At 46.0% G+C, this 72089-nt stretch overlaps 2 long non-coding RNA genes across 2 annotated transcripts in view; both read right to left on the bottom strand.

The window, feature by feature from the left end:
• The window catches only part of LOC141092444 (uncharacterized), a 1582-nt gene extending 723 nt beyond the window's left edge, over nucleotides 1-859 (bottom strand). The window contains exons 1-2 of the long non-coding RNA XR_012232797.1: nucleotides 503-859; nucleotides 1-231 (exon numbers count right to left, since the gene is read on the bottom strand). The exon at nucleotides 1-231 is cut by the window's left edge and continues 723 nt beyond it. This is a non-coding gene — a long non-coding RNA (uncharacterized lncRNA). The remainder of the gene's footprint in view (nucleotides 232-502) is intronic.
• Nucleotides 860-40307: 39448 nt separating this feature from the next.
• On the bottom strand, nucleotides 40308-44790 carry LOC141092292 (uncharacterized). The gene is made up of 2 exons (XR_012232753.1): nucleotides 42142-44790; nucleotides 40308-42052 (listed from the first exon to the last, which is right to left on the bottom strand). It is a non-coding gene; the product is annotated as an uncharacterized lncRNA (long non-coding RNA).
• Nucleotides 44791-72089: the final 27299 nt, after the last annotated feature.

Genomic DNA, 72089 nt, shown 5'->3' with positions numbered 1-72089 from the left:
TAGTTGCACTGAAATTTAGAGTCAAATTATTTTAACCAATTTGCACCAAAAAGAACACATGTTGGCTCCTGGCAGTTTGTAAGTATAACACTCCTGTCCCAAGTATTCCAAGCTCTGCTTCCTTCAACGCAGTCCGCTGTCCTCTGTTGTGCTCCACATTGGGTTTTGCAGGTCACTGACATGGCTCAATGACATCATCTTCCTATTAGTAGACACGGTATCAGCTGCTCCCTGCAATAGTAGAAGTTGTTGGTTTGATTCCTGAGGAGACCAGATCTCACAAAAAAAAAGAAAAAATGACATTTATAGATTATTAAGTGACTATAGATCTGTTATGCACACGTGGTAGTAAACACGGGGATAAAAGATCTATCTATGAAAACTGCACAAACCCCACCCGGTTCCTATACAGGCTACAGTGCAACCTGGATAAACCCTGAAGGTAAAAACTAAAGACAACTCAGACCTGGCTCCCTAAAAGACCGTCAAGTGTATCACGTACCTCCTAAGGAACTGAGGGAGAGGGCAGTGTAAGAAAGAAAACCCAGCAGTACACTTATCTGACTGGCCTAGATATCCAGAAGTAGGACTCAAACTCCAAGCAGATTCCACTAAAGACTATCACCAGCAGAGAAGACCAGAAGGGGGAAGGTTTAAATAGTAGCACCTGTGGTGTGATAGGACAGGCTAGATAACAAAAGAAAAACATCTGCTGTCCAAAAGGACTAGACAAAGGCAAAAGGTAATCAGCACCAAGAAACTGACAAATGTTTGTGGCCCAGCAGACAGAGACTCTTACAGAAGAGCACAGGACTGCCGGATCGAATACCGAGGCATGACAAAATAATTTAGTAACAAGGAATTTAGAATTGGTGGATACAGGTTGAATATGAAGGACCCAAGTCTTTTTTTTAACCTATGTAACTATATATATTTACGGTGAAGCATTAGTCCAGCGTGGGTGATATCCATAAAAAAAAACTTTTATTCCATTTTCATTAAAAGCACATAAGTCCAAAATCCATCTTTATATCCAGAGACATAAAAAAACGGGTAATTCCTACTAGTGACAGTCACAGACTTAAAGTGCATTTAAAATCATACGCGTTTCAACGGTCGTGCCGCCTTAATCATTGTGGCTTCTGCTTCACCTTCATACTACTTGCAGCACTGCATGATCCGCGCGGTGGGACTGGAGAGGAGGTGAGCCTTGCTGCTTCTTGTTATATATATTTACGGTGCATTAGGACACAAACCTGTGTCTTGATATTATGACTCTAGCGTTTTATGTTTGGGTTGCTCCATTACTTGTACTTATTCTGTTTTCATCATGCATCCATTCCTGCTGGGTTCCTCTTCATCTGTCTGACTGCTCCTGAGAGTCCAGGAGTCAAAGTCCTTGATTCCACAGTTCCTTTAGAAAGCTGCACGAACACCCGGGATTCCATGTGCCACCCTGTTCAGACTAGAAGCTTAGGCCTGTTTCACATTTCCGTTTGTTGCCATCAGTCAAAATCCGCCGTTTTGCAAAAAAAAACGGATCCGCCATTTTTTTGCGGATCCGTTTTTTTTCCCATAGACTTGCATTAGCGGTGGATTTTGATGGATGGTCATCCGTTGGATCCGTTTTTTGACAGATCCGCCAAAATTTTGGCCTCCGCTGACTTCAGAGGACGGACAATGAAACGTTTTTTGTCAGCGTCAAAATAGCGGATAGCAACAGATCCGCCGCTATCCGCCATTCGTTATAATGGTCGCCTATGGGCGGCGGATCCATTGCCAACTGTTTTTGACGGAATCCGGCAAAGGATCCGCTTTTTTGACACTCAGCATGCCCGGAAGAATTTCCTTGCCAGAAATTTAACCCCAAATTCCGTTCTGGCGGCAGAAAAATTCTCTCTCGGCTCGTTTTCCTTTAAATTTCCACCACTAGCTGATAATGTGGATCTGTCAAAAAAAAACGGATCCGGTGGCCTCCGTTTGTGCCACAACGGAAACGGATCCATTTTTTCACATTCTGGCGGATTTAGGCTGAGTTCACACGTGGCGTTTTTTTCGCGTTTCCGCGGCGGTTTTAACCGCGCAATTTTGCCGCGAAAACGCGAAAAATAAGCATCCCATGCATTCCTATGGGATTCCGCAATGCTGTGCTAATGCTGCGGTTTTTACCGCGGCGGAATCGCTTCGCGGTAAAAAACGCAGCATGCTCATTAATTTGCGGAATCGCGGCAATCCCGCACCCATAGGAATGCATTGTTCTGCTTACTTCCCGCATGTGGCTGTGCACAACATGCGGAAAGTAAGCAGAACAATTGCGGATGGTACCCACGGTCTGGAGGAGAGGAGACTGTCCTCCGGGCTTTGGGTGCCATATCCCTGTAAAAAATAGAATTTTAAAATAAAAAATATTGTTATTCTTACCTTCCGGCGTCCCGCGCAGCATTCCCGCCTCTCTCCACGCTCCCGTTCCCAGTAATCCTTTACGAAAATGCCCGCGATGGCATCCGTTCTCGCGGGATCGCGAAGTCTCGCGGTCATTCGCGCGACGTTATCGCGAATTACCGCGAGACGTCGCGATCCCGCGAGAACTGACGTCATCGCGGGCATTTTCGCAAAGGATTACTGGGAACGCCTGCGCGGGACGTCGGAAGGTAAGAATAACACCATTTTTTTTTTTTTTTTACATTCTATCTTTTACTACTGATGCCGCATAGGCAGCCTCAGTAGTAAAAAGTTGGTCACACTCGTCAAACACTATGTTTGACGAGTGTGACCAACCTGTCAATCAGTTCTCCAAGCGATGCTACAGATCGCTTGGAAAACGCTAGCATTCTGCAAGCTAATTACGCTTGCAAAATGCTAGTTTTTCCGCGGGAAAATCGCGGGAATTTAAAATGCGATTTTCCTGCGGAATGGAATTCCGGAATTCTCGCGGGAATTTCCGCAAGAGTTCCGGTACGTGTGCACTTAGCCTTATACTGACGTTAAGAAATGGAAATGGGAAAAAGGCCTTAGCAGATCCACTTGATAAGGTAGGCCTTACATTAAGCGTGTCTAGAAAAGAGTCCTTGTAGGATGTACCAATTTTATTACTGGAAAGTTCCAGGTTTTTTTTTACCTAAAGGGAATCTGTCAGGAGATTTTTTTCTACCTCATCTGAGGACAGCCTAATGTAGGTAAAGAGAAGCTGAATCCAACGATGTATCACTTAATTTATTGGGTGCAGCGGTTCTGACACAATCAGAGATTTTAGATTTAGAATGAAGCAAATCTGAGAAAGCTAACTCTGCCCACACCAGGCTCTGTATGTACAAAGTCCATAGACAGCGAGCTGCTTATCACAGGGGGAGGGGGCATTGCCGGACTAAAGCCCCCGTTACACATAACGATGTCCCAGCGATCCCACCAATGATCCGACATGATGGGATCGCTGGAACATCGTTGGCTGATCGCTGGTGAGCTGTCACATAGACAGCCCCTCCAGCGATCAGGACCAACAAGCAAGATGGATTCTAATGTAAACGTAGGGTATCCGGGAGCCGTGGCTCCCGGATACCCGCTGTTTACCTTGGAAACCGGCGTACACGCTGGTTTCCAAGGTAAACATCAGGTATCTAAGAGCCGCGTGGCTCCTGGATACCCGATGTTTACATTAGAAGCCAGTGTCCAGCGTCGCTGATCGCTGGTCTCCCGCCTGTCACACGCAGCGATGTGTGCTGGCCAGCGGGAGACAAGCGATCAAAAAACAGCCCTGGCCGATGCTGCATGACCAGTGATAACCGGCAGGGGGGCCGGTCGCTGATCCCCGTCACACACAGCGATCTCGCTGGCGCGATCACTGATGTGTCACAAAATCAGCGGGGCCTTAATGTAGTCCAGCAATGGTAATCTCGCTGTGATATAACCTTCACAGTTACAGTAGTAAACAACAGCACGCACTTTGACAAGTAACATATCCCTGAATTCTGTGTTTCAGCTTCTATCTCCTAAATTCTTCAGATTATATAGCACAAACCTGCTGACAAATTCCCTTTAAGACTAGTCAAAAATATATCACCCCTGAGTAGGATCACAATAGAGGACTGAGTCTAGTGTGCGCAAACTTTAGTGAGGTGACCTTATTCAGGTTACAAGCAGATTATGTAAAGCAGAAAACTCCTTAAAATGTTTTATTTTTTTCTTTTAGATTTTATAGATTTATGATGATGTATTTACACTTATGATTTTTTATACGCATTATATTTAGAATTTTCATATTTTTGTATATTTAGGCAGATTTTATTTTATTCTATATTGTGTCTGCAGTATTTTAATTTTTGCATTTTTTTAATACACTTTCACAAAACTATTTGAATTTTTATGCATTTATTTTACTGCAGCATTTTACCCCAAGCGCTTTATATATCCTTTCCATTTTGTAGCCGGAGCATTAATTGTTTATCATATTCTCCTTATAATAGTATGAAAGTAATTTCTGCTCAGACAACTTTTCTCGTACATTAAAATCGATGTTGCGTACACAAAAAGACTCAGATTTTAATTGGAAAAAATAAAGATTAAGGTTAAATGACTGCAATTTTTGGAAATAAATTGAGGACTTCAGTGCTGAGCAAACACAGAGTGGAAGTTCTGTGACCTGGTAGTGTAATCTCAGATGATTTACATTTACATTGTAATGGCGGAATTTAATAAGGACAGTTTTATTGAGTCGACATGAAAAAAAGTAGAAAAAAAGAAAAAGAGAATAAAAATAAATTGAGTTTAGGGGAAAAGTGCTAATTCAGCATCTGGAATTCATGGAAAAAACCTTGATATAATAACATGTTACCATTGCAGGAATCAAAAAATGAAAATACTCAAGAAACATATTATGGGAGTCGCTGAGCGATAGGGATGGTGTATAATGAATACTACAGCGGAGCCTGGTAATACAGGGGTGGGGATTTATGGTGGAGCTACTTGCATGGGACAGTGCCGCTCGAGTTGTACTTGGAGCCCCTTAAGGTTTATATTATGGAGTCATCATAGACAGTTATCCATATTCTGCCTTGGAAGCAATAAATGCCTGATGTAGATGTTTCCTTCCTCACTGGTACAAGAAGACCAGCTTTAAAGGGAATCTGTCACCCCTTTTTTTGCCTTTCAGCTGCCGGCATTGACATCAGGGGCTTATCTACAGCATTCTGTAATGCTGTAGATAAGCCTCCGATGTAACCTGATAGACAAGAAAAACACGTTATATTATACTCCCCGGAGTGGGCGGTCCGGTCCGATGGGTGTCGCCGTCCGGTCCGGCGCCTCTCTTCTTCATGCGATGACGTTCTCTTCTTCCCATCCTGTAATGGCTCCGACGCAGGCCCTTTTGAGGGCAGAGCAGAATTCTGCAGTGCGCAGGTGCCGGACCTTTCCCGACGCCTGCGCACTGCAGGACTCTGCTCTGCCCTCAACAGGGCAGAGCAGTGCGCTTGCGCCGGAGCCATTACAGGACGGGAAGAAGAGGACGTCATCGCATGAAGAAGGGAGGCGCCGGACCGCAACACACATCGGACCAGACCGCCCACCCCGGTGAGTATAATATAACATGCTTTTCTTCTCTTTCAGGTTACATCGGAGGCTTATCTACAGCATTACAGAATGCTGTAGATAAGCCCCTGATGTCAATGCCGGCAGCTAAAAGGCAAAAAAAAAAGGGTGACAGATTCCCTTTAAAAAAAATAATGACTTTGAGCTACTCTGTCGGGAGATGTTTATTTATATGTCCAAACGTCGGCATCTAGTGGTTGAAATGAAAGTAGCAGCCTGTTGTGAGTTTTGGTAGTACCATATGTTAGATTTGTTTATGAAAAATCAGTCATTAGAGAAAATTCAAAGAAAGAGAAGAGTGGACATGTTTAAAGGTTCACAGACAGCAACAATTCTATGACCCCATTTTGCCAAACTTTGCACTCATACACAAGACCGGCGTTAGAGGCAGGCAGACTAGGCTTCTGCTTAGGACACCCGCTCACGCAGGGAACTCCAGCCAGTGGCATGCTGCTAATAGCACACTACGTGGCTGCTATGGGTCCCGTGAGTCAGGGGAGCCCAGCTGCCGCCCCCCACATTCAACTGATTGACGGATTTTTTAGATCTCTGCACCTTTCCCAACGTAATTAAAATCGATCAAAATGTTATTCCCACTCCAAAATGTTAATCAATGAAAGCAACACCTCAGCATGCAAAAAAAGAAACAAACAACCTCCTGGTACAGAAGATTAAAAACATCTCAGAAACTTAAGCCTGTCTGCACTTCAGTGTTTCCAAGGATAGAAAGGGGTTTCCATCCTTGGACCCGTTGAAGCTAAGACCGGCTCAAAATGACCATCGTCTGCTACGTATGCCTCTCTCTCTCCCATACCAGACAGTAGATTCCTGTAAAGTTTACACTAATAATACATTGTAATACAGAAATAGATATAGAAAATAATTATATTATGCATAAAATATACAGTTGGGAAAAAAAGTATTTAGTCAGCCACCAATTGTGCAAGTTCTTCCACTTTAAAAGATGAGAGAGGCCTGTAATTGACATCATAGGTAGACCACAACTATGAGAGTCAAAATGAGAAAACAAATCCAGAAAATCACCTTGTCTGATTTGGCAAGATTTATTTTGCAAATTATGGTGGAAAATAAGTATTTGGTCATTAACAAAAGTTCATCTCAATATTGTGTTATGTATCCTTTGTTGGCAATGACAGAGGTCAAACGGTTTCTGTAAGTCTTCACAAGGATGGCATACACTGTTGGTGGTATGTTGGCCCATTCCTCCATGCAGATCTCCTCTAGAGCAGTAATGTTTTGGGCCTGTTGCTGGACAACATGGATTTTAAAATCCTTCCAAAGGTTTTCTATGGGGTTGAGACCTGGAGACTGGCTAGACCACTCCAGGACCTTGAAATGCTTCTTACGAAGCCACTCCTTCATTGCACTGGCAGTGTGCTTGGGATTATTATCATGCTGAAAGACCAATCCACGTTTCATCGTCAATGCCCTTGCTGATGGAAGACGGTTTGCACTCAAAATCTCATGATACAGGGCCCCATTCATTCTTTCATGTACACGGATCAGTCGTCCTGGTCCCTTTGCAAAGAAACAGCCTCAAAGCATGATGTTGCCACCCCCATGCTTCACAGTAGGTATGCTGTTCTTTGGATGCAACTCAGCATTCTGTCTCCTCCAAACACGACGAGTTTTGTTTCTACCAAACAGGTCCACTTTGGTTTCATCAGACCATATGACTTATACTCATCTGGATAATCCAAATGCTCTCTAGCAAACTTCAGATGGGCCTGGACATGTAATGGCTTAAGCAGGGGGATGTTATGAACTGGTCACCGAGGAGGATGGCAGGTCACCAGGAAACCAGAAAGGTTGGTAACTTAGCGGATTGCAGTCCCCTAATCCTAACAACACAACTAGCAGTAGCCGTGGGGCGTACCTACGATGCCCTAGACGCCTCGGCACAGCCAGAGAGCTAACTAGGCCTAAAGCAAGAAAGGTGAAATCTAAACTGCCCCAGAGTAGAACCCCAAAGGAATAGATAGCCCCCAAACATATATTGTCGGTGAGACAAGATGAGACACAAACACAGGCAGAAAATAGACTGAGCAAAAGATGGGGCCCAAACTGTCTAGACAGGAAAGACACTGTCTGCAATCACACAAAAACCCTAAAAAATCCAACACGGCTTATGTACAAAAAAACACAGAGGTCTCACGACCTCTCCCCCACTATATCAGCATTCTGGTGTGAACTGGCAGCAAAGCAAAAGAGACTACTATAACAGGGGACAGAACAAACTGACACAAGCTGTAAAATATGGAGCGGGGTCCAGCGCTGCCCCAGCAGGGAGCACGTTGAACCCTCTCAGCAAAGCAGCAAGCAGAAAAAGGCAAAACCAGATCAAATGCAAAGGATTAGCAAAAGAATCACTTAACTGAAAATGCAGGATCAGGCAGGAGACAGCAGCTTCAAAATGTCTCAGGGAGAAACAAATCACCAGCAACAATTGAGGGGCGCCTGCTCACCTATATACTCCCAATCAGTAACCCATGACCTCCAATCATCATCGTCAGGTGGCAGACTTTCATCAACCCGGCCAGCTCCACTACCCACAGTAACCACCAGAGGGAGCCTCGACTCAGAAGTCAGATTAAGAGAATTCAAAAGAGTACCCCCCTTGAGGAGGGGTCACCGAACCCTCATCCACGCCACCAGGCCGATCAGGATGGGCCCGGTGAAAAGCACGAACCAATCTATTGGCATGAATGTCAGAAGATGAGACCCAAGAATTATCCTCCTGGCCATAACCTTTCCACTTGACCAAGTACTGAAGTCTCCGTCTAGCCAGACGAGAATCCAATATCTTCTCTACCTCATACTCCAAATTACCCTTAACCAGTACAGGGTCTGGGGGCGCTGCCGGCTCCACAAACCTTTTCAACAAAGATTTATGAAAAACGTTATGAATCTTAAATGTAACTGGAAGAGCCAAATGGAAAGAAACGGGGTTAAGGATTTCCAAAATCTTATAAGGCCCAATGAACCTTGGCTTGAATTTTGGAGACGCAACCTTCATAGGAATATTTTTTGAGGACAATCAAACCATATCACCCACTTTAAACCTGGGACCCATGAAGAGTCCTGAGGAAATCATTTGCATATTCCCAGTGCCTTCTGGGATAAGTGAAGAGTCTCCGCAAGCACAATGATCACTGGGTCTTGGCAGTTGCAGCTGAAAAGAGGAAATCGGTAAACCAGGGGAAGAGTCCTGAGTAGATCATTTGCATATTCCCAGTGCCTTCTGGGATAAGTGAAGAGTCTCCGCAAGCTCAACGATCACTGGGTTTTTGGCTCATTTTTCATCGTTTTGAAATCTCAATATGGAAGAGGCCAGGAGCCATTTGGTGAGCTGCATTTCTTGCTACATGTTCACAGACTTACCAGTGGAAAAGCCAAACTTCACATGCCACAAACGCAAGCTTGTGTCCCTGTTGGAGGAAAAGTTGCAAAATCTCGAAGAGAGGTTAGCTACGCTGAAGATCATTAAGGAAGGTGAAGAGTTCTTAGACAGAGCAGAATTATCTCTTCATGTTACAGAAAGAGAAGAAATTCGAAGTGCACCTGAAGAAACAGAGGAATGGAGACATGTGACCCAGAGAAGCAGGAGGATCAGGAGGCAGTCAGCACCCATACTGCTCAGGAACCAGTACCAGGCTCTCACGCAGGAAAACGATGAAGAAATACATCAGGATAAGACTTTGTCCACAAACAGCAACCTTGTACGCCCTGAGAGTCCTCCTGGATGGAGAAAGAAAAATGCTGTGATGAAGAAACAGAGAGTGGTGGTCATGGGGGATTCCCTGTTGAGAGGAACAGAGGCTGCTATCTGCAGACCAGATATAACATCAAGAGAAATGTGCTGTCTTCCAGGTGCAAAAATTAAAGATGTGTCTGACAGAATATCAGGACTCTACAGACCTACAGATGACTACCCATTCCTGCTACTACATGTGGGGACAAATGACACCGCAAGAAACGACCTGGAAACCATCTGCAGTGACTATGAAAACTTAGACAAGAAAGTGAAAGAACTGGGAGCGCAGGTGGTCTTTTCTTCCATCCTCCCAGTGGATGGCCAAGGAACAAGGAGGTGGAATAAGATTCTGCAGGTGAACAACTGGCTACATCGATGGTGCGGTCAGCAAGGATTTGGATTTATGGATCACGGAGTGAATTACCTATACGATGGACTACTTGCTAGAGATGGGGTGCACCTTACGAAGACTGGAAAACATGTATTTGGAAGTCGCCTTGCTACACTCATCAGGAGGGCTTTTAAACTAGAATAAAGTGGGAAGGGAAGCAAAAGGCCAGAAAAAGCCATACACCTGACAAATGCTATTGAGAACTCTGCTATTAGAAGTGGGAGGAACAGAGGCGTATCTAGGCTTTCTGGCACCCGGGGCAAGAATTTGGTTCGGCGCCCCCCCCCCCAAGTACATATGCGACTTGCACAGTTAGTCATGTACCCACGAGCTGCTCCTCCTAATGCTCTCAATGTTCAGTAAAAAACTGAAAGCAGGAAGAGAAGCTCGTTGTCACAGGACCATAACTATGAAAATCGCATATGAGTGAGGTGTCCATGTGATGAGTACTGGAACCTGCAGAGCTGAATCCTGACATTGCAGCTTCTGAATTCTCACAACGAATGCACTGCACACATTTAGGATTCTCCCTTGCCGATATACAGTCATGTCAACACAAGTATGTGATTTATATACTTCTGGCCACATTCCAACTAGACGTGCCCGGCCTCGCTCCGTTCACTTTCATTGAGTGAGGCCACACATGTCTAGTCAGCATGTGACCGCATGTATGTAAATTACCAGCACGAGAGAATCCTGACAGCATTCAGTGAGCACTGTGAGAATTCAGAAGTCTGCAGTCACATAGAATGTCTGCAGACTCAGCACAGACCTGGACAACCCCTGTAATGCTCCTGACATAAATAAAAAACATGAGAATTAGTCAATATCACAAATAATATTTACATCCAGGTACCTTATAGATGACGTCATCTCTGGAGTCGTTCTCCTTTTCTTCTTCTTGTCCAGACCCCATGATGAGTTTTCTCATCCACATCTCGTCTCTGCAGACTTCCATCTTCAACGGTCTTCTGCAGCAAATCCCCACACGATGCCCTTAAAGATAGAAGTGTCATTATAATGCCCCTAAATACAAATATCTGCAATATACTGTCTCCTCACACTATTCCCCTCCCTCCTCATACTGTCTCCTCATATATTTACCCCCTCACTCTCTATACTGTCTGCTCACACATATCCCCGACTCCCCATACTGTGTCCACATACATTCACCCATTCGCACCCCTTACTGTCTGCACCCATCCCGAATACTGTTTCCTCATACATACTCTTCATTTTGTGTCCTCAAATCTCCCCACATTCATTAAATACCATCCCCACTCCAAATCCCCCCCATCCCCCACACACATTAAGTACCCCCCATCCCCACTCAATAACCCCTCGTCCCTACTCCCAAATCCCCCCACACATTATGTACCCCCACTCCAAATCCCCCCACACATTATGTACCCCCACTCCAAATCCCCCCACACATTATGTACCCCCACTCCAAATCCCCCCACACATTATGTACCCCCACTCCAAATCCCCCCACACATTATGTACCCCCACTCCAAATCCCCCCACACATTATGTACCCCCACTCCAAATCCCCCCACACATTATGTACCCCCACTCCAAATCCCCCCACACATTATGTACCCCCACTCCAAATCCCCCCCACACATTAACCCCCATCCCCACTCATTAACCCCTCCACACATTAAGCCCCATCTCCACTCATTAATCCCCCATCTCCACTCATTAACCCCCATCTCCACTCATTAACCCCCATCTCCACTCATTAACCCCAATCCCCACATTAACCCCCCACATTAATCCCATCTCCACTCATTAACCCCCATCTCCACACATTAACCCCCATCTCCACTCATTAACCCCCATCCCCACATTAATCCCATCTCCACTCATTAACCCCCATCTCCACTCATTAACCCCCATCTCCACTCATTAACCCCCACACATTAACCCCCATCTCCACTCATTAACCCCCCACTCATTAACCCCAATCCCCACATTAATCCCATCTCCACTCATTAACCCCCATCTCCACTCATTAACCCCCACACATTAACCCCCCCACTCATTAACCCCCATCCCCACATTAATCCCATCTCCACTCATTAACCCCCGCACATTAACCCCCATCTCCACTCATTAACCCCCCTCTCCACTCATTAACCCCCATCTCCACTCATTAACCCCCACCCCCACATTAACCCCCCTCTCCACTCATTAACCCCCATCCCCATCTTCGGTGGTTCTTCAGCTCCACAGAGGAGAACACTTACCACCAGCGTTCGCTCTGGGCGCCGGGAGTGACGTCAGCAGCGTGATCACATGACCTGATCACGCTGCTGACGTCGCACTGACCCGGCGGTCAGAGCTTCAATTGTACTGGCGTCTATAGACGCCAAGTACAATTGCTGCCTGGGAGTCGGCGCGGCCTCCTTCTCTGCGTCGGCTGTCAGCTTGACAGCCGACACAGAGAACCGCCGACTCCCAGGACTGGTAGCGGCAGAACACAGCCGCCGGGGGGGGGGAGGGAGGGAGATACTGGCATACTGCGGACCGCTGCATTAGGCGGCCGGGCGGCTCGACTGCGCCCCCCTGCTGCCTGCGCCCGGGGCAACTGCCCCGGCTGCCCCCCCTGGATACGCCACTGGGGAGGAAAGAACAAAGACAAAAAAATCTAAATAATAAAAATATTGGAGAAAGAGAAACCAATCACAAACTAAAATGTTTTTATACTAATGCACAAAGCATGGGCAACAAACAAGAACTGTAACTACTAACACAGGAAAAGAAATATGATATCATTGGAATCGCTGAAACTTGGTGGGACGATACACATGATTGGAATACAAGACTAGAAGGATACAACTTATTTGCAAGAAACAGACTTGATCAACGAGGAGGAGTTGTCGCATTGTATGTTAGAAACGCGTATATCTGCACAGAGATTGAAGCTTCAGAGACTGGGAGTTCTGTGGAAACTGTTTGGGTTGGAATATAAGGACAGAACAATGGAAAGGACACCATTGTAGGCATTTACTACAGGTCGCCAAAAACGTCCAGGAAGGATGGGAAATCTTGAAAAATGAAATTCTCAAAGCACAATTGTTAACAATTCCAAAAAGAGGGAAGAATAGGAAGCATTTAAGGAAACCAGGATGGATCAACACAGAACTAAAGCACATGCTAAAAAGTAAGAAAGAAATGTTTATAAAATGGAAAGAGTGAGACATATCTAAAGAAGAATATAGTGAACGATAGTCAATACATGGCCTTAATGAGCCATCTTTCTTGGCCACAAAAAAAACCAGCACCAAAAGGTGAAGAGGATGGTCTGATATGACTCTTCTCCAATGACTCCTTGATATAAGATCGCATAGCATCATGTTCAGGTACCGATAAGTTGAAAAGCCGACCCTTGGGAAATTTACAACCGGGCATTAACTCAATTGCGCAGTCATAACTCCTATGAGGAGACAAAGACATGGACTTACTCTCGCTAGATACATCAGAAAAATCAGTCAAATAGTCAGGAACATCTTGAGACTGGGGAGAGGTGGAGAAAACAGGAGTGTCACTAAGAACACATTGACAACCCCAACTCACCACAGACACAGATTTCCAATTCAAAACAGGATTATGGGTTTGCAACCAAGGAAAACCCAGTACAATAATATAATGTAAATTGTGCAGCGCCAAAAATTTACAATTCTCTTGGTGGTCCGGGGCAACCCGCATTATCACCTGGGTCCAAAACTGGGGTTTATTCTCCGCCAAAGGCGTAGCATCAATACCCCTCAAAGGAATAGGGGTCCGCAGGGGCACCATGGGAAAACCACAACGTTTAGCAAAGTCAAAATCCATCAGATTCAAAGCTGCTCCTGAATCAACAAAAGCCTTAGCAGAAAATGTAGACAAGGAGCAGATCAAGGTTACCGCCAAAAGGAACTTAGGCTGTACACTGCCCACCGCAAATGAGTGAGCAAAACGTTTTCTCGTTTAGGACAGACAGAAATAGTATGAGAGGCGTCCCCACAAAAGAAGCACAACTTATTACGCCTTCTAAACTCTTGACGTTGCGCCCTAGACAAAACCCTATCACATTGCATGGGTTCAGAAGTTGGTTCGAAAGGCGGTGTGGTACTAGCAGGTACACAGGACGCAGCGACGAGACGCGAGACGGTTTAGTGCTTTTAGTAATAACTAGAGTTGAGCGAAACGGGTCGAAAAATTTCAAAAGTCGCTGACTTTTGGCAAAGTCGGGTTTCATGAAATGAAACCCGACCCTAGGATGAGGTCGGCCACGAGGTCGGCGACTTACACGCCAAAGTCGCGTTTCAAAAGTTTGTTTTGCGCTCTTTTTCAGCCATTCAGGATCCACGGACACTGTGGGCAACGTGATGACATAGGCAGGGGTCACCACCATCTTTCAGAAGGGCATGCAAGTGATTGGCTTGCTTTGGTGGGCGTCACAGGGGTTATAAAAGGGCGTGCACGCCGACCGCCATCTTACTTCTGCCGATCTTAGCATAGGGAGAGGTTGCTGATTCTGTAGGGAGAGCGTTAGGCAGGGAAGAAGAAAAAAAAACTGCTTCTGCTGCTAGCGATTTTGCCTGTGCAACACACCAGTCACTGTGTGTGCAGTGCAAGGGGAGGCTATATTGTGGTGGGTCAGCGGTGTTGGTTGTTAGGCTGCCTTCTAAGGCTTCCTGACAGCTGCATTGCTGTTTCCCCACTGCTCTGCAAACTGCTTTTTTAAAAGCAATCCCAATTTTTTTTTTTGTCCTGCTGAGGTACTGAGCGTGCATTTATTCACACCATACAGCGGTGTACGCTCCTCACACAGTACCGTGTAACGGCTGTTATCACAGCCACAGTGAAGATATCTGTGTGTCACTGTGGAAGGATAAGTGGAGGACTTGTTCCGTTCTTACAGACCTACACTCTAGGGAGATTCCTATTCTGCCCAATTCTACATACATCTTGTAGTTTGTGATACACTAGCCAATTTCTGCCTGTGACATAGCGCTCTGATATTCAGTGGGCCTCACACAATCCAAAAGTGTCCAGTGTCCACAAGTGTCTGCAGAAATTCAAAATCTCCCTTATCCTGTAGTCACTTTTTTCACACCTGTGCCATCGAGCCTGTGACATAGCGCTCTGATATTCAGTGGGCCTCACACAAACCAAAAGTGTCCAGTGTCCACAAGTGTCTGCAGAAATTCAAAATCTCCCTTACCCTGTAGTCACTTTTTTCACACCTGTGCCATCGAGCCTGTGACATAGCGCTCTGATATTCAGTGGGCCTCACACAATCCAAAAGTGTCCAGTGTCCACAAGTGTCTGCAGAAATTCAAAATCTCCCTTATCCTGCAGTCACTTTTTTCACACCTGTGCCATCGAGCCTGTGACATAGCGCTCTGATATTCAGTGGGCCTCACACAATCCAAAAGTGTCCAGTGTCCACAAGTGTCTGCAGAAATTCAAAATCTCCCTTATCCTGTAGTCACTTTTTTCACACCTGTGCCATCGAGCCTGTGACATAGCGCTCTGATATTCAGTGGGCCTCACACAATCCAAAAGTGTCCAGTGTCCACAAGTGTCTGCAGAAATTCAAAATCTCCCTTATCCTGTAGTCACTTTTTTCACACCTGCTGCATCGAGCCTATGACATAGCGCTCTGATATTCAGTGGGCCTCACACAATCCAAGTGTCCAGTGTCCACAAGTGTCTGCAGAAATTCAAAATCTCCCTTATCCTGTAGTCACTTTTTTCACACCTGTTGCATCGAGCCTGTGACATAGCGCTCTGATATTCAGTGGGCCTCACACAATCCAAAAGTGTCCAGTGTCCACAAGTGTCTGCAGAAATTCAAAATCTCCCTTATCCTGTAGTCACTTTTTTCACACCTGTGCCATCGAGCCTGTGACATAGCGCTCTGATATTCAGTGGGCCTCACACAATCCAAGTGTCCAGTGTCCACAAGTGTCTGCAGAAATTCAAAATCTCCCTTATCCTGTAGTCACTTTTTCACACCTGTTGCATCGAGCCTGTGACATAGCGCTCTGATATTCAGTGGGCCTCACACAATCCAAAAGTGTCCAGTGTCCACTAGTGTGTGCAGAAAATCTAAATCTCCCCTGTCCTATAGACACCTTGTACATTGTTTTACATTACTATATAGTTTGTTGGATTTTGTCTACATTTCTACCAAAAATGAGGAAGGCTGGTGGAAGAGGCTGTGGAATTGGGCGGGGGTTGGCAGCTGGTAATGATGGTGTTGGTGGTGGATCTGATGGTAATGGCAAAAGCAAAATAGGACCGAATGCAGGAGGTGTTGAGCCTGCGTCATCGTCTGGCTCCATAAGGCTTCGAAGGCTTAGTTTTCTAGGAGTTGGCAAACCGCTTTTAACGCCAGAGCATCAGGAAAAAGTTTTGTCTTACATTGCTGACTCAGTCTCCAGCTCTATCGCCTCCTCTTCTGAAGTTGTAAAAAGTAAAAGCACTGAGTCGTCATTGGAGGCTCATTTTCATGAACCACACCTTTCCTTGTGTCCTTCACCCCAACCAAGATTGAAGGATGACGCAGGCCATACTACTGATTACTCCATGGAGCTGTTTTCACATACCATGCCTGGATTATCAAGTGAAATGGTGAATTACCCAGGCCAAGATGAATCTGACATGGAGTGCACTGATGCACAGCCGCTGATAGATGATTCTGCTGGTACATTCACTCAGAGCACTACATTGTCCTCGCAGTGTACAGAGCCAGATTCTGACCCTGATGAGACTCAGGTGCCCCTTCCCGCACACTATACCACCATACACGGTGACACAGAGGAAGGTGCACATGACATTGAAGAGGAGGTGATGGATGACCCAGTTGTTGACCCAGATTGGCATCCATTGGGGGAAGAGGGTGCTGCTTCCAATAGCTCAGATGAGGAGCATCCACAGCAGACATCGACATCGCAACAGCTGTTATCTGGCAGGCCCGGAGCACTCCAAAGACAGGTTCCAAAAATCAAAAGAGTTGCTGGACAGCTTGTCCAGAGGGTCAAAACATCACAGCGTGCTAGGCCGCAAAATGTCTGCCAAAGTAGGAAGAGTGCAGTGTGGCACTTTTTTGAACAAAATCCTCATGATCAGGCCAAGGTTACATGTAAGAAGTGCGCAAAGACCTTGATCCGAGGGAAAAATCTGAAAAATTTGAATACCAGTTGCATGCTTAGACATTTAACCAGCATGCACTTGCAAGCGTGGACACAACACCAAACTTCAAGTGCCACATGTGCAACTGATCACAAAGAAGGTAGTCAGCAACGCTACATTGTTTCCCCCACTGTAAGCCCACCGGTTAGCACAGCAGCAAATGTTGAGGTGTTGTTGCAAGGCCACAGCAGTCAGGGAATCCCACTGTTATATCAATGAAATACTGAATCTAGGCCATCAGAAAGAACACCAACTCCATCACCATCATCAACCCTCTCTCAGTCCACCCTGTCCACCGCTACTTCCACCATATGCAGCTCTCAAGTCCAGCTCACCCTCCCAAACACTAGGAGTAGGTCAAGAAAGTACTCAGTCTCTCATCCGCGTACACTGGGTTTGAACGCCCACATTGCCAAACTAATCTCGTTTGAGATGATGCCCTATCGGTTGGTGGAAAGCGCAGCTTTCCGCGAACTCATGGCCTATGCAGCACCACGCTATGACCTACCCAGTCGCCACTTCTCTCGCAAAGCCATCCCAGCCCTCCACCATCATGTGAAAGACCGCATTGTCCATGCACTCAAGCAGTCAGTGAGTGGAAAGGTGCACCTCACAACTGATGCATGGTCCAGTCGGCATGGCCAGGGCCGTTACGTATCCATCACTGCGCACTGGGTTAATGTGGTGGATGCAGGGTCCACAGGGGACATCAGTGGTGGGACAGTGCTGCCTAGCCCACGGTATAGGAAACAGTTGGCAGTAGGCGTTCGACCCTCCTCCTCCTCCTCCAGAAGCGAAAGCTCGTCCACAGAGCGCAGTCGTACGAGCACTCCATCTGCAGCTGCCACTGTTGCACACGAGGTGTCCCCCTATCGAGCAGCTAGTGGAAAGCGTCAGCAGGCTGGCTTGCAGATGATGTGTTTGGGTGACAGACACACTGCCGAGGTGCTGGCCGAGTACTTGAAGCGACAAACTGAGTCATGGCTGGGCAGTGTACATCTTGAGGCAGGCAAGGTAGTTAGTGATAACGGCCGTAATCTTGTGGCAGCCATAGCCCTTTCAAAACTCAGCCACATACCTTGCTTGGCTCACACCTTGAACCTGGTGGTGCAGTGCTTCCTCAAAAATTATCCGGAGTTAACAGCCCTGCTCCATAAGGTGCGAAGAGTGTGCGCGCACATCCGCCGGTCGCCTGTACACTCCGTTCGTATGCAGAAGCTGCAGCGATTGCTCCACCTTCCCAACCACCGCCTCATTATCGACATTGCAACAAGGTGGAACTCCACCCTGCACATGGTGGAGCGGCTGTGCGAGCAGAGGCAGGCCATAATGCATTTGTGGGAGGATACACGGCCAGGCACTTTGAGAGCAGACATGGAGTTGACAGGTGTGCAGTGGTCGAAGCTGAAAGACCTCTGTAAAGTCCTTCAGTGTTTTGAGGAATGCACACGGCTGGTAAGCGCAGACGACGCCATCCTAAGCATGAGCATCCCACTTATGCGTCTGCTCATGCAAACTTTGACGCACCTTAAGGAGCAGGCGTCTGCAGCCAATGTTGACGAGGAGGAAGAGGTGGAGGGAATCCTTGATGACATTCAGCCATTGTCTGCTCAGGGACCTCTCCTGGACGAGTTGGAGGAAGAAGAGGAGGAGGAGGATGATGATGGGGATGATTACTTAGGGGAGGAGGATGCATCTCGTGGGGCAAGTGAAAATGTTGGCGTGGCAAAGTCTGGTACAGGGTTTGTGCGTGACTGGAGGGATGTGGATTTGCCAGAAAGTGCTCCTCCAACCAGCACTCGCAGTGCATCATTGACACCGGGAACATTGGCCCACATGTCAGATTATGCCTTGCGGATCCTAAAAAGGGACCCCCGCATTGCCAAAATGATGAACGATGATGACTACTGGTTGGCCAGCATCCTGGATCCACGCTATAAAGGCAAATTACAAAACATCATGCCACAGGAGAACCTTGACCTAATATTGGCTAATAAACAAGCAACTCTGGTAAATCGGTTGCTTGAGGCATTCCCAGCACACAGCAGCGGTGATGGTTCTCACACGAGCCGTACGGGCCAGGGGGCAGCTTGGCAGAGGTGTTCATGGTGCACACAGCAGAAGTGGCGTTGGAGACAGGGGTTTCATGACAATGTTGTGGACTGATATTTCAAATACCGCTCACACAACTGGTAATACAGCATCGATGGAAAGTGACAGGAGACAGCAGTTGTCAACTATGGTTACAAACTACTTTTCCTCCCATATCGATGTTCTCCCACACAGGTCATTCCCCTTTGACTATTGGGCCGCTAAACTGGACACCTGGCCTGAATTGGCACAATATGCCTTACAGGAGCTCGCTTGCCCAGCTGCAAGTGTGCTATCGGAAAGAGTCTTCAGTGCAGCTGGATCAATCCTGACAGAAAAAAGGACCCGTCTGTCAACCCAAAATGTGGATGATCTAACCTTCATTAAAATGAACCATGCATGGGTTTCCAAGGATTTTGTCCACCTTCCCCTGATGACACATAGGGTGACAGAAAAATGGCTTGCTTTGGTCCACCTCTTCCTGGGACTTGACCTATTTCGCCTTTTGCATCAGCTGAATGTCCAACATCAACATATGCCACTTTCTAAAACTCCCTAACTGTGCTGCCTCCCCCCCATGGCCGGGGTCACCACCTAGCGCACGACACCGTGCGAGTGCCGTTGCCCTGGCCAGGTGGGTAGGCCGACTCTTGGGCGCGGGCACTAGCACAGGGTCCCTCATAGTGCAATCAAGTGTCTCTGACGGTGGTGGTGCACACCCGCTGTCAGACACACCGCCGTACTATGAGGGGCCCAGTGCCAGTACCGACGCCCACGAGTAGGCCCCCCTTGCTTGGGCAGGGCCCCAGCATTTGCAATCTTTACCTCTCCCTGCTCCTCCGCTGTGTAGTCTGGGCCGTCAAATCCATACTGTGCCTGACACCGTCTGAGCCTGCCTCCTGATGTATAGACATATCTTTTGAATGTGTACGCTATCCATACATGTTATCCGGGGATACGGTACCCTTTCTCACCTTTGTGCAATCACGTGCAAGCCATACTGGGCCTAACACCGTCTGAGCCTGCCTCCTGATGTATAGACATATCTTTTGAATGTGTACGCTATCCATACATGTTATCCGGGGATACGGTACCCTTTCTCACCTTTGTGCAATCACGTGTAATCCATACTGGGCGTGAGAACGGCTGGCGAGCTGTTAAGCAAGCTACAGCACCTGTGGTTTGCACACGTAAGTTTTTCATTTTTTCAGGAATGACGGTTAGGCCTAATTCCGGAACTGCGGTTGACCTGCACTTACAGGGAAATCATCGTTCGCGAGTAATAATTGTAATCAGTGATCCCCATCACTAACGTTGTTCAGCGGGTTATCTGCACCTGTAAGCGACAAACGCTGGCCTTTTCAGTGTAGCGCACATGCAGCCACGGACATGTAAGGGCATGACACACCAGTTATTGGCCAATCTCATGTGCCAGAGCCTCACGTGTCCCTCTAATAAGCCGGACTCGGACCGCGGGGCATGACGGAGTCTCGTTCGTTAACGGAATTAAGCTTGCAATGTATGCATCTGTTCTGTAGCTGGCATGGTTGAGGTTGCCCGTGTTGAGTCAAATTACGCCGTAGGCTCCACTCCTGGTGGTGTCCTTCTGGACATTCCTTTAAGGTTCAGCTTTGCAACCATACTGCCCACGTAAAACAAACACTTTGCCTTCATGAACGCTGTTTGGAGGGTCATGACTCGTGGGAATAACGCCGCCCAATCAGTTAACCTGCTAGAGAGATCCTTCGTTGCTCCCAAGCATGACATCACACTCCCTAGGAGGAAGGTAATGCCACTGTGGCGACCGTACTCCTGGGGGCGACACAAGTGCACTGATGCCCAGCCACTGCTCGATGAATCTACTGGTACATTGACCCAGACCACTACATTCCCCTCGCACGCTACACGGCCTGAATCTGACCCTGATGAAACTCAGGTTACCCTTCCCATATACAGTTCCATCTTACACGGTGACAAAGAGGAAGCTGCAGATGAAAGTGCAGGTTCGGCCCACCCGCCATCAGACACACCACCGTACTATCAGGGGCCCTGTGCCAGTGCCGTCGCCAACGAGTAGGCCCCCCCTGCTTGCTCAGGATCACAGCACTTGCAAGGTTGAAATACTGTGCAGTGAGATGGAAGATGGGGACGACGAGGAGTCCAGATTAGTACAGGGATTCCCTAGCGAGGAGACTTATTTGATTGTTTTCAATGTTGGGACAGCAATTTTTGGGGAGCACTATACTCTGGAGAAAGATAGATGGGGCCCACCATACACTGGAACATTCCAAAGGTGGACATCAGACACTGGAGCAGCATTTACAGGGCCCATTATACACTAGAGCATTAGAAATGGGGCCCATTATGTTTGGAGCATTATTTGGGCCCATAAGACAGTGGAGCTTCATCCATGGGGACCAACATATACTGTAGCATTATGTGGAGCTCATCATATACTGTTTCAAACATTATATGGGACCAATGATTCTGTATGGAGAAATAGATGGGCCTCGTCATGAGATGTAAAAAGTGAAGTATTTTTCATTGTACTATACCGCTATTTCTCTGCCGTATCGGAGCATGATGAGTTGTGGTATGTGTTAAAGGGGCGCTCTTTCGCCCAGGGCACATGAAAACCTGGAGCTAGCCCTACCCCCCCACAACTTTAGCCAAATAACCCCCATTTTTCAGTGCGTAACTTGTATTATGAAGTTAATTAAGGTTGACCAGCTTAAGTAAGAAGAATTGATGCTTTTGGCATTCAAATGAGCACTGTAGGTGTGTTTCCTGTCCTCCTCTCACTGCCGACTTTTATTCCCCATTGACTTACATTGGGTTTCGTGTTTCGGGATGACCCCGACTTTTCTCTATAATCGGCCGATCTTGCTCGACCCGACTTTTGGAAAAGTCGGGTTTCACGAAACGAAACTCGACCCTAAAAAAACAAAAGTCGCTCAACTCTAGTAATAACGTTTATAGGCCTAGAGGTAACTGTCCTCAGTCATAGCCCAACCAACCAAAGGGGTAACAAGAGTTGCCCTTGCAGGGGCTCAAAACAAGCAAACACGAACAGAGTAGAACACGACTACGTCTGGCGGAAGCCGGTCACTATAGGGCCGTGGTATGGCCGACTACGGGTCCTTAACTATATAGTCAACTTAGCCTTCCTGACGTCCCTCGGCGTTCTGGACGGTGGTTCTTTGGCGTAGCAGCCGCTGCGCCCAGCTGCTGAAGAGTTTACGTAGTCTTCGAGCGTTCCGACGCTCCGGTGACACCGGGGCACCGCAGGCCCCGGAGGAGTCCTTGGACGGATGGACCATAGCCCCCGGACTGGGGCAAGCGGCAGCGATGCAGGGTGGCGATTGGCAGGCCACCTGGGCAGCTAACAGCTGCGATGGGGAATCCGCAGCGAGCAACGGCCCAGCCCTTGCTGCGGACTGGAGCGGGACAGTAGTGGCCGCCGACGGCACTGGGCTTGACGAGGCCACGGGTGAGAGCAGGGCGGCTGTGAATGGCGGGAGACAGGCCACAGCTGCGGGCTGGAGCGAGGCGGCAACGGCCGCGAGTGACCATGGGTAGGCCACAGCCGCGGTTTGGAGCGAGGCGGCAACGGCCGCGGGTGACCACGGGCAGGCTGCAGCCGCGGGCTGGGTCGAGGCGGCAACGGCCGCGAGTTGAAGCGCGGCAGTGGCTCTCGGACGGTCGTCTGGGTGCCGTCCCTCTGATGTCCTAGGTGAACGTCTCTCCTGGCTCTGGTGAGTCGCTTTGGCTCTCAGTCGCTCCCACGGGCTCCTGCTGCTTCTGTCCCGGTCTGCTGACTCATCGTGACTAGCGCTCCCTGCCCCTTTTATATTGGCTCCTCCCCCAGCCCATCTGTCCATCTTAACAGTCCGTCCCTGAACTCTGTCCCCCGGGAACAGTTTCCCCCGTAACTTAGGTGACGGTCCCCTTGGTTCCAGCCCGGACACTCGGCGGGGGCCCTTCTTCCCACACTCCGCCGTCCTGTAAGCTCGCCTGTCCTCGAAAGAGGGTTTTGGTAGACTCGGGTTAGTCTTTCGAGACGACAGTCCTTGTCACCATACGAACTGGTCCTGTTCGTAACGTTCAGGGGGTTTGCCAGCTGTTGATCGCTCGAAGCGTCGAAGTTTGGGTATGGTGGAGTCTTCTGGGGTGGTGGATGGCGGTAGGATAGTCGAGTCTGGTGGGATGCCCAAGTCCACTGTAGTGTCACTACTTGAGTGTCCCGCGGATGCGGTTGGGGAGTCCTCTTCATCGTCCAGGTCCCAGACCGTGGGCGGGGGGGGGTCGGGGACCAGAGGGGTAGGTTCGGGTCGCATAGGATCAGTGAACGCACAAGGCTGTAACATGTTACGGTGCACTACACGAGTGAGAGGTGCGTCGTTTCCTTCGGATTGTATTTCATACACAGGCCTGTCGGGGCTTATCTGGCGCAACACTCGGTACGGGTTCTCCTCCCACCGTGGTTCTAACTTGTTTTGGGGGCATTGATCTAGTTCCCGATCCCCAGTCTGGAAGTCAATTGGTGGGGGCAGCGCTCCCCCCGGGTGTTCTAGTTCCCGGAGTTTTGTATGGACGATTCGGTGGAGGGTCTGCAGCCGTTGCCGGTGGTTTCGGACCCACGAGGATACTCCGGTCCAGGGTTGGGGTTCCTCCGGGTTTAACTCCACTTCTGTGATTCCTTTGTCTTCCTGTCCAAACAGCAATGAGTAGGGGGTGTAACCAGTCACCCGGTGCACCCGGTTATTATATACCCACACCAGCTCAGGGACGTATTCAGGCCAGCGGGCCTTTCGGTCACTCTCCAGAGTACGCAACCTTTGAATTAGTGTCTGATTGAATCGTTCGAAGGCTCCGTTTCCCTGCGGGTGGTATGGTGTAGTCCGAGACTTATCGATACCATAGAGATGATGTAGTTCTTCCATGACTCTTCCTAAGAAGCATGCTCCTTGGTCCGAATATATTCGTTGCGTGCAGCCGTACACTTGGATAAAGTTTTTACAAATCGCATAGGCGGCCGACTCCGCTGTCTGGTCTCGGGTGGGGGTGACCACGGCGAACTTGGTGAAATGATCCACCAAAACGAGACAATGTTCGTACCCCTGGTAGGCAGGACCTTTGGTCAGACAGTCCACCGTGAGGAGCTCGAGGGGAGCTGATGTTACAATTGTCTGCACCGGGTCTCATTGCGCGGGAGGTTTAGCGAGCTCGCACAGGCGGCAGGTTCGGCAAACTTCTTCCACAGCAGCGTGCAAGCGTGGATGGTACACTGTTTGCTGCAACCATTGCAAAGTCTTTTGAGCACCAAAGTGAGCCCCCTTTTCGTGGGCTTCCCGAGCCAGTTGGCTGAGATGGGTTCCGGGCATGGTCACCTGCCATATTGTAGCAGACGTTGTTCATGACATGGCTTTTCGATATAAAAGTCCCTTTTTGATGACTAGTTTCTCCCGCTGATGCAACATCAGCAACATATCCTGGGTCAATGTCTGTCTCTGTGAGCCAGTGGGCAATTTGCCGGTGGCCACCCATCGGTGCAGGAGTCCAATTTCTGCATCTTCCTGTTGCTGCTGGATCCACTTGTCGCAGGGCTGTTCCAGCATTCCCCCTAAGGGTCCCGGATGAGGCACTTCTTGCGCGTTGGCTGTAAGCGCGGCGGTGGTGAGGGCGAACGGTGTCTCTTCTCCTTCTAATTTGTCGTCTCGATTTCTCCCTTCCTCCAATCTGGGTGCGGAACAGGTGGCATTTCTGGGGCTTTACCTTCAACCCGTACTTCTGTAGCCGGCCGAGCACCTGCCCCAGCCGCCGCAGGTGGTCCTCGAACGTGGCGGAATAGATGATTGTATAGTCCAGGTATATCAACGTGGCTTCAAAGTTGAGGTCTCCCAGACACCGCTCCATCAACCGCTGGAAGGTTCCCGAGGCATTGGCCAGCCTGAACGGCATCCGATTAAACTCAAACAGTCCCATGGGGAGGATAAATGCCGTCTTGGCTCTGTCTTCCTCCGACATCGGCACCTGCCAGTACCCATTGGCCAGGTCTAGAGTCGAGAAGTATGTGGCGTTCACCAAGGCGGAAAGGGACTCTTCTATGCGGGGCAGTGGATACGAGTCCTTGATGGTGCAGGCGTTCAACTTTCGGTAATCCACACAAAAACGCAGCGTGCCATCTTTTTTGCGAACCAGTACAATGGGGGCCGCCCAGGGGCTCTGGCTTTCTCGTATGACCCACTTCCGAAGCATTTGAGCTAATAGGGTTTTCACTTCCTGATATAGCTGCGGTGGTATTTGCCGATATCGCTCCCGGATGGGGGGCCGCTCCTGCCGTGGGGATCCCATGCGTGATGGCCGTGGTACATCCAAAGTCATCCTCATGACTGGTGAAAACGCTGTAATATTGTCCAAGAAGTGTCTCTACCTGGAGAAGTTGGGCTGGCGCCAGGCCGGAAAGTTCGGCCCGCATTCTCTCCAGGATGGCTCGACCTTTCTCCTGGGTCGAGGATACGGCAGCCTGTAGGGTTTGTACCGTTACTGCCCAAGGATCTTCGGGCTGCACCTTCAACTGGACCGCGGGGTCCGGCAGCATCTCCTCCAAAGGCCTCACTAGTTGGGCCATTTCGGCCTGGGGCTTCAAGGCGATATCTTGGTCTTCCAGGTTGACACAAGGCACCAGGACGGTCCCTCCCTGCACCGTGGCCAGGGAGCGGGCTACCAGTATGCCAGGGTGCAGGCGCTCTGAGTAGCATGGTTCCACCTGCACCTCCACGCCCTCCAGTGGAATCGGGGCGAGGATCGGCAGGGCCACCACCGTCTGCCCTGGAGGAAGCACGAGCGGGGGAGCCGCCGGCGCGTCGACTTTGCCCAGCACCTCACCTTCCTGGCACTCCTGGAGCACTCACGCCTCCCGCACCAACCGCTGGAAGACCTGCCCTTGGGCCATGCAAGAATCCCACTGGCTCAGGGTCTCCTGCGTGGGATCGTTGAGGAGTAGATTGCCGAACTCCCGTAGTATGTTCATGCCCAAGATAACTGGATGATGGTCGTTAGTTTCTCCTTGGGTTAGGACCACTCCCTGGCAGCCGAGGGATTTACCACACAGCGTCATCTGGAGCCACACCACTCCGGCAACAGGTATTGGCAGTTGGTTCGCGGCTACTAGTCGTATCATGGGCCCCCACTGGGAAATGCCGCCTGAAGTAAGTTACAGGCATGGTCGTATCCACTAGGCACCGTACAGCATAACCCTCAACTTCGGCCCACACTATTGGGCACTTAGCGACCAGATCTTCGGCCAAGCCGGCCAGGCGCGGGCTCCGTTCTCTTCTTCACTTCGGCCAGCTCGCCCCGGATACTCTTCAGCTCTTGCCTCATTTCCTCAATCCACTGAGGCTCTCCGACAATGTCTGCGGAAGCCTCCATGCTCCGGGCCTTCCCCACGGGAACAGTCACCCCCTGCTCCTGCTCTTGCACCTGGGCCTGACTCCCCACCTCATAGAAAGCTATGCGTGGTTTCAGTCGGATCTGCTCCCGCAATGCTTGCTTGATTAACGGGTCCCGGAGTCCAGTCACTAACAGGTCACGCAGGGTAATGTCGATGGGCCCTACCCCTACTCCGTCCTTCCGCTCTATGGCTGTGTATAGCTCCTGGAGGGCGTTCATGTACAGGGTGATGGCCTCTCCCTCCCCCTGCATCCGAATGAACAACCGGGTCCTCAACTCTCCCACGTTTGTTGGATCCCCGTGGATTTCTTCCAGAATCTGTAAGACCCTGGCAAAAGTGTTGCGGTGTCCCGGGGGTCTCAACATCACTGACCTCCGGGCCTCCCCATCTAGCACCATGAGGGCCACCTCAGCCTCTAAATCGGGGGGGTCATCGGATGCATGCGGAAGAGGCCCCACATGCACTCTGTCCAGCTCCACAACAGTGTATTGGAGCCAGAAAACCGGGGCAAGTTACTTAGCATGGCCCCCAGAGAGATGCTGGAGCGGGGGCCCCCATTATCGGCAGCACCCGCAACCCCGCTCTGGTCGGGCGCACCACCGTCTGCGCTCGGAGACTGCATCCTGCCGACTATGCCAAACGTGGTACTAGCAGGTACGCAGGACGCAGTGACGAGACGCGAGACGGTTTATTGCTTTTAGTAAAAATGTTTATAGGCCTAGAGGTAACTGTCCTCAGTCGTAGCCCAACCAACCAAAGGGGTAACAAGAGTTGCTCTCGCAGGGGCTCAAAACAAGCAAACACGAACAGAGTAGAACACGACTACGTCCGGCGGAAGCCGGTCACTCTAGGGCCACGGTATGGCCGACTACGGTTCCCTAACTCTATAGTCAACTTAGCCGTCCTGACGTCCGTCGGCGTTCTGGACGGTGGTTCCTCGATGCAGCAGCCGCTGGGCCCAGCTGCTGAAGAGTTTACGTAGTCTTCGAGTGTTCCGACGCTCCGGAGACACCGGGGCCCCACAGGCCCCGGAGGAGTCCTTGGACGGATGGGTCACAGCCCCCGAACAGGGGCAAGCGGCAGCGATGCGGGGTGGCGTTTGGCAGGCCACCTGGGCAGCTAACAGCTGCGACGGGGAATCCGCGGCAAGCAACGGACCAGCCCTTGCCGCGGACTGGAGCGGGACAGTAGTGGCCGCCGACGGCACTGGGCTTGCCGCGGCGACGGGTGAGAGCAGGGTGACTGCGGATGGCGGGAGACGGAGTGAGGCGGCAACGGCCGCGAGTGACCGCGGGTAGGCCACAGCCACGGGCTGGGGAGAGGCGGCAATGGCCGCGAGTTGAAGCGGGGCAGCAGCTCTCGGACAGTCGTCTGGGCGCCGTCCTTCTAATGTCCTAGGTGAACGTCTCTCCTGGCTCTGGTGAGTCGCTTTGGCTCTCAGTCACTCCCACGGGCTCCTGCTGCTTCTGTCCCGCTCTGCTGACTCATCGTGACTAGCGCTCCCCGCCCCTTTTATACTGGCTCCTCCCCCAGCCCATCTGAAAATCTTAACAGTCCGTCCCTGAACTCTGTCCCCCGGGAACAGTTTCCCCAGGAACCTAGGTGACGGTCCCCTTGGCTCCGGCCTGGACACTCAGCGGGGGCCGTTCTTCCCACAGCGGCACCGCCTTTCGCGTAGTTTTACGGTCACGTAAACGTCGATCAATTTGAATGGCTAATGACATAGAGTCGTTAAGACCAGAGGGGACAGGAAATCCCACCATAACATCTTTTATGGTTTCTGCCAGACCTTTCCGAAAGAGAGCTGCTAGGGCATCATCATTCCATTTAGTAAGGACCGCCCACTTTCGGAATGTTTGACAATATAACTCTGCAGCATCCTGACCCTGGTTCAATGCCAATAAGGTTTTCTCAGCTTGATCAATAGCATTAGGTTCATCATACAACAACCCCAGGGCTTGAAAAAATGCATCCACAAAAGCCAGAATAGGATCTCCAGGTGTCAGAGAAAAAGCCCAGTCCTGGGGATCTCCGCGAAGCAGGGAGATGACAATTTTAACCTGCTGCACTGCCGAGGAAGGTTTGGGAAGGTTTAGAATTACAGGTTAGTCTGACGGGAGGTCAGGCGAGAGAAGGACAGTCAGTCAGGAGAGTCTGAGGACGGGTCTGAGGAGAAGGAGTGCTGCAGCTGCCTCAGTGATCTGAGCCAGCTGGCACGGGAGAGGAACAGAAGGAGAAAGACGTAGAACTGCAACCTAAGCTTCCATAAGAGAGAGAAAGAACAGTGCAGAACGAAGGAGTAGGAGAACAGAGAGGAGGCGCAAGGCTGGGGCCCAGTCCCCGAGGTTGTATGGACACTTATGGTTCTGCAGCAGACTCCGGTGGAGTAGTTGGCTGTAAATGCACTACTCCCATCCAAGACTTGGGGCACAACAGCAACTGAATAGAGAGCCAGGACTCCGGAGAAGGGAGTCCCCGAGAGAGGCTACAGCTGTCTGTCATATAAGTAGAGTTGTTAGTAACATCTGACAGGAGGAACTTCAGAGTACCATGGTACTGGAGCTCTTCACACTAAAAGGCGCAATAGAGGAGTCGTTTAGGAGAGGTACATGTTGGCGGAGTGTTGGAGAGGAGATTCCTGACTTGCCCGGGAGGTTGATTGAGTCTCTACCCCGGAGGGTTGTAAGGTGACATTAACCCTTTGTTAGATTAACCCATTAGCCACCGCTACAGGGCAATGGGAAGCCCAGGCATTTTTTAGTTTTCAAATAATTTTATTGGTTTTTTTTAAATAAACAGGGTAGGGAAAGGAAGGTAGGAAGGGAGGGAAGGGAGTGGGGAATAAACAACCTTGTACAGGTACGGAAAAAAAATTTAAAAACTAGAGAACCCACAAACAGGCATAGAATAACATATATCGAATAACAACATAAAAGAAAAAAAAAAACAACTACAACTCCCAAATTTTGCACACAAACCCTCATCTAATTATTAGTCAGGGACATATAAAAAAACATGAAATGAAATGCTTTACTGAATGTAAACCATGTGTCATTTCATGTCGGGTTGGGGAATGATTTGATAGAAGCCGGCAATTTAATTAGCGGCTATTCTGCTATGTCAGAACTCTGTGAAACATAAATATATATATATATATATATGTTTGTCACAATGGCATTCTATGTGTCTATATCTATTATTTCGTTTCAGTTAGAAACCCTGTCATAGGGTTCCATTATATGTCCATTTTGCAAATTTTTCCAAAATCTCGCCATACGGATTGCATACGGATGCCATACGGATTACATACGGATGCAGACATGCGCAAAATACGCAACCACATCTTGATTACGGATGACATACGGAGCACTATTTAGGGGTCATTCATCCGTATTACGCATGTAAACTACGGACCGTATTTTGCGTCGGTTAGTGTGACCCCGGCCTAACTGTAATACTCATTTCCCGTGCAAAAAGAAGCATTTCATAGACTGTCCACTAGATGGCACAAAACAATTACAAATAAAAGTTTCCAGCAAACATTTGGGTATTTTCACAGGGTTGTCTTGTGTGTCTTTTTTTTTTTTGCTTCAAAAACATCTTGTCCATGTGAAAATTACACATAACTTGTCCTATTGTTTTTGTAATTCTATGTAAACATAAATTTAGCAGGTTTATATACAGCTGCAGGTTCAGGTGGAGATCCCACCTCTAGGACTCACCTAAGAATGGATTTTACACTAGGTGCTACAGTGGTAGATCCGTTTACCTTTGGTCCTCTCAACTGAATTGAAATAGACTTGCAAGTCATACATGGGTGATTGGCTGCAGCGGTAACATGCACTTTAGCCATGATGTCAACACTGCAGCCTATCAAAAAAGACCAAGGATTGTTACAGAAAGCTTTTAGTAAGTGAGTAATGTTTTACCTTTAGAAGTAATCACAGGTTGACATTGCCTTGAAAAACTGAAAAAAAGGGTAAAAAAAATATTTAGAAGGAAAATTGTTAAAAACATTTAGGCCGAGGTCACACTAACCGATGCAAAATACGGTCCGTACTTTACAGGCGTAATACGGATGAATGACCCCTAAATAGTGCTCCGTATGTAATCCGTAAGCAAGGTACGGTCGCGTATTTTGCGCATGTCTGCATCCGTATGCAATCCGTATGCTGAGATTTTCTCGCAGCCTTGCAAAATGGACATTTAACGGTTTTGAGGCCTGCTAACTATTTAAATCATTAGCCTGCACCCTATTTATTGGCTCAGGAACAGGTGGCTGCCTCCATTCTGTCCATTTGTGACCTTGCCTTCACTAGGTGTGTTGCTCTTGTATGTGCAACATGGCAGACAGTCTGAGTTTCAACCCAACTGAGCAGGTTCTCTTGAACTGGCTTTTGTCATGGTGCTTTGGCCAACCATACCCAGTGATAGTGGATCCGTGGAGGAGGAGACGCATGTGGGTACATCCACTTTTGAGGCAACGACTCACAAGAGGTCATTATCACCGCCTCTATTCTTCTCTGCGGGAGCATCCTGTCAAATTCTACCAATACTGTCGCATGAGCATTTCCACATTTGATCGACTCTTGGAGACAGTGCGCCCTGGGATAACCTTTCAGGACACAAGGATGCGCAAAGCTATATCTGCAGAGGAGCGACTTCTACTCACAATACGGTATGTACTACACAACCACATTCTCTATGTTCATGATGTGTTGGGCCAAGTTTGAATTTTTGCCTTCTTGTAGTAAGTTTTAGGCCCTCATCTTAGTCCACATATGTTTCAACTTACAGACACGAATGTTGTGTGGAATATGTACTGAATATCACTAACTCATTGTGCAAAGCAAGATGTGTGTGTTATTTGCTCTGAAATCTTACAAAGTTTGGTATGTATGGACCTGTTTGTTTTGTAAATGTGTGCATTCGACAATCATCATTTTCTGCTGTTCTTCAGCTTTCTGGCCACTGGCCTGTCTTATGCGGCCCTACACCATGAGTTTCTCATTGGAAGATCTACCATTTCGGGCATAGTCAGGTCAACATGTAGTGAAATATGGACAAGACTATATCAAGTGGTCATGCCCGAGGTCAGGATGGAAGACAGGTTGAGGATATCAAGGGACTTTGAGGAGGAATGCCAGTTTCCTAATTGTATTGGGGCCCTGGATGGCAAACATATCAGGGTGCGTAAGCCGCCGAATTCTGGCTCCCAATTCTTCAATTATAAACAATACTTTTCTGTTGTTTTGTTGGCTCTGGCCGACCCTCAATACAAGTTTATAATTGTTGACATTGGGGCCTATGGAAGGACAGGAGACTCTAGAGTCTTCAATACTTCCATTATGGCTCGGCGGCTACGCACCAACCAGTTGGATCTACCACCACCACGTCAGCTACCAGGCTCCACTCAAGAATGTGTCCCTTATGTCCTTGTGGCAGATGAGGCCTTTCAGTTAACACGCAATGTCATGATGCCATATCCCCGGTGCAACCTTTATCACAGGCGCCGGATATTTAACTTGCGCCTATCACGTGCTCGGCGACTGGTGGAGTGTTCCTTTGGCATTCTTTGTGCCAAATGGCGGGTACTCCAGTCTGCCATTCAGCTGAGTGAACAAAATGTTAATGAAGTAGTGAAAGCCTGTGTGGTTCTTCATAACTTCACCAGGATACATGATTGTTCCTCCTCTGCTGGTGTTGTGTCTAGGCCGGACAATGTGCGTAGGGTGAGACGACCTATCAACCATCAACGTAGACCGATCTCTGGCCTCAAAGTGCGTGACATTTTCACTAATTACTTTATGGCACCTCAGGGGGAACCTTCTTGGCAAGAGTGTTATGAGCTCATTTTCTCCTTCACCTTTGATGTCCGATGAACTCCCTCTGCTGGTGAAAGGAGGTAGTGAACTTGATTTGGATGGGAAAAACCTGTCAACTGAACAGGTGGAGTGTGATTGGACATCCGGAATCTCTGAGTGGATATAAGGCCGCCGACACCCTGCTGGGTTGCTGGTGATCCTCTCTGCTCTAAGCTCTGGCCTCCAGTTTAGTCCTGCCTACTAAAGCTAATTTTTTGCTCTGCTATTGTTCCATGAGATTTTGTCTGGTTTACTTAGTGTTTGCGTTCAGCCAGCCCTGGTTGGGACTGGCTGAACTCCATTTTTGTCTCTGATCAGTTGATCTCTTTGCTCTGTTTTCAGAATATACCTGAGTGCTGATATAGTGATTTTGAAGTCTAGTGACTTCAGGGCCTTTTCTATCAGACGTGTTGGACATTATTTTTGGCAGGGTTTTTGCGTGATTGCAGACAGTTGCTTTTCTTTCCTGTCCTATCTAGTTAGTGAGGGCCCCATCGTTTGCTCAGCCTGTCTTTCTGTCTGTGTTTGTGTTTTCATCTGTTTTCACCGTCAATACATGTTGGGGGCTGTCTATTGCTTTGGGGTCTGCTCTGGGGCAGTTTAGATTTCCCCTTTCTTTCTTTAGGTTTATTTAGTTCTCCGGCTGTGAACGAGGTGTCTAGGACCACCGTAGGAACACCCCACGGCTACTGTTAGTTGTTGTGAATAGGATCAGGAGTCTGCAATCCGCTAGCTACCAACCTCTCTGGTTTTCTGGACTTAGCTTGTATTTTTGTTTTTTCCACCTCCGGTGACTAATTCATAACAGAATCACCAGCCATACCGCAGATTCTAGGGTACTCAATAGCAGGAAAGAATTGTAAAAAAAAAGTGTCAGAATTTTTTTTTTTTGTATATTTTTTCTCTCTTTTTCTCTGGGGCCGTAGGAGGAATTTTCTTAATGGAGATTAAGCAATTGTCTGATCGTGTGGAGCAGCTGGCTGCTGAAGTGCAGGGAATTTCTGCCTATCTTGCTCATTCACATGCTGCTGAACCAAAGATTCCTACTCCTGATGTGTTTTTTGGGGATCGGTCTTGAAGCCTAACTCATCGGGGAGCTCTGCGCAGCAGGTTAAAATTGTCATCTCTTTGCTGTGCGGCGATCCCCAGGATTGGGCGTTTTCTTTGACACCTGATGATCCTATTCTAACTAATGTGGACGCATTTTTTCAAGCCTTGGGGTTGTTGTATGATGAACCTAATGCTATTGATCAAGCTGAGAAAGCCCTGTTGGCATTGAGCCAGGGTCAGGATTCTGCAGAGTTATACTGTCAAAAATTCCGAAAGTGGGCGGTCCTTACTACCTGGAATGATGGTGCCTTTGCAGCTCTCTTTCGGAAGGGTTTGTCAGAAACCTTAAAAGATAATATGGTGGGATTTCCTGTTCCCTCTGGTCTTGACGATTCTATGTCATTAGCCATTCAGGTTGATCGGCGTTTACGTGAACGTAAAAGTACACGAGAAATGTTGCTACCTGTTGAACAAATGTCTGAACCTATGCAATGTGATAGAGTTTTGTCTAGGGCGCAACGTCAGGAGTTCAGAGGGCGTAATGGGCTGTGTTTTTTCTGTGGAGATGCCTCTCATATGATTTCTGTCTGCCCTAAACGAGAGAAGCGTTTTGCACACACATTTGCTGTGGGTGGTGTTTAACCTAAGTTTCTTCTGGCAATTACTCTGATCTGCTCCCTGTCCACATTTTCCGCTAAGGCTTTTGTGGATTCGGGAGCGGCTCTGAACCTGATGGACTTGGATTTTGCTAAACGTTGTGTGTTTCCTATGACACCTCTGCGGACGCCTATCCCTTTGAGGGGTATTGATGCTACTCCTTTGGCGAAGAATAAACCTCAGTTTTGGACCCAGGTGGTAATGCGGGTCGCCCCACACCATCAAGAAAATTGCAGATTTTTGGTGTTGCATAATTTGCATGATACCATTGTTCTGGGATTTCCCTGGTTGCAAATCCATAATCCAGTTGTGGATTGGAAATCTGTGTCTGTGGTGAGTTGGGGTTGTCGGTGTGCTCTTGGTGACGCTCCTGTTTTCTCCACCTCTCCCCAGTCGCATGATGTTCCTGACTATTTGGCTGATTCTTATGATGTACAGTCATGGCCAAAAGTTTTGAGAATGACACAAATATTAATTTTTACAAAGTCTACTGCTTCATTTTTTCTAATGACAGTTTGCATATACTCCAGAATGTTATAAAGAGTGATCAGCTTAACAGCAATTACTTGCAAAGTCAATATTTGCCTAGAAAATGAACTTTATCCCCCAAAACACATTTCAACATCATTGCAGCCCTGCCTTAAAAGGACCAGCTAACATCGTTTCAGTGATTGCTCCATTAACACAGGTGTGGGTGTTGATGAGGACAGGGCTGGAGATCAATCTGTCATGATTAAGTAAGAATGACACCACTGGACACTTTAAAAGGAGGCTGGTGCATGGCATCATTGTTTCTCTTCTGTTAACCATGGTTATCTCTAAAGAAACACGTGCAGTCATCATTGCACTGCACAAAAATGGCCTAACAGGGAAGAGTATCGCAGCTAGAAAGATTGCACCTCAGTCAACAATCTATCGCATCATCAAGAACTTCAAGGAGAGAGGTTCCCTTGTTGCCAAAAAGGCTCCAGGGCGCCCAAGAAAGACCAGCAAGCGCCAGGACCGTCTCTTAAAGTGTTTCAGCTGCGGGATTGGGCTACCAGCAGTGCAGAGCTAGCTCAGGAATGGCAGCAGGCAGGTGTGAGTGCATCTGCACGCACTGTGAGGCGGAGACTCTTGGAGCAAGGCCTGGTCTCAAGGAGGGCAGCAAAGAAGCCACTTCTCTCCAGGAAAAACATCATGGACAGACTGATATTCTGCAAGAGGTACAGGGAGTGGACTGCTGAGGACTGGGGTAAAGTCATTTTCTCTGATGAATCCCCTTTTTGATTGTTTGGGACATCTGGAAAACGGCTTATTCGGAGAAGACCAGGTGAGCGCTACCACCAGTCTTGTCTCATGCCAACTGTCAAGCATCCTGAAACCATTCATGTGTGGGGTTGCTTCTCAGCCAAGGGAATGGGCTCTCTCTCAGTCTTGCCTAAAAACACAGCCATGAATAAAGAATGGTACCAGAATGTCCTCCAAGAGCAACTTCTCCCAACCGTCCAAGAGCAGTTTGGCGATCAACAATGCCTTTTTCAACATGATAGAGCACCTTGCCATAAAGCAAAGGTGATAACTAAATGGCTCAGGGAACAAAACATAGAGATTTTGGGACCATGGCCTGGAAACTCCCCAGATCTTAATCCCATTGAGAACTTGTGGTCAATCATCAAGAGAAGGGTGGACAAACAAAAACCTTCAAATTCAGACAAAATAAAAGCATTGATTTTGCAAGAATGGACTGCTATCAGTCAGGATTTGATCCAGAAGTTGATTGAGAGCATGCCAGGGAGAATTGCTGAGGTCCTGAAGAAGAAGGGTCAACACTGCAAATATTGACTTGCTGCATTAACCCATTCTAACTGTCAATATAACCTTTTGCTACTCATAATATGATTGCAATTATATTTCTGTATCTGATAAAAACATCTGACAAACACACATAAAAACCAGAGGCCAGCAGATCATGTGAAAATATAATATTTGTGTCATTCTCAAAACTTTTGTCCATGACTGTATTTAGTGAGAATAAGGCTAGTTTCACACTAGCGTTTATGAGCGCAGCGACGGCCTGCGCATGGCCGCCGCTAAGCCCTGCCCCCTGCCGCGCCTCCGCCGGTAGCTCCGCCTACCGGCGCATGACGCTGCATGCGCCCTGCGTCCCCTATCTTTATCACTGGGGGCGCAGGCCGTGCGCAGTATGCGTTTGGCGGCGCATGCGCCTTTTTGACGGTGCGCCGGCGCAACCAAACTGCAGCAGGTTGCGTTTGGCGCAGGTCGGCGCACCGTCAAAAAGGCGCATGCGCCGCCAAACGCATACTGCGCACGGCCTGTGCCCCCAGTGATAAAGATAGGGGACGCAGGGCGCATGCAGCATCATGCGCCGGTAGGCGGAGCTACCGGCGGAAGCGCGGCCGGGGGCGGGGCTTAGCGGCGGCCGTGCGCAGGCCGTCGCTGCGCTCAAAAACGCTAGTGTGAAACTAGCCTAAGTCTGCGTCTTTGCCTCCTCATAGGAGTTATGACTGTGCAATTGAGTTGAGCCCTGGGTGTAAATTTCCCAAGGGTCGACTTTTCAATTTATCTGTACCCGAGCACGAGGCTATGGGATCTTATATTAAGGAGTCGTTGGAGAAGGGTCATATTAGACCATCCTCTTCACCCTTGGGTGCTGGTTTTTTTTCATGGCCAAGAAAGATGGTTCATTAAGGCCTTGTATTGACTATTGTTCCCTCAACAAAATTACTGTTAAATATCAGTATCTGTTACCCCTGATTTCTGATCTATTCTCCAGAGTTAAAGGTGCTTGCTGGTTTACCAAGCTTGACCTCAGGGGGGCGTATAATCCTATTCGCATTAAGCATGGGGATGAATGGAAGACGGCGTTTAATACTCCGGAGGGACATTTTGAGTACCTGGTGATGCCTTTTGGGCTCACTAATGCCCCTTCTGTCTTCCAGTGCTTCATGAATGATATTTTCCGGGACTTTGTGGATAAATTTTTGATCATCTATCTGGATGATATTTTGATCTTTTCCAGGGATTGGGACTCTCATGTGGAACATGATCGGACTGTGTTCCGGATTTTGAGGGAGAATTCCCTGTATGTTAATGGATCGAAATGCCTTTTTGGTGTACAGAGGATTTCATTTTTGGGATTTATTTTGTCTCCGTCAACTATTGAAATGGACCCGGCCAAGGTACAGGACATTTATGATTGGGTTCAGCCCACTTCTTTGAAGGCCCTCCAGAAGTTTTTGGGTTTTGCTAATTTTTATCGTAAATTTATAGCTAATTTTTCTGGTATTGCCAAACCATTGACTGATTTGACTAAGAAGGGTGCTGATGTGCTGAATTGGTCTCCAGAGGCTGTTTCTTCCTTTCAGGAGCTGAAGCGGAGGTTGACTTCTGCTCCGGATTTGCGGCAACCTGATGTCTCACTCCCGTTTCAGGTAGAGGTGGACGCTTCTGAGATTGGTGCAGGAGCTGTTTTGTCCCAAAAAGATCCGGTAACATCTAAAATGAATCCCTGTGCTTTCTTTTCCCAAAAGATCTCCCCATCCGAACGCAACTATGATGTGGGGAATCGGGAACTGTTAGCCATGAAATGGGCATTTGAGTAGTGGAGACATTGGTTGGAGGGAGCTAAACATCAAGTCGTGGTCCTTACTGACCACAAGAATTTGATTTACCTTGAGTCGGCCAAACGCTTGAATCCTAGACAGGCTAGGTGGGCCTTGTTTTTCACACGTTTTGATTCTGTGGTCTCTTTTCTTCCGGGCACTAAGAATGTCAAGGCAGACGCCCTCTCTAGGAGTTTCTTTGCTGATTCTCCTATTGTGACCAAGCCTGCTACCATCTTAGGTGAGGGGGTAGTTCTTTCTGCCATCTCACCCGATTTGAGACGTGCTCTGGAAGAGTTTCAGGAGGACAAACCTGAGCGTTGTCCCATTGGAAAATTGTATGTTCCTGACCAGTGGAGGAACAGAGTAATGTCTGAAGTTCATTGCTCCGCATTGGCTGGTCATCCAGGTATTTTTGGTACTAGAGATTTGGTGAGTCGGTCTTTTTGGTGGTCCGCCTTGTCTCGTGATGTCAGGAATTTTGTGCAGTCCTGTGGGACTTGCTCCCGGTCTAAACCTTGTTCTCGCTCTAATGGGTTGTTGATGCCTTTGCCGGTGCCCAGGAGGCCAAGGACCCATATTTCAATGGATTTTATTTCTGATATGCCTGTCTCTCAGAGAATGACTGTTATTTGGGTGATTTGAGATAGATTCCCTAAGATGGTCCATCTTGTACCACTCCCTAAGTTGCCATCTTCCTCAGAGTTGGTGCCCTTGTTTTTGCAACAGGTGGTTCGCTTGCATGGGATTCCTGAGAACATTGTGTCTGACAGAGGAGTTCAGTTTGTTTCTAGATTTTGGAGGACTTTTTGTTCCAAGCTGGGAATTCAGTTGTCCTTCTCCTCTGCGTTTCACCCTCAGACCAATGGGCAGACGGAGAGAACAAACCAGACTTTGGAGTCTTATTTGAGATGTTTTATTTCTGCTGATCAGGATGATTGGGTTTCATTTTTGCCCTTGGCCGAATTTGCTTTAAATAATAGAGCTAGTTCTGCCACTTTGATGTCACCTTTTTTTTGTAACTTTGGGTTTCATCCTCGATTTTCTTCAGGGCAGGTGGAGTCTTCTGCCTGCCCAGGTGTTGACACTGTGGTGGAGAGAATGCACCAGATCTGGGACCAAGTGGTGGATAAGTTGTCTCTCTCCCAGGAAAAGGCCCAGCGGTTTTCCAACCGGCATAGGACCATTGGTCCCCGGTTTAAGGTGGGTGATATGGTTTGGTTGTCATCAAAGAATATCTCTATGAAGGTGGCTTCTCCAAAGTTTAAACCTAGATTTATTGGACCTTACAAGATTTTGGAGATTCTTAATCCGGTCTCTTTTCAATTGGCTCTTCCTGTTACATTCAAGATCCATAACGTGTTTCATAAGTCTCTGGTAAAGAGGTTTGTTGAGCCAGTAGTTCCCGTGGTGGCACCTCCTGACCCTGTATTGGTTGAAGGTAATGTGGAATATGAGGTTGAGAAGATACTGGATTCTCGTCTGGCTAGACGGGGACTCCAGTATTTGGTTAAGTGGAAGGGTTATGGCCAGGAGGATAATTCTTGGGTCTCTGCATCCGATATTCATGCTGAAAGATTGGTTCGTGCTTTTCATCGGGCCCATCCTGATCGCCCTGGTGGCGTGGATGAGGGTTCGGTGACCCCTCCTCAAGGGGGAGGTACTGTTATGAGCTCATTTTCTCCTTCACCTTTGATGTCCGATGAACTCCCTCTGCTGGTGAAAGGAGGTAGTGAAATTGATTTGGATGGGAAAAACCTGTCATCTGAACAGGTGGAGTGTGATTGGACATCCGGAATCTCTGAGTGGATATAAGGCCGCCGACGCCCTGCTGGGTTGCTGGTGATCCTCTCTGCTCTGAGCTCTGGCCTCCAGTTTAGTCCTGTCAACTAAAGCTATGTTTTTGCTCTGCTATTGTTCCATGAGATTTTGTCTGGTTTACTTAGTGTTTGTGTTCAGCCAGCCCTGGTTGGGACTGGCTGAACTCCATTTTTGTCTTTGATCAGTTGATCTCTTTGCTCTGTTTTCAGAATATACCTGAGTGCTGATATAGTGATTTTGAAGTCTAGTGACTTCAGGGCCTTTTCTATCAGACGTGTTGGACATTATTTTTGGCAGGGTTTTTGCGTGATTGCAGACAGTTGCTTTTCTTTCCTGTCCTATCTAGTTAGTGAGGGCCCCATCGTTTGCTCAGCCTGTCTTTCTGTCTGTGTTTGTGTTTTCATCTGTTTTCACCGTCAATACATGTTGGGGGCTGTCTATTGCTTTGGGGTCTGCTCTGGGGCAGTTTAGATTTCCCCTTTCTTTCTTTAGGTTTATTTAGTTCTCCGGCTGTGAACGAGAGGTCTAGGACCACCGTAGGAACACCCCACGGCTACTGTTAGTTGTTGTGAATAGGATCAGGAGTCTGCAATCCGCTAGCTACCAACCTCTCCGGTTTTCTGGACTTAGCTTGTATTTTTGTTTTTTTCCTCCTCCGGTGACTCATTCATAACACAAGAGCATGCTGGATCTATGTTGACAATGTTGGTTTGATGTGTGTCAAAATATATATATTTCTACCCCTTCTGAATCTATGACTGTTGAATTGATTTGGTAAGCGTATTTTAATAGGGGTTTGGACAATTAAGACAGAGACGTAAAGTGTAGTTGCCAAATTTTTACTTTTGCCTTTTTTGGGGGTTTTCTTTAGTTTGTAAGGCAAACATATTCTTGCCCTATGAAAAACTTGGGCAATGGCCCAAATTGGCCTTTTGGCATATTTCAACATTGTTGTTAAAACAAAATTACAAACATATCCAACAACATACATACTGCAATAACAACATTGCAACTTTACACATTTGTAATCCAAAGTACAAAAGAGGAGTTATCCATCATCAAAATGAGCTACAAAAGATAATACTAACATTTATTCTGAAGGTTTTCAAATAATATTAATAAGCCACCATGACAGGCAAGGCTACCTTACGCGTTTATGACACATATTACATGTCTGAGCGTGATGTTCTTGAGGCTGTTTGCCTTGATTTTGGAATATAGTTAGCTGGCCTAAATTTTACTAAGTGAATATGGACAGCACGCCTTTTCTATGCATTATCAAGTGAGTAGTCTATTTTGATCCTTTGACTTTGCCAGTATAGCGCCGTGAAATATTGTCTTTTTTACAGACATGTAATATGTCTCAGAAACGCATAAGGTAGCCTTGGCTGTCATGGTGTCTTAATCATATGATTTGAAAACCGTCATAAGAAATGTTAGTATTATCTGTTTTAGCTCATTTTGATGATGGAGAAAACCTCTTTTTTACTTTGGATTGGGATTTTGAGCACCAGTTCAAACACACTGGACATCTCCTCCCATCAGACCGCTTAAGAACACTCATGTACAGTATGGGTTTACAATTTCCATGTTTTTAGCCACTTATAAATTGTGGAATGCTGGGGAAGGAGAAGGCGGAGGAGCAGCCTGTGCTTGCTGCTGACTACTTTGAGCAACATTGCCCTGTGTGGGTGCATACTGTTGCCCATGCTGTTGGTACTGACCTTCCTCCTGTGCTTGTTGGGGGTAGTGGCCATAGTAATACTGCTGAGGGGCATCTTGTTGGGGCGGGTAGGCCCGTGTCTCATACCCACTAATATAGCCATGTCGTCCCCAACCAGGTTGGGACCAGCCTCCAACACTGGGTGGGAAAAAGTGGCCATATTGGTGGGGTTGGCTAGAGCCAGAAATCTGTTGCTGCTGTTGGGAAGGTTGGGTAGGGGGAGGAAGGGGGTGAGGTGTACGCCCACGTATTAGAGGATGTTCAGACCCTGCTTGAGCAAGCATCTGTGTTGGTGGTCTCATGCGCATAAGATTTCTGGGGGAAAGCTGCCACCTCTCCAGATATTCGAAAAGCTCATATGGGGTATTGGGGGGGGGTGCTTGTATCAAGCAGGATCTGAAAACATCCCCGAATACGGAGCCTGACCTCACGGGAAAGGGCACGGAGATAAAGGGCCAGGCTACGTGCGTAGGCCTCCTCCCCATCATCTGTAGTGACTCGAGATAAATAATTTAGGACCCCTGTGTCCACATTGGTCCTGCTCTCTTGAACAGCGACCTGGCGCCTTCTTCGGCCTCGCCGGATGTAACAGCAGCCTGTGGGGAGCCCCGGATCTGGGCAGTTGGGCTGCTGCTCAAGTTGCCCTGCTCCTCCAGGATGGGTGATGGGGCAGCAGCAGACGGTCCTGGTGGTGTGGTTTGTTGGGCAGCCAATGTGTTCTCCTGTGATGACTCATCTTCACCCATGCTTCTTGTAGGGGGAGAAGATGGGCCAGCCACCTCATCCCCTACAGGATCAATTATGGGCTCTGTCTCTGAGCCCGTTCCTCAAGGTTGGATTGAGTTCTGTTAGGAAATAGAACAGAGGCAAAAATACATCAATATTTTTGGACCTGTAAAGTATCGGTGTAATGTGGTGTGAGGTACGTACTTACGGTCTCAGATCCAGAATTGGGGCGAGGAAGGAGAGGCGGTCATAATACACATATTTTCGTTTCACGTAGCCAGCATCCCCACTCCTGGACCGCTGCTGACGTTCCCAGCGGTATTGGTCCCGGATGCTTCGCCAGCGTTTCATCACATCTTCCACTGCAATGTGACAGGAAATATTATCAATTTCACATATTTGATCAGTCACATTTGCTACCAGTAGTCTAGGCATGTGGCCTTCTGGGCTGTGCGTTCTAGCCAGGCTGGCATATGTAATTGGCCCATCCAGGCCAGATACACAGGGTCAGAATAGTTTATGCATCAAGTAACTACACTTAATAACTTGGTTGGCTAAGAGGAAGAGGAGCTTGTGGCCTGGGCAAAATTATGGCAGTGTGAAACATGTGTCACATCAAAATCTACCCGCCTCATGAGGCAAAAAGGAGAAGGACAGGAAGGGGAGGGGGGCAGAATCTGTAATCATTTTTGTTTGTGAGGTAATTTAAATCATTTTTGGCCCTTATACTTACTCAGTTTCTGCTGCTCCTCACGTGGCCGATCACCAAAGTCATGGAACATCTGGCGACATATGCGCCTCCATGACGCCTCCTTTCTTGCCCGGTTGGCATAATTGGCATCCCTTTGTCCCAAAGTTCTGGCCGCTCCTGCACTAATACTATAAGCATCTCCACATTAAGGAAATATGGCGCCATGACGCTGCTTTACTGCGTGGAGGCGTACTTCCTGGATGTCTGGAGCGCTTTTTGAGCTCATTTGCATGTCTAGGCTTCCTGATGATGGATTGGCCCATTTCCTGTCACCAGCCAAAAGACCTGCGTATTTCTCGCAGGTCACATGTGTGGTCCGTGTGTAATCCGTATTTTTTGCGCACCCATAGACTTGCATTGGCGTATTACGGCCGTAGTATGCTGACAATCGCAGCATGCTGCGAGTGGCACGGAGCGTAGGATACGCCCGAGAAATATACAGCTGATGGGAGCAAACCCATAGAGAATCATTTGTCCGTGTCTAATGCGTGCTTTTAGCGCCTCTCACTCGTCCGTATTCCTCGCTAGTGTGACCCCGGCCTTAAAAAAACCCCAACATCATCCAAAATTCATCATGTACACCAGCTACACAAAAAATAAACATATTTGGTATTGTCACACTACTAACAGCCTGAACTAATAAAGCAATTATATTAGTTATCTGACATGATGGGTAAACACCCCCCCAAAACAAAAAAATGAAAATGCCAGAGTCGCGCTTTTTTTGTGAGTCACGATCCCCAAAAAGTAAAATAAAAAGCTATAAAACATAAAAAGTTTTCAAATTTTAAAATTTGTAAAATTAAAAAAAAAAATTAAATCTGTTACAAAAACAGACTACAAAAAAAAGTTCTGGCTCTTGGCAAGAAGGGGGGAGTTCTAAAAAAAAAAAGAAAAAGGAAAATATGGCAGTGGCTGGTTTTTCCTATATAAACATCGTAGGCAATGGAGCATCTTAGTGGAGTAAACGTGGCGGGACGACAGCGCCGAGCTGCTATTTTTCTACATTTGCTGCTCTTGGGGGTGACACAAGTCGAGGCTTCATCTCTGGTATTAGGGACAATTGTAGGTTTGAGCTCTGAGATGTACTGTTCCTTCTAACAACCACTCCCATCATCTCCCATGTAGATCTTGTTACTTGTCTTTATTGTGGTGAATCCATACGAAGGTAATAACAGACTTCACTGCACAGCCTGCCATTAACTTCTGGCTAAATATAGTCAGTTGTGGCTTATTTCTACACGTGGGCAACCACCAACATATGTGCTGTCAACTGAGCTGTGCTGGCTGCTCACACCCCCAATAAAAACATCCAAAGAGAAAAAATCCTAAACAGTGCAAGGGTCCCAACTATGACCCCAATACACGCTCCGGCCAGCGGAAGATGCACCTCGGCGGTTACTAAATGGAGTGGTGTCCATGCTTCCTTAATTGAAATTAAAGGGACTCTGTCACCAGATTTCTATTACCCCCATGTGATTTACGGCCAGAGAACCTGATTCCACCGATGTATCACTTATTGGGCTGCTTCTCATAGTTTTGATAAAATCCCTGTTGTATCTGCTGCAGATCTAGCAGTCTAAATGCTGAGCTCTGTATAATCTTGCCCACAGCACTGATTGAATGCTTTCTGCCTATGCACAGTGTGCCCAGAAAGTTGTTAATCAGTGGTGGGCTCTTTAGTGATAGACAGCGCCAGAATTAGCTTGCGATCCAGAAAATTCAGCGATAGAGCGGCACAAGTTTTTTTTTTAATGAATATTTTGAGCCTTTTTTTTTAAATTATGGCTTCGTAACCCTCTTACGAATCGCCCCGCTAAGCCAGTCCACTCATCATTCAGTCCAACCAATTAAAAAAATCAATGTAATACTTTAGGGCATTTTAAACCGTTTAGTCTATAAAGGACATAAATCCTCGCTAGTGGACTCACTGGTTATTAGAGTGGGGGTCCAGAGACCCCTATTCCTCATCACTGCACTAAAGACACCTCTACAGCGGCCCAGGAGGTCTTAGAATCATAGAATCGTAGAGTTGGAAGGGACCTCCTGGGCCATCTGGTCCAACCCCCTGCTCAAAGCAGGATTCGCTAAATCATCCCAGTCAGATGTCTGTCCAGCCTCTGTTTGAAGACTTCCATTGAAGGAGAACTCACCACTTCTCGTGGCAGCCTGTTCCACTCATTGATCACTCTAACTGTCAAAAAGTTTTTTCTAATATCTAATCTGTGTCTCCTCCCATTCAGTTTCATCCCATTGCTTCTAGTCTTTCCTTGTGCAAATGAGAATAAAGTTGATCCTTCTACAATGTGACAGCCCTTTAGATATTTGTAGACAGCTATTAAGTCTCCTCTCAGTCTTCTCTTTTGCAAACTAAACATTCCCAAATCCTGCAACCTTTCCTCATAAGACAGGGTTTGCAGACCGGTCACCATTCTGGTCGCTCTTTTCTGAACTTGCTCCAGTTTGTTGATGTCTTTTTTAAAATGTGGTGCCCAAAACTGGACACAATATTCCAGATGAGGTCTGACCAAAGAGGAGTAGAGGGAAATAATGACTTCACGTGATCTAGACTGTATGCTTCTGTTGATACATCCTAGAATTGCATTTGCCTTTTTTGCTGCTGCATCACACTGTTGACTCATATTCAGTCTGTGATCTATTAGTATACCCAAGTCTTTTTCACATGTGCTGTCACTTAGCCCTATTCCTCCCATTCTGTATATGCTTTTTTCATTTTTATTGCCCAGATGTAGTACTTTGCATTTCTCCCTGTTAAAAACCATTCTGTTAGTTGCTGCCCACTTCTCCAGTTTATTTAAATCTTTTTGAATCCTCTCTCTCTCTTCTCTAGTATTAGCTATCCCTCCTAGCTTTGTGTCATCAGCAAATTTAATCAGTTTACCCTCAATTCCTTCATCTAAATCGTTGATAAAGATGTTGAACAATACAGGACCTAGGACAGAGCCCTGTGGTACCCCACTTGAGACATTCTTCCAACTGGATGTGCAGCCATTTACGACCACTCTTTGGGTCCGATCACTAAGCCAGTTATGAATCCACCTAACAGTTGCCTTGTTCATTCCATACTTAGTCATTTTTTCAATAAGGATTGTATGAGAGACTTTGTCAAATGCTTTGCTGAAGTCAAGATATACTATATCTACAGCATTTCCTTGATCCACCCAATCAGTGATACCGTCATAGAAGGAAATTAAGTTAGTCTGACATGACTTATTAGTTACAAACCCATGCTGACTCTGTTTGATCACTTCATTCTTATCCAGGTACTGACATACATGTTGTTTAATAATTTGTTCAAAGATCTTTCCTGGTATAGAAGTCAGACTCACCGGCCTATAGTTGCCTGGGTCCACCTTCACATCTTCAATGATGGCTAATTTCTTTCATCGCTTTCTGGCTCTGTCTCCTCCATACTTGTCTCTGGTGTGAAGTGGGCGAGTATTCGGTGCTAGTCATGTAAGGCTGGGTTCACATCGCGTTATGGCCATGCGTTAACGCACCCATTGGCCGCCATTATGGTAGCGCATCCTAACGTGTGCCAAATTCGGCATGTGTTAGCGATGATGCGTTACTTTGTGACTCACCCTCGAACGCGGTCTACAGCGCTTTAGGGTGCATTAGGTCTAATTATGCACAGCAAACGGACGCGTTCGCTGTGCATAGACCTGTATGGGTAACGCATGGTAACGCATGGTAACAAAATGCTACCATGCGTTAGCGCATATGTTAGCGCGAGGGGTTAAAAAGATGTCAAAAAAGACACCATCGTTAGCACATCCATTAAACGGATGCCCCTAACGCAATGTGGGCACCTAGCCTAAACTACATATCCCTCAACCCCCTGCTTCTTCCCCAGGCTCCCTGTTCTCTCCTATGCACAGATAACATTACTGCCAAGCATTAAATTCTGCCGAAATCTTGTCTTTCCTCTCACTCTCATCCCTCCGCTTTCTAATCCTCCATTTCTGTATATGTGCTATACAAATTCCCTCTGTGCGTCCTCTCCTGGCTCTAGGTTGCCCATAGTAACCAATCACAGAGCAGCTTTCATTTTTCCAGAGCTGTTTAAAATATGAAAGTTGTGCTCTGATTGGTCTGATTGTTGCTATGAACAACAGAGCCAGTTTCTCCTTTAGGCCGGGGTCACACTTGCGAGTACAATGCGAGAAACTCGCCTCAGTACCCGGCACTCGCGACCGGAGTGTGTGGCTGCATGTCTTTCTATGGTGCTGAACGCTTCAGTCAGAACCGCTGGCGGAAGCATCGGGTGTTGATGCGAGAGACTCGTTCGAGTTTCTCGCATTGTACTCGAAAGCGTGACCCCGGCCTAACACTGTGTAGTAATGGCCTGGCTGTCCGTTATTGCAAATATGGCCAGATATAAACGTTTTTGCTAGGAAAAACCATTGCTGGGTTATTGACTCGTGCTCCTGCGCTTTGTCTGCTGGGGGGAGGATCACTGTTCCTCCTGTGACCGCAGTAGGCACCCGGTGTCCATGTCCACCCCATACAGTGGGGGCGCTGCGTCACTGCAAAATAAGAGGATACCCGCTATAAAAGTATAGCCGGTATCTACTGAACATGTGCGACCAGTCATGAGAGAACAACACGGACGTATCCATGGGCAACCATGTAAACAAGACCCTCTGACATGATGGTTTACAGGGGGGCGATATGCTGGGCGCAACCAAATCAGGGACTGTCCCGCCGTATCCGGGACGGATGGGACCTCTGGATTTATTTTCTATTCATTCATTCATTCATTCATTCATTCATTCATAGTTACAGCAGCCATGTTTTGCAAACCAAAAAAACCCAACCACATGAACAGCCACATAGACTACAACCGGGAAGTGTTCTGCACATGATTCACGGATAGCGCCCCGCACTCATGATTGGTGGCTATGCTGTAAATTGAACATAAAAAATACCCTTTAAACATTTGAAGTGATGACCCTAATTGATAGCAGCTTCATCCATGTACAGTACCGTCATCAGGCCATAGATTGGTATGGGAGTATATTTAAAGGGAACCTGTCACCCCCGAGGGCGTTTTTAAGTAAAAGAGCCACCTTCAGCAGCACTAAGGCTGCATTCTGTGAAGGTGGCTCTTATGTTTCTTATCCCTAGGAACGCTAAAATACAGACTTTTATAAATTGCCCGCCATACCTCTATTGTGTCCCGAAGGTAGGTTTTCTCCCTCTGTGTCAACCGCCTCAGAGCCGTCAATCATCTCCCTCTTGCGTCGGCCTCCTGTGTTCCTGTTACATGCCCGGCGCCTGCACTCTGCCATTCGTCAGGCATGCGCCGTGCGCGCTGCCCGGGAACTTACATCAGACGATGATGTAATGCTCTTGCGCCTGCGTGGAGCGGAGGCCACAGATCCCGCCCCGCAGTGTATTATGAAGTATTCACACTGCGGGGCTGGGAATCTGGCGCCTGCGCAGCGAGGATCTCTGCACCTGTCCCCATCTCCCTCCTCCTCTTTCCTCCACCGTAGTACTTGGCACTCGGCAGAATCTTAGTGATGCTGTTTTGCCAAACTGCCGCTGCCGCTGTAGCACATATGGTGCAGAAGAGTAAAATGTCATTCTGTAATGATAGCAACATTACCGTGCAATAAATAGTGTAATATATACAGGAGGAGGAGGATGATGAGACTAGTGTAATATTTACAGGAGGTGGAGGATGAGGAGAGTAGTGTAATATATACAGGAGGTGGAGGATGGTGGTGTAATATATACAGGAGGCGGAGGATGATGAGAGTAGTGTAATATATACAGGAGGCGGAGGATGATGAGAGTAGTGTAATATATACAGGAGGAGGAGGATGATGACAGTAGTGTAATATATACAGGAGGTGGAGGATGAGGAGAGTAGTGTAATATATACAGGAGGAGGAGGATGAGGAGAGTAGTGTAATATATACAGGAGGTGGAGGATGAGGAGAGTAGTGTAATATATACAGGAGGCGGAGGATGATGAGAGTAGTGTAATATATACAGGAGGTGGAGGATGATGAGAGTAGTGTAATATATACAGGAGGCGGAGGATGATGAGAGTAGTGTAATATATACAGGAGGTGGAGGATGATGAGTGTAGTGTAATATATACAGGAGGTGGAGGATGATGAGAGTAGTTTAATATATACAGGAGGAGGAGGATGAGGAGAGTAGTGTAATATATACAGGAGGCGGAGGATGAGGAGAGTAGTGTAATATATACAGGAGGCGGAGGATGATGAGAGTAGTGTAATATATACAGGAGGCGGAGGATGATTACAGTAGTGTAATATATACAGGAGGTGGAGGATGATGAGTGTAGTGTAATATATACAGGAGGTGGAGGATGAGGAGAGTAGTGTAATATATACAGGAGGTGGAGGATGTGGAGAGTAGTGTAATATATACAGGAGGTGGAGGATGAGGAGAGTAGTGTAATATATACAGGTGGCGGAGGATGATGAGAGTAGTGTAATATATACAGGAGGCGGAGGATGATGAGAGCAGTGTAATATATACAGGAGGCGGAGGATGATGAGAGTAGTGTAATATATACAGGAGGTGGAGGATGAGGAGAGTAGTGTAATATATACAGGAGGAGGAGGATGAGGAGAGTAGTGTAATATATACAGGAGGTGGAGGATGAGGAGAGTAGTGTAATATCTACAGGAGGCGGAGGATGATGAGAGTAGTGTAATATATATACAGGAGGCGGAGGATGATTACAATAGTGTAATATATACAGGAGGTGGAGGATGATGAGTGTAGTGTAATAATTACAGGAGGTGGAGGATGAGGAGAGTAGTGTAATATATACAGGAGGCGGAGGATGATGAGAGTAGTGTAATATATACAGGAGGCGGAGGATGAGGAGAGTAGTGTAATATATACAGGAGGCGGAGGATGATGAGAGTAGTGTAATATATACAGGAGGCGGAGGATGATTGCAGTAGTGTAATATATACAGGAGGTGGAGGATGATGAGTGTAGTGTAATATTTACAGGAGGTGGAGGATGAGGAGAGTAGTGTAATATATACAGGAGGCGGAGGATGAGGAGAGTAGTGTAATATATACAGGAGGAGGAGGAGGAGAGTAGTGTAATATATACATTAGGTGGAGGATGAGGAGAGTAGTGTAATATATACAGGAGGTGGAGGATGATGAGAGTAGTGTAATATATACAGGAGGCGGAGGATGATTACAGCAGTGTAATATATACAGGAGGCGGAGGATGAGGAGAGTAGTGTAATATATACAGGAGGTGGAGGATGATGAGTGTAGTGTAATATTTACAGGAGGTGGAGGATGAGGAGAGTAGTGTAATATATACAGGAGGTGGAGGATGAGGAGAGTAGTGTAATATATACAGGAGGCGGAGGATGAGGAGATTAGTGTAATATATACAGGAGGCGGAGGATGATGAGAGTAGTGTAATATATACAGGAGGCGGAGGATGATTAGAGTAGTGTAATATATACAGGAGGTGGAGGATGATGAGTGTAGTGTAATATTTACAGGAGGTGGAGGATGAGGAGAGTAGTGTAATAAATACAGGAGGCGGAGGATGATGAGTGTAGTGTAATATTTACAGGAGGCGGAGGATGATGAATGAAGTGTAATATATACAGGAGGCGGAGGATGATGAGTGTAGTGTAATATTTACAGGAGGCGGAGGATGATGAGTGTAGTGTAATATATACAGGAGGTGGAGGATGAGGAGAGAAGTGTAATATATACAGGAGGTGGAGGATGAGGAGAGTAGTGTAATATATATACAGGAGGAGGACGATGAGGAGAGTAGTGTAATATATACAGGAGGAGGAGGATGAGGAGAGTAGTGTAATATTTACAGGAGGAGGAGGATGTGGAGAGTAGTGTAATATATACAGGAGGTGGAGCATGAGGAGAGTAGTGTAATATATACAGGAGTAGGAGGATGAGGAGAGTAGTGCAATATATACAGGAGGAAGAGGATGAAGAGAGTAGTGTAATATATACAGGAGGTGGAGGATGAGGAGAGTAGTGTAATATATACAGGAGGTGGAGGATGAGGAGAGTAGTGTAATATATACAGGAGGCGGAGGATGAGGAGAGTAGTGTAATATATACAGGAGGTGGAGGATGAGGAGAGTAGTGTAATATATACAGGAGGAGGAGGATGAGGAGAGTAGTGTAATATATACAGGAGGCGGAGGATGATGAGAGTAGTGAAATATATACAGGAGGCGGAGGATGATGAGAGTAGTGTAATATATACAGGAGGTGGAGGATGAGGAGAGTAGTGTAATATATACAGGAGGAGGAGGATGAGGAGAGTAGTGTAATATATACAGGAGGTGGAGGATGAGGAGAGTAGTTTAATATATACAGGAGGCGGAGGATGATGAGAGTAGTGTAATATATACAGGAGGCGGAGGATGATTACAGTAGTGTAATATATACAGGAGGTGGAGGATGATGAGTGTAGTGTAATATTTACAGGAGGTGGAGGATGAGGAGAGTAGTGTAATATATACAGGAGGCGGAGGATGATGAGAGTAGTGTAATATATACAGGAGGCGGAGGATGAGGAGAGTAGTGTAATATATACAGGAGGCGGAGGATGATGAGAGTAGTGTAATATATACAGGAGGCGGAGGATGATTACAGTAGTGTAATATATACAGGAGGTGGAGGATGATGAGTGTAGTGTAATATTTACAGGAGGTGGAGGATGAGGAGAGTAGTGTAATATATACAGGAGGCGGAGGATGAGGAGAGTAGTGTAATATATACAGGAGGCGGAGGATGATTACAGTAGTGTAATATATACAGGAGGTGGAGGATGAGGAGAGTAGTGTAATATATACAGGACGTGGAGGATGAGGAGAGTAGTGTAATATATACAGGAGGTGGAGGATGATGAGTGTAGTGTAATATATACATTAGGTGAAGGATGTGGAGAGTAGTGTAATATATACAGGAGGCGGAGGATGAGGAGAGTAGTGTAATATATACAGGAGGCAGAGGATGATTACAGTAGTGTAATATATACAGGAGGTGGAGGATGATGAGTGTAGTGTAATATATACAGGAGGTGGAGGATGAGGAGAGTAGTGTAATATTTACAGGAGGCGGAGGATGATGAATGAAGTGTAATATATACAGGAGGTGGAGGATGATGAGTGTAGTGTAATATTTACAGGAGGTGGAGGATGAGGAGAGTAGTGTAATAAATACAGGAGGCGGAGGATGATGAGAGTAGTGTAATATTTACAGGAGGCGGAGGATGATGAATGAAGTGTAATATATACAGGAGGTGGAGGATGATGAGTGTAGTGTAATATTTACAGGAGGTGGAGGATGATGAGTGTAGTGTAATATATACAGGAGGTGGAGGATGAGGAGAGTAGTGTAATATATACAGGAGGCGGAGGATGAGGAGAGTAGTGTAATATATACAGGAGGAGGAGGAGGAGAGTAGTGTAATATATACATTAGGTGGAGGATGAGGAGAGTAGTGTAATATATACAGGAGGTGGAGGATGATGAGAGTAGTGTAATATATACAGGAGGCGGAGGATGATTACAGTAGTGTAATATATACAGGAGGTGGAGGATGATGAGTGTAGTGTAATATTTACAGGAGGTGTAGGATGAGGAGAGTAGTGTAATATATACAGGAGGTGGAGGATGAGGAGAGTAGTGTAATATATACAGGAGGCGGAGGATGAGGAGATTAGTGTAATATATACAGGAGGCGGAGGATGATGAGAGTAGTGTAATATATACAGGAGGCGGAGGATGATTAGAGTAGTGTAATATATACAGGAGGTGGAGGATGATGAGTGTAGTGTAATATTTACAGGAGGTGGAGGATGAGGAGAGTAGTGTAATAAATACAGGAGGCGGAGGATGATGAGTGTAGTGTAATATTTACAGGAGGCGGAGGATGATGAATGAAGTGTAATATATACAGGAGGCGGAGGATGATGAGTGTAGTATAATATTTACAGGAGGCGGAGGATGAGGAGGGTAGTGTAATATATACAGGAGGTGGAGGATGATGAGTGTAGTGTAATATATACAGGAGGCGGAGGATGATGAGTGTAGTGTAATATATACAGGAGGCGGAGGATGATGAGTGTAGTGTAATATATACAGGAGGTGGAGGATTAGGAGAGAAGTGTAATATATACAGGAGGTGGAGGATGAGGAGAGTAGTGTAATATATACAGGAGGAGGAGGATGAGGAGAGTAGTGTAATATATACAGGAGGAGGAGGATGAGGAGAGTAGTGTAATATTTACAGGAGGAGGAGGATGTGGAGAGTAGTGTAATATATACAGGAGGTGGAGCATGAGGAGAGTAGTGTAATATATACAGGAGTAGGAGGATGAGGAGAGTAGTGCAATATATACAGGAGGTGGAGGATGAGGAGAGTAGTGTAATATATACAGGAGGAGGAGGAGAGTAGTGTAATATATACAGGAGGAAGAGGATGAAGAGAGTAGTGTAATATATACAGGAGGTGGAGGATGAGGAGAGTAGTGTAATATATACAGGAGGTGGAGGATGATGAGAGTAGTGTAATATATACAGGAGGTGAAGGATGAGGAGAGTAGTGTAATATATACAGGAGGTGGAGGATGAGGAGAGTAGTGTAATATATACAGGAGGAGGAGGATGAGGAGAGTAGTGTAATATATACAGGAGGCGGAGGATGATGAGAGTAGTGTAATATTTACAGGAGGTGGAGGATGAGGAGAGTAGTGTAATATATACAGGAGGAGGAGGATGAGGAGAGTAGTGTAATATATACAGGAGGAGGAGGATGAGGAGAGTAGTGTAATATATACAGGAGGCGGAGGATGATGAGTGTAGTGTAATATTTACAGGAGGTGGAGGATGAGGAGAGTAGTGTAATATATACAGGAGGTGGAGGATGAGGAGAGTAGTGTAATATATACAGGAGGCGGAGGATGAGGAGAGTAGTGTAATATATACAGGAGGCGGAGGATGATTAGAGTAGTGTAATATATACAGGAGGTGGAGGATGATGAGTGTAGTGTAATATTTACAGGAGGTGGAGGATGAGGAGAGTAGTGTAATAAATACAGGAGGCGGAGGATGATGAGAGTAGTGTAATATATACAGGAGGCGGAGGATGATGAGTGTAGTGTAATATATACAGGAGGAGGAGGATGATGAGTGTAGTGTAATATATACAGGAGGTGGAGGATTAGGAGAGAAGTGTAATATATACAGGAGGTGGAGGATGAGGAGAGTAGTGTAATATATACAGGAGGAGGAGGATGAGGAGAGTAGTGTAATATATACAGGAGGAGGAGGATGAGGAGAGTAGTGTAATATTTACAGGAGGAGGAGGATGTGGAGAGTAGTGTAATATATACAGGAGGTGGAGCATGAGGAGAGTAGTGTAATATATACAGGAGTAGGAGGATGAGGAGAGTAGTGCAATATATACAGGAGGTGGAGGATGAGGAGAGTAGTGTAATATATACAGGAGGAGGAGGAGAGTAGTGTAATATATACAGGAGGAAGAGGATGAAGAGAGTAGTGTAATATATACAGGAGGTGGAGGATGAGGAGAGTAGTGTAATATATACAGGAGGTGGAGGATGATGAGAGTAGTGTAATATATACAGGAGGTGAAGGATGAGGAGAGTAGTGTAATATATACAGGAGGTGGAGGATGAGGAGAGTAGTGTAATATATACAGGAGGAGGAGGATGAGGAGAGTAGTGTAATATATACAGGAGGCGGAGGATGATGAGAGTAGTGTAATATTTACAGGAGGTGGAGGATGAGGAGAGTAGTGTAATATATACAGGAGGAGGAGGATGAGGAGAGTAGTGTAATATATACAGGAGGAGGAGGATGAGGAGAGTAGTGTAATATATACAGGAGGCGGAGGATGATGAGTGTAGTGTAATATTTACAGGAGGTGGAGGATGAGGAGAGTAGTGTAATATATACAGGAGGTGGAGGATGAGGAGAGTAGTGTAATATATACAGGAGGCGGAGGATGAGGAGAGTAGTGTAATATATACAGGAGGCGGAGGATGATTAGAGTAGTGTAATATATACAGGAGGTGGAGGATGATGAGTGTAGTGTAATATTTACAGGAGGTGGAGGATGAGGAGAGTAGTGTAATAAATACAGGAGGCGGAGGATGATGAGAGTAGTGTAATATTTACAGGAGGCGGAGGATGATGAATGAAGTGTAATATATACAGGAGGCGGAGGATGATGAGTGTAGTGTAATATTTACAGGAGGCGGAGGATGAGGAGAGTAGTGTAATATATACAGGAGGTGGAGGATGATGAGTGTAGTGTAATATATACAGGAGGCGGAGGATGATGAGTGTAGTGTAATATATACAGGAGGTGGAGGATGAGGAGAGAAGTGTAATATATACAGGAGGTGGAGGATGAGGAGAGTAGTGTAATATATACAGGAGGAGGAGGATGAGGAGAGTAGTGTAATATATACAGGAGGAGGAGGATGAGGAGAGTAGTGTAATATTTGCAGGAGGAGGAGGATGTGGAGAGTAGTGTAATATATACAGGAGGTGGAGCATGAGGGGAGTAGTGTAATATATACAGGAGTAGGAGGATGAGGAGAGTAGTGCAATATATACAGGAGGTGGAGGATGAGGAGAGTAGTGTAATATATACAGGAGGAGGAGGAGAGTAGTGTAATATATACAGGAGGAGGAGGATGAAGAGAGTAGTGTAATATATACAGGAGGTGGAGGATGAGGAGAGTAGTGTAATATATACAGGAGGAGGAGGATGTGGAGAGTAGTGTAATATATACAGGAGGTGGAGGATGAGGGGAGTAGTGTAATATTTACAGGAGGTGGAGGATGTGGAGAGTAGTGTAATATATACAGGAGGTGGAGGATGTGGAGAGTAGTGTAATATATATAGGAGGTGGAGGATGAGGAGAGTAGTGTAATATATAAAGGAGGAGGAGGAGAGTAGTGTAATATATACAGGAGGCGGAGGATGAAGAGAGTAGTGTAATATATACAGGAGGTGGAGGATGAGGAGAGTAGTGTAATATATACAGGAGGAGGAGGATGATGAGAGTAGTGTAATATATACAGGACGAGGAGGATGAGGAGAGTAGTGTAATATATACAGGAGGAGGAGGATGAGGAGAGTAGTGTAATATTTACAGGAGGTGGAGGATGTGGAGAGTAGTGTAATATTTACAGGAGGTGGAGGATGTGGAGAGTAGTGTAATATATACAGGAGGTGGAGGATTAGGAGAGTAGTGTAATATATACAGGAGGAGGATGATGAGGAGAGTAGTGTAATATTTACAGGAAGTGGAGGATGTGGAGAGTAGTGTAATATATACAGGAGGAGGAGGATGAGGAGAGTAGTGTAATATATACATTAGGTGGAGGATGTGGAGAGTAGTGTAATATATACAGGAGGTGGAGGATGAGGAGAGTAGTGTAATATATACAGGAGGAGGATGAGGAGAGTAGTGTAATATTTACAGGAGGTGGAGGATGAGGAAAGTTGTGTAATATATACAGGAGGTGGAGGATGTGGAGAGTAGTGTAATATATACAGGAGTTGGAGGATGAGGAGAGTAGTGTAATATATACAGGAGGTGGAGGATGGGGGGAGTGTTGTAATATATACAGGAGGAGGAGTATGAGGAGAGTAGTGTAATATATACAGGAGGCGGAGGATGAGGAGAGTAGTGTAATATATACAGGAGGAGGAGGATGGGGGGAGTAGTGTAATATATACAGGAGGTGGAGCATGAGGAGAGTAGTGTAATATATACAGGAGGAGGAGGATGAGGAGAGTAGTGTAATATATACTGGAGGAGGAGGATGAGGAGAGTAGTGTAATATATACAGGAGGTGGAGGATGAGGAGAGTAGTGTAATATATACAGGAGGAGGAGGATGAGGAGAGTAGTGTAATATATACAGGAGGTGGAGGATGAGGAGAGTAGTATAATATTTACAGGAGGAGGAGGATGAGGAGAGTTGTGTAATATTTACAGGAGGTGGAGGATGTGGAGAGTAGTGTAATACATACAGGAGGTGGAGGATGAGGAGAGTAGTGTAATATATACAGGAGGAGGAGGAGAGTAGTGTAATATATACAGGAGGCGGAGGATGATGAGAGTAGTGTAATATATACAGGAGGTGGAGGATGAGGAGAGTAGTGTAATATATACAGGAGGCGGAGGATGATGAGAGTAGTGTAATATATACAGGAGGTGGAGGATGAGGAGAGTAGTGTAATATATACAGGAGGAGGAGGATGATGAGAGTAGTGTAATATATACAGGAGGAGGAGGATGAGGAGAGTAGTGTAATATATACAGGAGGAGGAGGATGATGAGAGTAGTGTAATATATACAGGAGGTGGAGGATGAGGAGAGTAGTGTAATATATACAGGAGGAGGAGGATGAGGAGAGTAGTGTAATATTTACAGGAGGTGGAGGATGTGGAGAATAGTGTAATATTTACAGGAGGAGGAGGATGAGGAGAGTAGTGTAATATATACAGGAGGAGGAGGATGAGGAGAGTAGTGTAATATATACAGGAGGTGGAGGATGAGGAGAGTAGTGTAATATATACAGGAGGAGGAGGATGAGGAGAGTAGTGTAATATATACAGGAGGAGGAGGATGAGGAGAGTAGTGTAATATATACAGGAGGAGGAGGATGAGGAGAGTAGTGTAATATTTACAGAATGTGGAGGATGTGGAGAGTAGTGTAATATTTACAGGAGGTGGAGGATGTGGAGAGTAGTGTAATATATACAGGAGGAGGATGATGAGGAGAGTAGTGTAATATTTACAGGAAGTGGAGGATGTGGAGAGTAGTGTAATATATACAGGAGGAGGAGGATGAGGAGAGTCGTGTAATATATACATTAGGTGGAGGATGTGGAGAGTAGTGTAATATATACAGGAGGTGGAGGATGAGGAGAGTAGTGTAATATATACAGGAGGAGGAGGATGAGGAGAGTAGTGTAATATTTACAGGAGGTGGAGGATGTGGAAAGTAGTGTAATATATACAGGAGGTGGAGGATGTGGAGAGTAGTGTAATATATACAGGAGGTGGAGGATGAGGAGAGTAGTGTAATATTTACAGGAGGTGGAGGATGTGGAAAGTAGTGTAATATATACAGGAGGTGGAGGATGTGGAGAGTAGTGTAATATATACAGGAGGTGGAGGATGAGGAGAGTAGTGTAATATATACAGGAGGTGGAGGATGAGGAGAGTAGTGTAATATATACAGGAGGAGGAGGATGAGGAGAGTAGTGTAATATATACAGGAGGAGGAGGATGAGGAGAGTAGTGTAATATATACAGGAGGCGGAGGATGATGAGTGTAGTGTAATATTTACAGAAGGTGGAGGATGAGGAGAGTAGTGTAATATATACAGGAGGTGGAGGATGAGGAGAGTAGTGTAATATATACAGGAGGCGGAGGATGAGGAGAGTAGTGTAATATATACAGGAGGCGGAGGATGATTAGAGTAGTGTAATATATACAGGAGGTGGAGGATGATGAGTGTAGTGTAATATTTACAGGAGGTGGAGGATGAGGAGAGTAGTGTAATATATACAGGAGGTGGAGGATGAGGAGAGTAGTGTAATATATACAGGAGGCGGAGGATGAGGAGAGTAGTGTAATATATACAGGAGGCGGAGGATGATTAGAGTAGTGTAATATATACAGGAGGTGGAGGATGATGAGTGTAGTGTAATATTTACAGGAGGTGGAGGATGAGGAGAGTAGTGTAATAAATACAGGAGGCGGAGGATGATGAGAGTAGTGTAATATTTACAGGAGGCGGAGGATGATGAATGAAGTGTAATATATACAGGAGGCGGAGGATGATGAGTGTAGTGTAATATTTACAGGAGGCGGAGGATGAGGAGAGTAGTGTAATATATACAGGAGGTGGAGGATGATGAGTATAGTGTAATATATACAGGAGGCGGAGGATGATGAGTGTAGTGTAATATATACAGGAGGTGGAGGATGAGGAGAGAAGTGTAATATATACAGGAGGTGGAGGATGAGGAGAGTAGTGTAATATATACAGGAGGAGGAGGATGAGGAGAGTAGTGTAATATATACAGGAGGAGGAGGATGAGGAGAGTAGTGTAATATTTGCAGGAGGAGGAGGATGTGGAGAGTAGTGTAATATATACAGGAGGTGGAGCATGAGGGGAGTAGTGTAATATATACAGGAGTAGGAGGATGAGGAGAGTAGTGCAATATATACAGGAGGTGGAGGATGAGGAGAGTAGTGTAATATATACAGGAGGAGGAGGAGAGTAGTGTAATATATACAGGAGGAGGAGGATGAAGAGAGTAGTGTAATATATACAGGAGGTGGAGGATGAGGAGAGTAGTGTAATATATACAGGAGGAGGAGGATGTGGAGAGTAGTGTAATATATACAGGAGGTGGAGGATGAGGGGAGTAGTGTAATATTTACAGGAGGTGGAGGATGTGGAGAGTAGTGTAATATATACAGGAGGTGGAGGATGTGGAGAGTAGTGTAATATATATAGGAGGTGGAGGATGAGGAGAGTAGTGTAATATATAAAGGAGGAGGAGGAGAGTAGTGTAATATATACAGGAGGCGGAGGATGAAGAGAGTAGTGTAATATATACAGGAGGTGGAGGATGAGGAGAGTAGTGTAATATATACAGGAGGAGGAGGATGATGAGAGTAGTGTAATATATACAGGACGAGGAGGATGAGGAGAGTAGTGTAATATATACAGGAGGAGGAGGATGAGGAGAGTAGTGTAATATTTACAGGAGGTGGAGGATGTGGAGAGTAGTGTAATATTTACAGGAGGTGGAGGATGTGGAGAGTAGTGTAATATATACAGGAGGCGGAGGATGATTAGAGTAGTGTAATATATACAGGAGGTGGAGGATGATGAGTGTAGTGTAATATTTACAGGAGGTGGAGGATGAGGAGAGTAGTGTAATAAATACAGGAGGCGGAGGATGATGAGAGTAGTGTAATATATACAGGAGGCGGAGGATGATGAGTGTAGTGTAATATATACAGGAGGAGGAGGATGATGAGTGTAGTGTAATATATACAGGAGGTGGAGGATTAGGAGAGAAGTGTAATATATACAGGAGGTGGAGGATGAGGAGAGTAGTGTAATATATACAGGAGGAGGAGGATGAGGAGAGTAGTGTAATATATACAGGAGGAGGAGGATGAGGAGAGTAGTGTAATATTTACAGGAGGAGGAGGATGTGGAGAGTAGTGTAATATATACAGGAGGTGGAGCATGAGGAGAGTAGTGTAATATATACAGGAGTAGGAGGATGAGGAGAGTAGTGCAATATATACAGGAGGTGGAGGATGAGGAGAGTAGTGTAATATATACAGGAGGAGGAGGAGAGTAGTGTAATATATACAGGAGGAAGAGGATGAAGAGAGTAGTGTAATATATACAGGAGGTGGAGGATGAGGAGAGTAGTGTAATATATACAGGAGGTGGAGGATGATGAGAGTAGTGTAATATATACAGGAGGTGAAGGATGAGGAGAGTAGTGTAATATATACAGGAGGTGGAGGATGAGGAGAGTAGTGTAATATATACAGGAGGAGGAGGATGAGGAGAGTAGTGTAATATATACAGGAGGCGGAGGATGATGAGAGTAGTGTAATATTTACAGGAGGTGGAGGATGAGGAGAGTAGTGTAATATATACAGGAGGAGGAGGATGAGGAGAGTAGTGTAATATATACAGGAGGAGGAGGATGAGGAGAGTAGTGTAATATATACAGGAGGCGGAGGATGATGAGAGTAGTGTAATATTTACAGGAGGTGGAGGATGAGGAGAGTAGTGTAATATATACAGGAGGTGGAGGATGAGGAGAGTAGTGTAATATATACAGGAGGCGGAGGATGAGGAGAGTAGTGTAATATATACAGGAGGCGGAGGATGATTAGAGTAGTGTAATATATACAGGAGGTGGAGGATGATGAGTGTAGTGTAATATTTACAGGAGGTGGAGGATGAGGAGAGTAGTGTAATAAATACAGGAGGCGGAGGATGATGAGAGTAGTGTAATATTTACAGGAGGCGGAGGATGATGAATGAAGTGTAATATATACAGGAGGCGGAGGATGATGAGTGTAGTGTAATATTTACAGGAGGCGGAGGATGAGGAGAGTAGTGTAATATATACAGGAGGTGGAGGATGATGAGTGTAGTGTAATATATACAGGAGGCGGAGGATGATGAGTGTAGTGTAATATATACAGGAGGTGGAGGATGAGGAGAGAAGTGTAATATATACAGGAGGTGGAGGATGAGGAGAGTAGTGTAATATATACAGGAGGAGGAGGATGAGGAGAGTAGTGTAATATATACAGGAGGAGGAGGATGAGGAGAGTAGTGTAATATTTGCAGGAGGAGGAGGATGTGGAGAGTAGTGTAATATATACAGGAGGTGGAGCATGAGGGGAGTAGTGTAATATATACAGGAGTAGGAGGATGAGGAGAGTAGTGCAATATATACAGGAGGTGGAGGATGAGGAGAGTAGTGTAATATATACAGGAGGAGGAGGAGAGTAGTGTAATATATACAGGAGGAGGAGGATGAAGAGAGTAGTGTAATATATACAGGAGGTGGAGGATGAGGAGAGTAGTGTAATATATACAGGAGGAGGAGGATGTGGAGAGTAGTGTAATATATACAGGAGGTGGAGGATGAGGGGAGTAGTGTAATATTTACAGGAGGTGGAGGATGTGGAGAGTAGTGTAATATATACAGGAGGTGGAGGATGTGGAGAGTAGTGTAATATATATAGGAGGTGGAGGATGAGGAGAGTAGTGTAATATATAAAGGAGGAGGAGGAGAGTAGTGTAATATATACAGGAGGCGGAGGATGAAGAGAGTAGTGTAATATATACAGGAGGTGGAGGATGAGGAGAGTAGTGTAATATATACAGGAGGAGGAGGATGATGAGAGTAGTGTAATATATACAGGACGAGGAGGATGAGGAGAGTAGTGTAATATATACAGGAGGAGGAGGATGAGGAGAGTAGTGTAATATTTACAGGAGGTGGAGGATGTGGAGAGTAGTGTAATATTTACAGGAGGTGGAGGATGTGGAGAGTAGTGTAATATATACAGGAGGTGGAGGATTAGGAGAGTAGTGTAATATATACAGGAGGAGGATGATGAGGAGAGTAGTGTAATATTTACAGGAAGTGGAGGATGTGGAGAGTAGTGTAATATATACAGGAGGAGGAGGATGAGGAGAGTAGTGTAATATATACATTAGGTGGAGGATGTGGAGAGTAGTGTAATATATACAGGAGGTGGAGGATGAGGAGAGTAGTGTAATATATACAGGAGGAGGAGGATGAGGAGAGTAGTGTAATATATACAGGAGGAGGAGGATGAGGAGAGTAGTGTAATATATACATTAGGTGGAGGATGTGGAGAGTAGTGTAATATATACAGGAGGTGGAGGATGAGGAGAGTAGTGTAATATATACAGGAGGAGGAGGATGAGGAGAGTAGTGTAATATTTACAGGAGGTGGAGGATGAGGAAAGTTGTGTAATATATACAGGAGGTGGAGGATGTGGAGAGTAGTGTAATATATACAGGAGTTGGAGGATGAGGAGAGTAGTGTAATATATACAGGAGGTGGAGGATGAGGAAAGTTGTGTAATATATACAGGAGGTGGAGGATGGGGGGAGTGTTGTAATATATACAGGAGGAGGAGTATGAGGAGAGTAGTGTAATATATACAGGAGGCGGAGGATGAGGAGAGTAGTGTAATATATACAGGAGGTGGAGGATGGGGGGAGTAGTGTAATATATACAGGAGGAGGATGAGGAGAGTAGTGTAATATATACTGGAGGAGGAGGATGAGGAGAGTAGTGTAATATATACAGGAGGCGGAGGATGAGGAGAGTAGTGTAATATATACAGGAGGAGGAGGATGGGGGGAGTAGTGTAATATATACAGGAGTTGGAGGATGAGGAGAGTAGTGTAATATTTACAGGAGGTGGAGGATGAGGAAAGTTGTGTAATATATACAGGAGGTGGAGGATGGGGGGAGTGTTGTAATATATACAGGAGGAGGAGTATGAGGAGAGTAGTGTAATATATACAGGAGGCGGAGGATGAGGAGAGTAGTGTAATATATACAGGAGGAGGAGGATGGGGGGAGTAGTGTAATATATACAGGAGGTGGAGCATGAGGAGAGTAGTGTAATATATACAGGAGGAGGAGGATGAGGAGAGTAGTGTAATATATACTGGAGGAGGAGGATGAGGAGAGTAGTGTAATATATACAGGAGGTGGAGGATGAGGAGAGTAGTGTAATATATACAGGAGGAGGAGGATGAGGAGAGTAGTGTAATATATACAGGAGGTGGAGGATGAGGAGAGTAGTGTAATATTTACAGGAGGAGGAGGATGAGGAGAGTTGTGTAATATTTACAGGAGGTGGAGGATGTGGAGAGTAGTGTAATACATACAGGAGGTGGAGGATGAGGAGAGTAGTGTAATATATACAGGAGGAGGAGGAGAGTAGTGTAATATATACAGGAGGCGGAGGATGATGAGAGTAGTGTAATATATACAGGAGGTGGAGGATGAGGAGAGTAGTGTAATATATACAGGAGGCGGAGGATGATGAGAGTAGTGTAATATATACAGGAGGTGGAGGATGAGGAGAGTAGTGTAATATATACAGGAGGAGGAGGATGATGAGAGTAGTGTAATATATACAGGAGGAGGAGGATGAGGAGAGTAGTGTAATATATACAGGAGGAGGAGGATGATGAGAGTAGTGTAATATATACAGGAGGTGGAGGATGAGGAGAGTAGTGTAATATATACAGGAGGAGGAGGATGAGGAGAGTAGTGTAATATTTACAGGAGGTGGAGGATGTGGAGAATAGTGTAATATTTAGAGGAGGAGGAGGATGAGGAGAGTAGTGTAATATATACAGGAGGAGGAGGATGAGGAGAGTAGTGTAATATATACAGGAGGTGGAGGATGAGGAGAGTAGTATAATATATACAGGAGGAGGAGGATGAGGAGAGTAGTGTAATATATACAGGAGGTGGAGGATAATGAGAGTAGTGTAATATATACAGGAGGTGGAGGATGAGGAGAGTAGTGTAATATATACAGGAGGATGATGAGGAGAGTAGTGTAATATTTACAGGAAGTGGAGGATGTGGAGAGTAGTGTAATATATACAGGAGGAGGAGGAGGAGGAGAGTAGTGTAATATATACAGGAGGTGGAGGATGATGAGAGTAATGTACTATATACAGGAGGAGGAGGATGAGGAAAGTAGTGTAATACAGTCATGGCCAAAAGTATTGACACCCCTGCAATTCTGTCAGATAATATTCAGTTTCTTCCTGAAAATGATTGCAAACACAAATTCTTTGGTATTATTATCTTCATTTAATTTGTCTTAAATGAAAAAACACAAAAGAGAATGAAGCAAAAAGCAAAACATTGATCATTTCACACAAAACTCCAAAAATGGGCCGGACAAAAGTATTGGCAGCCTCAGCCTAATACTTGGTTGCACAACCTTTAGCCAAAATAACTGCGACCAACCGCTTCCGGTAACCATCAATGAGTTTCTTACAATGCTCTGCTGGAATTTTAGACCATTCTTCTTTGGCAAACTGCTCCAGGTCCCTGATATTTGAAGGGTGCCTTCTCCAAACTGCCATTTTTAGATCTCTCCACAGGTGTTCTATGGGATTCAGGTCTGGACTCATTGCTGGCCACCTTAGAAGTCTCCAGTGCTTTCTCTCAAACCATTTTCTAGTGCTTTTTGAAGTGTGTTTTGGGTCATTGTCCTGCTGGAAGACCCATGACCTCTGAGGGAGACCCAGCTTTCTCACACTGGGTCCTACATTATGCTGCAAAATTTGTTGGTAGTCTTCAGACTTCATAATGCCATGCACACGGTCAAGCAGTCCAGTGCCAGAGGCAGCAAAGCAACCCCAAAACATCAGGGAACCTCCGCCATGTTTGATTGTAGGGACCGTGTACTTTTCTTTGAATGCCTCTTTTTTCTCCTGTAAACTCTATGTTGATGCTTTTGCCCTAAAAGCTCTACTTTTGTCTCATCTGACCAGAGAACATTCTTCCAAAATGTTTTAGGCTTTTTCAGGTAAGTTTTGGCAAACTCCAGCCTGGCTTTTTTATGTCTCGGGGTAAGAAGTGGAGTCTTCCTGGGTCTCCTACCATACAGTCCCTTTTCATTCAGATGCCGACGGATAGTACGGGTTGACACCGTTGTACCCTCGGACTGCAGGGCAGCTTGAACTTGTTTGGATGTTAGTCGAGGTTCTTTATCCAACATCCGCACAATCTTGCGTTGAAATCTCTTGTCAATTTTTCTTTTCCATCCACATCTAGGGAGGTTAGCCACAGTGCCATGGGCTTTAAACTTCTTGATGACCCTGTGCACGGTAGACACAGGAACATTCAGGTCTTTGGAGATGGACTTGTAGCCTTGAGATTGCTCATGCTTCCTCACAATTTGGTTTCTCAAGTCCTCAGACAGTTCTTTGGTCTTCTTTCTTTTCTCCATGCTCAATGTGGTACACACAAGGACACAGGACAGAGGTTGAGTCAACTTTAATCCATGTCAACTGGCTGCAAGTGTGATTTAGTTACTGCCAACACCTGTTAGGTGCCACAGGTAAGTTGCAGGTGCTGTTAATTACACAAATTAGAGAAGCATCACATGATTTTTCGAACAGTGCCAATACTTTTGTCCACCCTCTTTTTTATGTTTGGTGTGGAATTATATCCAATTTGGCTTTAGGACAATTCTTTTTGTGTTTTTTCATTTAAGACAAATTAAATGAAGATAATAATAGCAAAGAATTTGTGTTTGCAATCATTTTCAGGAAGAAACTGAGTATTATCTGACAGAATTGCAGGAGTGTCAATACTTTTGGCCATGACTGTGTATACAGGAGGAGGAGGATGAGGAGAGTAGTGTAATATATACAGGAGGTGGAGGATGAGGAGAGTAGTGTAATATATACAGGAGGAGGAGGATGTGGAAAGTAGTGTAATATATACAGGAGGTGGAGGATGTGGAGAGTAGTGTAATATATACAGGAGGTGAAGCATGAGGAGAGTAGTGTAATATATACAAGAGGAGGAGGATGAGGAGGAGAGTAGTGTAATATTTACAGGAGGTGGAGGATGTGGAAAGTAGTGTAATATATACAGGAGGTGGAGGATGTGGAGAGTAGTGTAATATATACAGGAGGTGGAGGATGAGGAGAGTAGTGTAATATATACAGGAGGTGGAGGATGGGGGGAGTGTTGTAATATATACAGGAGATGGAGGATGATGAGAGTAATGTACTATATACAGGAGGAGGAGGAGGAGAGTAGTGTAATATATACAGGAGGCGGAGGATGAGGAGAGTAATGTACTATATACAGGAGGAGGAGGAGGATGAGGAGGAGGAGAGTAGTGTAATATATACAGGAGGCGGAGGATGAGGAGAGTAGTGTAATATATACAGGAGGAGGAGGATGGGGGGAGTAGTGTAATATATACATTAGGTGGAGGATGTGGAGAGTAGTGTAATATATACAGGAGGAGGAGGATGTGGAAAGTAGTGTAATATATACAGGAGGTGGAGGATGTGGAGAGTAGTGTAATATATACAGGAGGTGGAGGAGGAGGAGAGTAGTGTAATATATACAGGAGGTGGAGGATGTGGGGAGTAGTGTAATATATACAGGAGGAGGAGGATGAGGAGAGTACTGTAATATATACAGGAGGTGGAGGATGAGGAGAGTAGTGTAATATATACAGGAGGTGGAGGATGTGGGGAGTAGTGTAATATATACAGGAAGAGGACGATGAGGAGAGTACTGTAATATATACAGGAGGCGGAGGATGAGGAGAGTAGTGTAATATTTACAGGAAGTGGAGGATGTGGAGAGAAGTGTAATATATACAAGAGGTGGAGAATGAGGAGAGTAGTGTAATATATACAGGAGGAGGAGGATGGGGGAGTAGTGTAATATATACAGGAGGTGGAGGATGAGGAGAGTAGTGTAATATATACAGGAGGAGGAGGATGGGGGAGTAGTGTAATATATACATTAGGTGGAGGATGTGGAGAGTAGTGTAATATATACAGGAGGAGGAGGATGTGGAGAGTAGTGTAATATATACAGGAGGTGGAGGATGTGGAGAGTAGTGTAATATATACAGGAGGTGGAGGAGGAGGAGAGTAGTGTAATATATACAGGAGGTGGAGGATGTGGGGAGTAGTGTAATATATACAGGAGGAGGAGGATGAGGAGAGTACTGTAATATATACAGGAGGTGGAGGATGAGGAGAGTAGTGTAATATATACAGGAGGTGGAGGATGTGGGGAGTAGTGTAATATATACAGGAAGAGGACGATGAGGAGAGTACTGTAATATATACAGGAGGCGGAGGATGAGGAGAGTAGTGTAATATATACAGGAGGAGGAGGATGAAGAGAGTAGAGTAATATATACAGGAGGTGGAGGATGGGGGGAGTAATGTACTATATACAGGAGGAGGAGGAGAGTAGTGTAATATATACAGGAGGTGGAGTATGTGGAGAGTAGTGTAATATATACAGGAGGAGGAGGAGAGTAGTGTAATATATACAGGAGGTGGAGGATGATGAGAGTAATGTACTATATACAGGAGGAGGAGGAGGAGGATGAGGAGAGTAGTGTAATATATACAGGAGGAGGAGGATGAGGAGAGTAGTGTAATATATACAGGAGGTGGAGGATGAGGAGAGTAGTGTAATATATACAGGAGGAGGAGGAGGAGAGTAGTGTAATATATACAGGAGGAGGAGGAGGAAAGTAGTGTAATATTTACAGGAGGTGGAGGATGTGGAGAGTAGTGTAATATATACAGGAGGTGGAGCATGAGGAGAGTAGTGTAATATATACAGGAGGAGGAGGAGAGTAGTGTAATATTTACAGGAGGTGGAGGATGAGGAGAGTAGTGTAATATATACAGGAGGCGGAGGATGTGGAGAGTAGTGTAATATATACAGGAGGTGGAGCATGAGGAGAGTAGTGTAATATATACAGGAGGAGGAGGATGAGGAGAGTAGTGTAATATATACAGGAGGAGGAGGATGAGGAGAGTAGTGTAATATATACAGGAGGAGGAGGATGAGGAGAGTAGTGTAATATTTACAGAATGTGGAGGATGTGGAGAGTAGTGTAATATTTACAGGAGGTGGAGGATGTGGAGAGTAGTGTAATATATACAGGAGGAGGAGGATGAGGAGAGTAGTGTAATATATACAGGAGGAGGATGATGAGGAGAGTAGTGTAATATTTACAGGAAGTGGAGGATGTGGAGAGTAGTGTAATATATACAGGAGGAGGAGGATGAGGAGAGTCGTGTAATATATACATTAGGTGGAGGATGTGGAGAGTAGTGTAATATATACAGGAGGTGGAGGATGAGGAGAGTAGTGTAATATATACAGGAGGAGGAGGATGAGGAGAGTAGTGTAATATTTACAGGAGGTGGAGGATGTGGAAAGTAGTGTAATATATACAGGAGGTGGAGGATGTGGAGAGTAGTGTAATATATACAGGAGGTGGAGGATGAGGAGAGTAGTGTAATATATACAGGAGGTGGAGGATGGGGGGAGTAGTGTTATATATACAGGAGGTGGAGGATGGGGGGAGTGTTGTAATATATACAGGAGGAGGATGAGGAGAGTAGTGTAATATATACAGGAGGCGGAGGATGAGGAGAGTAGTGTAATATATACAGGAGGAGGATGGGGGGAGTAGTGTAATATATACAGGAGGTGGAGGATGATGAGAGTAATGTACTATATACAGGAGGAGGAGGAGAGTAGTGTAATATATACAGGAGGTGGAGGATGGGGGGAGTAGTGTAATATATACAGGAGGAGGAGGAGGAGAGTAGTGTAATATATACAGGAGTTGGAGTATGTGGAGAGTAGTGTAATATATACAGCAGGTGGAGGATGATGAGAGTAATGTACTATATACAGGAGGAGGAGGAGAGTAGTGTAATATATACAGGAGGTGGAGGATGGGGGGAGTAGTGTAATATATACAGGAGGAGGAGGAGGAGAGTAGTGTAATATATACAGGAGTTGGAGTATGTGGAGAGTAGTGTAATATATACAGGAGGAGGAGGAGGAGAGTAGTGTAATATATACAGGAGGTGGAGGATGATGAGAGTAATGTACTATATACAGGAGGAGGAGGATGAGGAGAGTAGTGTAATATATACAGGAGGAGGAGGATGAGGAGAGTAGTGTAATATATACAGGAGGAGGAGGAGGAGAGTAGTGTAATATATACAGGAGTTGGAGTATGTGGAGAGTAGTGTAATATATACAGGAGGAGGAGGAGGAGAGTAGTGTAATATATACAGGAGGTGGAGGATGATGAGAGTAATGTACTATATACAGGAGGAGGAGGAGGAGGATGAGGAGAGTAGTGTAATATATACAGGAGGAGGAGGATGAGGAGAGTAGTGTAATATATACAGGAGGTGGAGGATGAGGAGAGTAGTGTAATATATAAAGGAGTAGGAGGAGGAGAGTAGTGTAATATATACAGGAGGAGGAGGAGAGTAGTGTAATATTTACAGGAGGTGGAGGATGTGGAGAGTAGTGTAATATATACAGGAGGTGGAGCATGAGGAGAGTAGTGTAATATTTACAAGAGGAGGAGGATGATGAGAGTAATGTACTATATACAGGAGGAGGAGGAGAGTAGTGTAATATATACAGGAGGAGGAGAGTAGTGTAATATATACAGGAGGTGGAGTATGTGGAGAGTATTGTAATATATACAGGAGGAGGAGGAGGAGGAGAGTAGTGTAATATATACAGGAGGAGGAGGATGGGGGAGTAGTGTAATATATACAGGAGGTGGAGGATGGGGGGAGTGTTGTAATATATACAGGAGGAGGATGAGGAGAGTAGTGTAATATATACAGGAGGCGGAGGATGAGGAGAGTAGTGTAATATATACAGGAGGAGGATGGGGGGAGTAGTGTAATATATACAGGAGGTGGAAGATGATGAGAGTAATGTACTATATACAGGAGGAGGAGGAGGAGAGTAGTGTAATATATACAGCAGGTGGAGGATGATGAGAGTAATGTACTATATACAGGAGGAGGAGGAGAGTAGTGTAATATATACAGGAGGTGGAGGATGGGGGGAGTAGTGTAATATATACAGGAGGAGGAGGAGGAGAGTAGTGTAATATATACAGGAGGTGGAGTATGTGGAGAGTAGTGTAATATATACAGGAGGAGGAGGAGGAGAGTAGTGTAATATATACAGGAGGTGGAGGATGATGAGAGTAATGTACTATATACAGGAGGAGGAGGAGGAGGATGAGGAGAGTAGTGTAATATATACAGGAGGAGGAGGATGAGGAGAGTAGTGTAATATATACAGGAGGTAGAGGATGAGGAGAGTAGTGTAATATATAAAGGAGTAGGAGGAGGAGAGTAGTGTAATATATACAGGAGGAGGAGGAGAGTAGTGTAATATTTACAGGAGGTGGAGGATGAGGAGAGTAGTGTAATATATACAGGAGGTGGAGCATGAGGAGAGTAGTGTAATATTTACAAGAGGAGGAGGATGATGAGAGTAATGTACTATATACAGGAGGAGGAGGAGAGTAGTGTAATATATACAGGAGGAGGAGAGTAGTGTAATATATACAGGAGGTGGAGTATGTGGAGAGTATTGTAATATATACAGGAGGAGGAGGAGGAGGAGAGTAGTGTAATATATACAGGAGGTGGAGGATGATGAGAGTAATGTACTATATACAGGAGGAGGAGGAGGAGGATGAGGAGAGTAGTGTAATATATACAGGAGGAGTAGGATGAGGAGAGTAGTGTAATATATACAGGAGGTGGAGGATGAGGAGAGTAGTGTAATATATAAAGGAGGAGGTGGAGGAGAGTAGTGTAATATATACAGGAGGTGGAGGATGTGGAGAGCAGTGTAATATATACAGGAGGTGGAGCATGAGGAGAGTAGTGTAATATATACAAGAGGAGGAGGAGGAGGAGAGTAGTGTAATATATACAGGAGGAGGAGGATGAGGAGAGTAGTGTAATATATACAGGAGGAGGAGGATGAGGAGACTAGTGTAATATTTACAGGAGGTGGAGGATGTGGAGAGTAGTGTAATATTTACAGGAGGAGGAGGAGAGTAGTGTAATATTTACAGGAGGTGGAGGATGAGGAGAGTAGTGTAATATATACAGGAGGTGGAGGATGGGGGGAGTGTTGTAATATATACAGGAGGAGGATGATGAGGAGAGTAGTGTAATATTTACAGGAAGTGGAGGATGTGGAGAGTAGTGTAATATATACAGGAGGAGGAGGAGGAGGAGAGTAGTGTAATATATACATTAGGTGGAGGATGTGGAGAGTAGTGTAATATATACAGGAGGTGGAGTATGAGGAGAGTAGTGTAATATATACAGGAGGAGGAGGATGAGGAGAGTAGTGTAATATTTACAGGAGGTGGAGGATTTGGAAAGTAGTGTAATATATACAGGAGAAGGAGGATGAGGAGAGTAGTGTAATATATACAGGAGGCGGAGGATGAGGAGAGTAGTGTAATATATACAGGAGGAGGAGGATGGGGGGAGTAGTGTAATATATACAGGAGGAGGAGGAGAGTAGTGTAATATATACATTAGGTGGAGGATGTGGAGAGTAGTGTAATATATACAGGAGGAGGAGGAGGATGTGGAGAGTAGTGTAATACAGTCATATGTAAAAGTTTGGGCACCCCTATTAATGTTAACCTTTTTTCTTTATAACAATTTTGGTTTTTGCAACAGCTATTTCAGTTTCATATATCTAATAACTGATGGACTCAGTTATATTTCTGGATTCAAATGAGGTTTATTGTACTAACAGAAAATGTGCAATCTGCATTTAAACAAAATTTGACCGGTGCAAAAGTATGGGCACCCTTATCATTTTCTTGATTTGAACACTCCTAACTACTTTTTACTGACTTCCTGAAGCACTAAATTGGTTTTGTAACCTCATTGAGCTTTGAACTTCATAGCCAGGTGTATCAAATCATGAGAAAAGGTATTTAAAGTGGCCACTTGCAAGTAGTTCTCCTATTTGATTCTCCTATGAAGAGTGGCATCATGGGCTCCTCAAAACAACCCTCAAATGATCTGAAAACAAAGATTATTCAACATAGCTTTTCAGGGGAAGGATACAAAAAGTTGTCTCAGAGATTTAACCTGTCAGTTTCCA

The sequence above is a fragment of the Dendrobates tinctorius genome, unplaced genomic scaffold (genome assembly GCF_039654945.1).
Source record: "Dendrobates tinctorius isolate UK_male_01 unplaced genomic scaffold, ASM3965494v1 ptg000059l, whole genome shotgun sequence".
Taxonomy (NCBI): Eukaryota; Metazoa; Chordata; class Amphibia; order Anura; family Dendrobatidae; genus Dendrobates; species Dendrobates tinctorius.
Note: the sequence above shows the minus strand (reverse complement) of the source record. Positions and strands in the feature narration are given on the sequence as shown.